The 72,089-nt window shown below is 35.8% G+C and overlaps 4 protein-coding genes across 6 annotated transcripts; all 4 read right to left on the reverse strand.

The window, feature by feature from the left end:
• Positions 1 to 13,287: 13,287 nt before the first annotated feature.
• LOC140893442 (uncharacterized) lies at positions 13,288 to 16,478 on the reverse strand. The gene is made up of 7 exons (XM_073302513.1): positions 16,386 to 16,478; positions 15,390 to 15,580; positions 15,040 to 15,303; positions 14,770 to 14,973; positions 14,587 to 14,679; positions 14,046 to 14,153; positions 13,288 to 13,963 (listed from the first exon to the last, which is right to left on the reverse strand). The coding sequence occupies exons 4-7, from the start codon at positions 14,932 to 14,934 to the stop codon at positions 13,928 to 13,930; spliced, it is 402 nt and encodes a 133-aa protein (XP_073158614.1). The 5' UTR covers positions 14,935 to 14,973; positions 15,040 to 15,303; positions 15,390 to 15,580; positions 16,386 to 16,478; the 3' UTR covers positions 13,288 to 13,927.
• A 6,445-nt stretch (positions 16,479 to 22,923) lies between these two features.
• LOC140889176 (uncharacterized) lies at positions 22,924 to 24,402 on the reverse strand. The gene has a single exon (XM_073296884.1). The coding sequence runs from the start codon at positions 24,400 to 24,402 to the stop codon at positions 22,924 to 22,926; it is 1,479 nt and encodes a 492-aa protein (XP_073152985.1).
• Positions 24,403 to 29,430: 5,028 nt separating this feature from the next.
• On the reverse strand, positions 29,431 to 30,340 carry LOC140891210 (uncharacterized). Its single transcript, XM_073299581.1, has 2 exons — positions 29,810 to 30,340; positions 29,431 to 29,661 (listed from the first exon to the last, which is right to left on the reverse strand). The coding sequence occupies exon 1, from the start codon at positions 30,240 to 30,242 to the stop codon at positions 29,847 to 29,849; it is 396 nt and encodes a 131-aa protein (XP_073155682.1). The 5' UTR covers positions 30,243 to 30,340; the 3' UTR covers positions 29,431 to 29,661; positions 29,810 to 29,846.
• Positions 30,341 to 49,718: 19,378 nt separating this feature from the next.
• LOC140892188 (plant intracellular Ras-group-related LRR protein 6-like) lies at positions 49,719 to 53,659 on the reverse strand. Of its 3 annotated transcripts, none has more exons than XM_073300989.1 (4): positions 53,619 to 53,659; positions 53,240 to 53,529; positions 51,913 to 52,082; positions 49,719 to 50,562 (listed from the first exon to the last, which is right to left on the reverse strand). In XM_073300989.1, the coding sequence occupies exons 2-4, from the start codon at positions 53,492 to 53,494 to the stop codon at positions 49,884 to 49,886; spliced, it is 1,104 nt and encodes a 367-aa protein (XP_073157090.1). In that variant the 5' UTR covers positions 53,495 to 53,529; positions 53,619 to 53,659; the 3' UTR covers positions 49,719 to 49,883. The 3 variants fall into 3 exon arrangements, with proteins under 3 accessions (XP_073157090.1, XP_073157088.1, XP_073157089.1); XM_073300987.1 differs by having other exon boundaries at positions 49,719 to 50,574; XM_073300988.1 differs by lacking the exon at positions 53,619 to 53,659 and having other exon boundaries at positions 49,719 to 50,574; positions 53,240 to 53,596.
• Positions 53,660 to 72,089: the final 18,430 nt, after the last annotated feature.

Here is a 72,089-nt window from a genome sequence, read left to right on the forward strand (position 1 = left end):
TGTCTTATGGCCTAAGGATGCAACCCATAACAAAAGAAGCCCAAAAAGAGACGTAACTTTTTGAAATACAGACGGCGCACTCGAGCGGTAATTTTGCACCGCTCGAGCGAAAAATCTTCTGTCTGGAATTCTTCTAGACTCTCGCTCGAGCGGTAAGTTTGTGCCGCTCGAGCGGCAAGTTTTCTGGCCTGCAGGTAGAGTGCTTCCCTGCCCGCTCGAGCAGTAATATTTTTCCGCTCGAGCGGCAGGTTTCTGCCTTATTGGGGTTGGTGTACACAATAAAATAATTATAAATATTATTTTAACTAAATTTTATCCAAAAATAATAATTGGATCATAAGACCCCACCGCACCGCACCGTGCTGAGCCGGCCAGTCGGCCGGCCGACCAGCGCGTTTGTTTATTGCATAGACTAGCGTAGCGTCTTGCCCCTTTACAAAACATCTGGTGCCCTAAGGGCCCAATCTCATAATCCCAATTTGGACTAATTAAGGAGAGAAATACATTGGTATTCTTCCAATGTGGGACAAGATATTTCTCACTACAATTCATTCACAATTTTCCAACAAATGTAAGTAAATTAGATCTTGTACCGAGGGCATTGCTTGTTGTGGTTCCTTGGAGACCAGAACGATATCGCGGATGAATTTAAAATTTCTAACTTGCAAATCTCGGGGAAAATTGATTTGTTTTTTATTCGTACAAAAACATTAAATTAAATGCATAAAAGGAATATACCTTACTGTCTGGTCATGTATGGTTTGTTGAGCAGCTTGAGCTTGTCTCAATCTGATCGTACATTTTTCACTACCACGAACCATCATTGTATCTTGTGAGAACCCGATTTTTTAGAAAAATTTCATAGAAATTGGGATAATGCAACCCAAGAATTGGGACAAATTCGGCCCATATAGACTTAATTGTTGCAGCCCTATTTTCAAAACTTGCATCTCAAAGAAATCAGAATTTTGAAAAGGAAATCAATCATGATTAATTAGCCACGTTATTTTCATTCTTTAGGATTGTAACCACCACTCTCCCTAAAATTAAGAGACAGCTTTGATGGCACCAATCAAGTAAATTCAATTCGATTTTTAAGGCTGATTTTGAATAGGAATGGAAACCATTTGTAACCCCCATATTCATCATTATGATCAGCCGACCATTATGAGGCTATTTTTTAAGATTTCTATCAATATAATATAATTAATTGTTTTATAATTGTTTTTTAAGAGGGGGATTAGACCAAAACCTACCTGGCAAATACAAATATCTCCAAAGCAAGAAATTATTCAAAAGAATATCCAAAAAAATTTACAATAATTTTGAAGAAAATCTAGTGGAAGAAATTCGAGCAAATAAGGGCTAGGGTGCTTGAAATTCCGTCTAGTCTTAGAACCAAGGTCTGCCCAAGAATCATGCAAGGAAGTGATGCCCGATTTCAAACAAGGTTTTGACCGAAGAACAGTCAATTGAATCCCCTTTTTTTGTCTGAATCATGTAAGTGAGCTTATGTATATTCTTTAAAAGATTATGTAATTTCTTTAAAATCCGTTGTAAACCACGTGATTCATGTTTTTCTATGTATAAGCTTTATTCTACTTCCACGTGATTTCTTCGCATGTCTTAAGATGTTGTTTGAAAGATTTGATTGTAAATCAACTGTTTCACGTCCTCTAAATATATGTGTTACATTCACTCGTTTCGATTCATTCGTTATGCTTCGAGATTCTTAATCGGCACTGTTATGATTTGATTTTGAAGTGGAAGAAATATGATAAATATGGCCCTCACACGGTGGGTATGAAACCGTTATATGACTCCTACACGGTAGGTATAAAACCGTTATATGGCCCTCACACTATGGGTATAAAACCGTTATATGGCCCCTACACGGTGGGTATAAAACCGTTATATTGGTCTCGCCCCTTAGAGGAGTAACATATTGGAGACAAATTTATATGCCCTTATGGATGGGTATAAAACCATTATATGGACCCTACACGGTGGGTATAAAACCGTTATATTGGTCTCGCCACTTAGAGGAGTAACATTAGGGGACAGAAAACTAACCATGAATAATGAAATGAAGTTTTAGTGACATCTATAAGTTTTTGTTATGTTTCTGATGCGATTTAATGCTTCGTTTTGAATTATGTTGCTATCATGTTTTGACTCATTTCATGACACGTCCTGTGACATGTCACATCCAAAATCGTATTTATATGCAATGACTGTTATAAACAGTGAGATAGATATCTTCAAGAATCATGTCTATACGTTCATGTTCCTTCTCCGATATGTTTTTTGTTTCGTTTGAGTTTTTTACCTATCCTGTCTTGACTCGTGTTTTGATATGTTCTACGACATGTTACGTTCAGAACCATTTTCATATATATGTATTATGTATTTGGGTGTACACCCCACTTGCTGAGTATTTTCCAAAACACTCATCCCTTACTTTCTTCCCAAGATAGGAATAAAGATCAAGTCCAAGAGATAGAACAAGACATGTTTTGGGGTTGGTGACCAAGTTTCAAGACAAGAAGATTCTGGATTTATCTTTAGTTGGTTTTCCTTATGTTATCACTTCCGTATTCTTATTTTGAGTTGTAAAAGACATTTCCGTTTTATAAATTAAACTTGGTTTTCGCAAGAATTGTACTACGAGGCTTGTTTTTTCAATGTTAAATTGTTAAACAACGCTGATGTCAACTAGGCCCAGTTTCGGGACGTGAAATTTAAGTGGTATCAGAGCCACCAGTTCATAATCTGGCTGGGCTCAAACTCCCTCGCAAAAATTGCGAGATCCATTCACTTAGGTTTCCAAAAACGGGTTCCTACCATTTTAAGATTTTAGGAGCCATAACTTCCTTAGGAAAACTCGGAAATCAATTCCACAAACTATTATTTAGTCCTCTCGACTTAAGCTTTTCATATATGTATATATATACATATTCTGATTTTTTTTCCATTCTTGGAAATTTTATCGAAAAATCACTATCGGACTATATATTGTATCAAACAATCAAAATAAAAATATTTGAATCAACTCGATCAAATATCATTCTAATCCAATTATTTTTCCGAAATTGGAAAGCCATGATGAAGCCTTAAAATTCAAAAAACTTGACTAATAAAATTATGAATGGTCCTTGACCAACCTCATTCTAGAATTAAGGGATTTTTATGGCATATTAGGAAATGAACTTGGCCTCATTACAAGGGTAATTATGAGCACCATTAATGGGTTATTTAAGGCTATTAAATTCAAAATTTATTCCATACCATATCAGTTTTCGAAATATTAAATTCTTGACTTGCCGGAATTTATTTCATGGGCTTTAAAAGACATATAAAAGGGAGTCTTGAGAGGGAAAAAAGGAGGAATTCACACAGGAATCAAAGAACGGCGGCTAGGGTGGAGGATTGAAGACTTGAAGAACGACTCATCTAGTTTCTTCTTCATTCTTCTTCTTTTTATGATTAAAAAATATTATTGAATTATGTTTTCTTTTATTGAGTAGTCTTTTCTTCAACCAAGACTACGAGATTGGGTCGAAACTAATTTATGTTTGAGACATGGTTACATGTTTGATTATATTTTGGATATTTTAAATTATTGATTGATGTTAGTTTAATATTTATTATGAATAGTCTGATCACCTAGTCACATGTTTGTTGATTAATCACGAATCGAAAGAGAATTGATTGAAGATAACTTCAAATTTATCAATCAACATATGGTTAAACCAACTAGAAATAGTAATCGGTTTCAGTATGCGGTTTTCGGTGACAACTGAATTTTCATAAATATTGAATGCATTTAAGTTTGATTAGAATTAATTAGAAATAATTAATCCGTCCAACTTGAATAGGTTTAGCAATTCTAGAAATAGATTGTTGAATAATATAGAAAAATTCACCGTGATTGGAATAAACATAATTTTAAGTATGTGTCGCGCGGATGCATAAATTAGTTTGATACATTCGTGTGTCTTGGTTGTATCTTTTAATTGAATTTATAATCCAAAGTATAGCTGTAGCGACCCTACCCGGATCCACTACCTAATCAGAGTTAAGAGCATAATTAAGCATGCATTAAATAAATCGTTGCGGAAATCTTAAATAAAAGCAGACCGGCAGAATACAACCGGTTAAAAAAATTCGATTTATACAACCCAATCGAATAAATAAGCCTAAAGGGCAAAACCTACAGCTAACCCTGCTGTCTTCACTGATCATTGACTACTCCAAGCTTCTGGTGCTTAATCCTGCACCTACACTAGCCCCGTCGAATGGGGTGTCCAGATACACAGAAAAGACTGGACGTGAGCTCTAAGATCAATACGAAAGCACGGGTAAAACATACAAATATGATGCATGCAAATGACAGGGTATCCATATCTGGGATAACTGTATACAACTGCTCAGTAATGGCGCCTAGGACATGAGTGGTACAACCCGGGGAGCAAACCTTGTGTACACTGCTCATTCCTTACGGACGTAGACCATGTCTTATAGATGCCAGTGCTGGCTAACCCGTTGGTCGCGGGGCGCTCGACATCAATCGTCCGAACAGGGCTGAGCGGCCCTACATGGCTCATCTCAAAATATGGACATGCACAATATGATATGCACATGCTGCATAATAATATGACACACAAATGCAACATATAAGCATGCAAAACCCGCTGGCTATCTCAGTCAATACTTACGTACCTTTCTACAGGCAGTCCTAGCAGTCCCACTCTAGGTTTCAAGCCTATCATCAGCTCTACAATGCAAATACTCATGCGTCATTAATTAAGCTCTAAAAGCCTTAACTAAGCTATTGCATACTCCTAAATAATTTAAGGAGACCATAGTTATACCTGCGTCCGTCGTCAGCCCACTAATGACAATTGCCTCAAAACTAGGCCACAGCTCCGCTACGATGCCTGGATCGCTATGCCAATTTCGGATTCCCCATAGGATGCCTAGATCTCCCTAGATCTGAGTTAGAAAGCTAAGGAATCGAGAGAGAAGAGAGGAAAGAGGTGCAAGAAATGAATTCTCGGACCCTCTATTTATAGACACGGAACGTCCGTTTCTCAACGTTGCGTCCGTTCTGCCTGACGAACGTTGCTTCCGATCCCCATCGTTGCTTCTGATGTCCCATCAAGTGCGTAAACAATGACGTAATATTTTTGACGTCACGGATGACATCACTGCCATAACGTTGCTTCCGTTCATGAACGTTGCTTCCGTTCTTGGTCACCCTTCGAGCCATTTCCGATCATTCTGAATCAATTTCTGAAGTCCGTTAATCCAACAAAAACTTCCTTAATCATGTATTAATAAATCTAAACATGATCACACGATTAATTACTCATTAATCATTAATTCTGGATACGGGTTACTGCATTCTCCTCCCCTTAAAAGATTTCGTCCTCGAAATCTAGGGTAAAACCTCGAGAACGTACTAGAAACCCTTTCTCGAGTGCCTGGTAGAAATATCCTCCGACACACTCAGACTCTCGTCGAATTCTCTGCAAGCTCCATTAATGCTGAACCGCATTAACATCCTCCCAACTGAAGATTAATGCGTTTTTGGTTGATATTCAAACTTCCTTGGCACTAATGTATCACAATACTGATACGTCTTCCATACTGACCACGATCTCTCTGATCACGAAAGATGCCAACACCCACTTGATCGAGATCATCGTCCCAAGGAAAAGTCTTAGACTGACGAAGAACAAGTCATAACCTGACTGGTTTACTGCATTCGTCGAATCACCAAACTAGATCTAAACATCTAATGGTTCCAAAAGTTCTCGGTGCTCAACACGAGTCAGGAAACACCAATCCCAACATTGTGCCGACACAACAAAGCCCAAATTTCTCCTCAAGAGAATCTAGTTGCCACAAAGTCATACTTCAACATAACTTCTTATAACGATTCCCAGACTGGTCATCCTTCCCATGCCCTACCGAAGCAAATGAGCTTCCCAAGCAATACTGGGAATCCAATACCATGTTCAGTGTGAATCATAGTTCACGTTTCTCAGTATAACTCAACACTATGCCTTGATGAAAACTATCATCGCTCACCGATAATGACACTAAGTCATCTCCTAGCCATTGGCCTGCGAAGCCACACATACATTGCAATAGAAGTTATCACACCTCTGATGATCTAAATCATCTCGACCATAGGTTATTCACCCACGAATTCAATCGATAGACATCCTCCTGCTAGTTATACATACTCGCAATCATTGTGCACACATCAAGACTAAGGAAAGCTCCCACCAGTATTCTCGACTGGGACATTCCACAGTACACAGACATATGTAAACGCTTTCTGTTCCGTCTCGACACTCGACAGTTACATGCGCCTGATATAACTCAACTCGAAGTCTCTGGTGATACCATCATCGCTCGTCCCAACCTACCATGGTTGAACATAAAGATTCTGGAAACTAAATCCCAATGGATTCTCAACAGTCTAATCGCTCCTTTGCTGAAAGCATCAGCCTTAACGCTGAAAGGACTAATTCATTTATTTCCTAGTCACTCCGGGGAAACACTTATGCTCGAAGTAACTTGTCACACAAAACGCCTCTGATTGTCGTTCATTGCTAAAACGCAATATCTTTGACAAACAGTCTGCATGGATGTGACTCACTGACTCGAAAGAACAAATTTGATCTGTCACGATCTTGCGAAATCTTCGACCCCAAAGGCAAACCACGTTGGCTACTAAGTCGATCCTTGACTATCTCAGTCACTTCAGAGATATCGCACATCACTCGCTGAAATATTTGTGACACAACCTGCTGGATCTCGAGAACTAGATCCCAGATAATGTCATACCTCACGATCAGACAACTGATGCCCATACGAGTACACAATTTTTGTTGGATCTCAAACCCAACGGTATACTAAGACATCATCACAAGAACACTATCCAGGGAGTTACCAATTCCTTTGCTTGTCTCCACCATCAAGTTATCACCTAACTTGTCCATACAAGTCCAATTGCAATCTTTCCCGATTTCAGCAATCCCAAATTATTCGTCTCCGGCAATTCTAGACACTCTAAATCATCCAAATTGCCGAATGCTCTGAGACTGTACCAATTACTCATCTCCTAAGCACTAAGCGACAAAATACTATCCCAAGTATTTCTCGATTGCTATATCCAAATCTTCACTGATTGGATTTACCCTATTGATCTCGTCGAACTACTGATGCTTGCACACGTCCGATCAGATAACCACTGATCATTAAAACCTACGTGGCTCAATCAATAACCATGACTCAGCTGCCACGAAGAACTATTTCCAAACACTTGGAATACCCAAATTGCTCTGGTTTCAACACACCCACATTTGATAATTCAGACAATAGCTATTAGTAACCTATCGACACAATCTCGTGCCTTACTACTGACAGCTGTCTCGTACACTGAACTTAATTAACCTAACTCTGACAGAGTTAGCCAATAGCCACTAGTAGTCATTAGCAAATCTCGTGCCACCTTAGCACTACCAATCGTTGTCTTGTTCACTCAAGGCAAACATCAAGACTAAATAAGCCCAAGATTTTCTCGCGATCTATCAACTTAGACCACTCCCATCCTTTGAAAAATCCTACGTTCAACCTCTGAAAATATCAAACAGTGCTTAGCGCAAACACTGGACTCAGTATCCTTGCCTCGTTCATTCAGAATGAACACCACGGCTCGTCAAGTCCTAAAATAATAACTAACGAATCCCAAAGATTTCCACAATCTTCGAACACTCTCCTGATCATATTCCTTGTTAAGACTGTACAACAATTTAAGACTAAGGTAGCTTACCACGATAACCCACCTGGACAATCACCAAGGTTTCACGGTCATAGGCCATGCTTCCCTCACATCTCAAATAGTCCTGTACAATCCTCAACATCTGATATAATCCAATACTGATGAAGCCAATCATCAACGAGTAGTCCTCGTATTCGAGTTGAAGTCTTAAAACAACATCTCATCCAAGTTCTTGGATGACTCCTATCACAGGGAAACTCTAACCACAACTTTGATGACAACCCCTAGCCATCGCTGGTAGAAATCCATCCACCTACTAGATCCACACGTCTAGCAGTAACTTAAAGGTTAAAACTTATCTGCTCAAAATACACACTCGTCAAGGAAATCCCTCCCAGACTGGTTCCCATAGCAGAACACTCAAACTATATCTCTGGCACACCAAACGATATCGAACCATCGATATCAAACCTGATATCTAATCCAAGGTCATACCCTATTGTGACTGCTACCAAATCTCTAGACTGAGTAGCCTTCCCACCGCCAATCCTGAAGCACGGAGGCTCCCAGGTAACCTCTGAAGTACAAGGACTCCCAGAGTAACACTGGCATAGGGTCGCGCCCCATCACATCTAGTCATGGTCATAGTCCACAACTCTCGGCATATATTGGACCTGGCATCTCGATGAAAACCCATCATCGCAAGTCTCAACTTAACGAAGTTCAGACAACCAACTGTTCTAAGGGAACAACCTAGAACAAAGTTCAATGTTCTAAACCGAACAATAATCTTATGTCTCTGGATGAGTCCACTCATCGTTGTCACTATCTTAGTCTTCTGACTAACTAGGTCAATCCTAGGAAAACACCTAGACTAATTACAAGTCAAACAGTCACAGCCACTCAAATCCCATGAGCTACAATAGTTGAACACTAATCAACTAAAACCACGCCAAACTTTCGCACAATCATGCAATCATCCACGAATTGCTGGATAAATAAAACATGTATCATTGCTTCAAGTTATGTACAATTCTATTTATTACACTCCCATGTAATACATACATTATTTGAAATACACTGAAATGTACAAACGAACTTGAAATGATACAACCAAAGTATGATGATTCATTACAACTGAAATACTGTTTACAAATTACATCAATACAGTATTTAAAATCATCGTACAAGTCTTCGTTCCTTGAGCATGAAGCTTCTAATCGACACACGCATCAATGCGAGCATACTCCCGTCCAAGTCTCTCTACATGTCCTCCCGCGAAGAACTCCGGAGAAATGGCACGTGATAGCTAACCAGCTATGCTCTGCGTCAGTGCATGTCAGTCGACCTCTTCTGCTCACGATCTACCGTCAGCTTTATTCTTGTAACCAAATCATGCTTTTGAACATGAAGTTTCCCGTTTTCCTACCGAACGCATCGATGCAAGCATACCGGCAAAACTATGTTCTGCATGAGTTTAATGACCTTACGCTCGAAACCTTTCATGCCTTAGACACTCGAGGCATTCCCTGATAAAGGTCTATCTGAAAATCTCTCCAACTACGATTGGAGAATCTTCAGAGTAGTGTCATCATGGTACGGACTGTACAGATGCAAACATCAAGTGCGTCCCAACCAATCCTCTGGCATCCGGTACTCGATCCAAAGCTAGGACCCATATGAGTAGAAGTCTTGAAAACTAGGGCACGATTCCTCGCTCCTGTCCGCACTTGCTGGAATCCCATAAGTCAAATCTTAAGAATTCCTGCCGATGATTATTGTCTTCGGGCAACCTAATCGGTGCTTCATCACCTCTTCTAAGGTCTCATCAATCCTATAAGGATAACCCAAAGTCTTAATACTATATTTCAAGTCTCTTGCATGCATGCGCTCTGATACCAATAAGTGTAGCGACCCTACCCGGATCCACTACCTAATCAGAGTTAAGAGCATAATTAAGCATGCATTAAATAAATCGGTGCGGAAGGCTTAAATAAAGGCAGACCGGCAGAATACAACCGGTTAAACAAATTCGATTTATACAACCCAATCGAATAAATAAGCCTAAAGGGCAAAACCTACAGCTAACCCTGCTGTCTTCACTGATCTCTGGCTACTCCAAACTCCTGGTGCTCAATCCTGCACCTACACCTGCCCCCGTCGAATGGGGTGTCCAGATACACAAAAAAGACTGGACGAGAGCTCTAAGCTCAATACGAAAGCACGGGTAAAACATACAAATATGATGCATGCAAATGACAGGGTATCCATATCTGGGATAACTGTATACAACTGCTCAGTAATGGCGCCTAGGACATGAGGGGTACAACCCGGGGAGCAAACCCTGTGTACACTGCTCATTCCTAACGGACGTAGACCATGTCTTACAGATGCCAGTGCCGGCTAACTCGTCGGTCGCGGGGCGCTCGACATCAACCGTCCGAACAGGGCTGAGCGGCCCTATATGGCTCATCTCAAAAGATGGACAGGCACAATATGATATGCACATGTTGCATAATAATATGACACACAAATGCAACATATAAGCATGCAAAACCCGATGGCTATCTCAGTCAATACTTACGTACATTTCTACAGGCAGTCCTAGCAGTCCTACTCTAGGTTCCAAGCCTATCATCATCTCTACAATGCAAATACTCATGCATCATTAATTAAGCTCTAAAAGTTTTAACTAAGCTATTGCATACTCCTAAATAATTTACGGATACCATAACTATACATGCGTCCGTCGTCAGCCCACTGATGACAATTGCCTCGAAACTAGCCCACAGCTCCGCTACGACGCCTGGATCGCTATGCCACTTCCGGATTCCCCATAGGATGCCTAGATCTCCCTACATCTGAGTTAGAAGGCTAAGAAATCGAGAGAGAAGAGAGGAAAGAGGTGCAAGAAATGAATTCTCAGACCCTCTATTTATAGACACGGAACGGAACGTCCATTTCTCAACGTTGCGTCCGTTATGCCTGACGAACGTTGCTTCCGATCCCCATCGTTGCTTCCGATGTCCCATCAAGTGCGTAAACAATGACGTAATATTTTTGACGTCACGGATGACATCACTGCCAGAACGTTGCTTCCGTTCATGAACGTTTCTTCCGTTTTTGGTCATCCTTCGGGCCATTTTCGATCATTCTGAATCAATTTCTGAAGTCCGTTAATCCAACATAAACTTCCTTAATCATGTATTAATAAATCTAAACATGATCACACGATTAATTACTCATTAATCATTAATTCTGGATACGGGTTACTACATTAGCTGTGTTTGTTTTCAATTTATTTATTGTCAGTTTAATTGAACAAATCAAAATCTTTTTTATTATTTTGTTTAGATTAAGTAAAATAATTGAATCTTGATAATTAACTACAGTTTCTGTGAGATCGATACTTGTACTCGTCGTCCCTTTACTATTACTTGACCTGGTCCACTTGCTAGATTTATTCATAATCGAAATTAATCGGTCACCCAACAATGGAGGCGCTGAAGCGCTAGAAGCAAGCAGGACCAACGCAGCAGCGCTTAAGAAGACGAGCAATAGTGCTTGAGGTTCAAGAGTGAAATGCTTCAGCGCTAAGGTGGAAGAGCTGTAGCTCTAAGGGTACGTAAAAGAAGAGCTACATCGCTAGATGGAGGATTTGCTGCGCGAGATCAGAAACAACACAAAATTTCGGAAATTTAAAAGACTCCATTGATGAGCTTCGTTCGTCGGGCTTCGAGAAGGACTCTACCATATATAAAATCAAACACACAACCGCACAAATCAGGAGAATCAGGCCGCACATCAGAAAGGGAAAAATCACACACACACACAACCAAGAGAGAATCACGAGAGAGAATCAGGCCGCACATTGAAGAAGAGCTCAGAAGCGAGGATCGACTACGAAGACGAAGGACGCGCACGCTACTTCGGTTTTGTTTTCTTTCCCTTTTCTTCTTAAATTCTGAAATTGATGTCTAGTTTTCAAAACATGCTTAGTTTTTGTATTGCACTAGTCATGAACTAAATTCTTAATTCTAGAGGTTGATGTAGCTTAGTTAAGACAACTTCTACATACAACTTTTTAATTTTATTTGATTGAATTCCTTTTTGAGTTTGATTGTTTTTTTTTGTTTTGATTGTTTTTCAATTTACTGGCCATAAATTGAAGAGTTATATTTATTTGAAATTCGGCACTCGAAAGAGAGGATTTTGAATAGGATCGAATTATTGGAAAATACATTGTTAATATTTATATAGTTCGGGAGGCATATAACGTTAACAAAGCTTGAATACGAACATCATTTTTCACATATCATTAAGCCTAAATTTTTAATAGGAATATTGGAATCAAAACTTAATTGATAAATTCTATTTGTTGCTTGGAAAAGAGGAATAAAAACAATTAAGTGTTCTTGGCTATTAAACAAGTGGAATTTATGAATATAAATTAATTAAAAGTAGTTGTTGTCAAAACTAAGTGAAATCAAAACTTTTAGATATTTTCTCTCAAGTGTGTTAATTGCTTATTAGTTTTCTTGATTAATTATTTAAGTTTGAGAAACAAAAATCTCTTATTTAATTTTCTAAATAAAGTCTAGTTATTTTAATTACAAGCATTAATATAATTTTCAATACATACTCTTTGTGGGAACGATAATCTACTCACTAAATATTAAAACTTGACATCGTGCACTTGCTAGCAAAAAATTACGCAATAGATGGATTGGGATTGAATTAAGGTGTGGTCTGGACTTTTAGTTAGCTAAAAAACATTGACCTTCTGATCGGTGTTTCTCTGCCATCATACGAGCTTTGGGCGTTGGACTTTGGGTCGGTGTTGCTCTGCCACCATACGGGCTTTGGACATTGTCTAATTCGGGTCTGCTCTGCCACACCGTACGGGATTTGGGTGTTGGCCTTCGGGTCGGTGCTGCTCTGCCACCATACAGGCATTGGGCGTTGGCCTTTTGCTACTTTGCCAAACTTGGATCCAAGGAAATGTTTGGACAAACGACTTAATTGATGTTTGGAGGAAGATTCTGAGCCATATTTCATTAAAGTTTTTAAAGAATTGAATGTTGAATTTTGAGTATTTATAGGACTGAATTTTTGTGCACTGGTGTATGCGTTAAGTGCTTGACTGTGTATGTGATGTGTGAAATGTGAATGAAGGAAAATTTTATTCTATGTGATGAAAGTTTTTAAAATATTAGAAGTGCATGTGGTTTTATTATGTATGTATTTATATATACATAACAACTTGTTGGTCCTCTAGGTTCACTAGTTTTCTCCGATGTAGGTGAGAAGGAATGTGTAGTGTTTGTAGACGAGGATAGTGGTTTGGAGATGAGAGGTACTTATCTGAGCCTCACTACAAAAAAATTGATGTTTTAGAATCATTTTTAAAGACCTTTTGAATCAGTCCTTAACCGCTTCTACTTTTTTTGAAGTGTTTAACAAACCAGTTCAAATACAACTGCTCCTAGGATCTTCTGAAACGGACTAAAGATCGGTGGTAAAACACAAACAAACCGCTCCTAAAAACTATTCTTTGAAGCGGTTGCAACCGCTCTAAAAGGATGGTAATGGAAGCGGTTGTCGGCCGCTCCAAAATGTGAAATACATATTGCAACTTGTAAATACCTGTTCTGTCATCATTTCAGGTCCACGAGATCCAGCAGGAGTTCCATGTATCATATTTTGCATAACCCGTGTAAAATTTTGGAACTGTTCTTGCGTTCGTCTCATCTGCTCCATCTCTCTCTGAAGTTGTGCTTTCTGCTCCTCCATTTCTGCACGCCACTGTAATTCTCGCACCTCCATATCTGCTTTCAATTTTTCTTCCATTGCCCTCAAGTTTTATGTCGTATCTGTAGTGGAGTGACATCTCTGGCTATAGAATGAGCTACGTTTACATTGATCAGGGAAGACTTGGCTAGGTGTTGCACCTGCTCCAAGACATCTAACTCGACCAGAGTGTTCGGGTCCGAATACATCACTGTATACAACTTATAATTTATCCAACACATTTTGTAATAGCTTTAACAAAAATAAAATCAACTATGAAAAATATAACCGAAATGCATCTGCATGCACTTCTATAGGTTGTGTTCCCTCGGGCATGTCCTATAGGCGACGTTGCACAGCCTCATCCAGCAAATTCTAGGAAACAAAATTGCTAATTAAATGAAAAAAAAAAGATTATTCAGAAACTGTTTTTAAAAGATTGGAACAAGTTCATTACCTCATAACGTACAACTTCAATATCAACCGGAACGCCACTTTTTTTTTTACTTCTCCAACTCAATTGTAATATTTCAATGCGAGTCGGCTTCCTACCATTTTCTTTAAACTAATATAATAACAAACACAACATATATCATTAATCACACATTCTCAAACTAAAAAACAAATAAATCAAGAAACAAGATAACACATATCATTAATCACACATTCTCAAACTACAAAACAAATAAATCAAGAAAACTCAAACTAACAGCTAACACCAGCTACTGTTAATTGGATATGATAGTAATGGCTGGATCTATTAGTACCTTGTCAATTGAATATAAGAGAGAAAATGATGGTATAACAATGAACATCAAGATGATACTAGGAAATAAAGTCGGTGGTTTTTAAAACTAACTACATTCTATATATGCATTGGTGTAAATATTTAAAACAATGTAGAAACATAATGCGTCAAATATTTACAGCATTTAGAGTTTAAGCAATATATAGGTAACATGACTAATGGTAAAGAAAAGTCATAGTTTGATGCTTACAAATTTATCTTCCAATGATGGAATACTCGTTCGTCCCTGTGCATGAGTTCCCTTTTTCATCTTTGCATTTTCTCGATTTATTTTTGAACTTCTCTGCAACAAATTACGTTCTAATTAATATGTGACAAATTACATTATACTTAAGCTATCAATCACCACATATAAAAAAATATTCATGATTACCTCACTAACCTTCCAGTGCTGGCATAATCTTTTCCAAACTTCTGAAGACAGCCCATGAGGAACAGGGCGAATGGACACGAGTTCTTCTAATGGAGTATTTGAGTCATAAGAAGTAGATTTAACTTGGGTCCTCCATCGCCTCCACGCAACTCCCATCTTTTGCATCACAAAACCTTTGTGCTTCTCAGAGATACAGAATCGTGCCTAAAAATAAAATTAATTTGTTATTATATTAAATTAATGCATGAAAATAAGAACTTCTCAACTTACAATAACAAGTTTTCATGCGTCCTCCAATCGATTCTTTGGCATTTGCCTCCAGTCTAAAAAACTAAGGGGCAGCAAAGCTCCATTTCGAGCTATGGTACCCACATAATTTGCCAAAAGTGGCTGTAAATCTCCATATGGCTGACCCCTATCATTAAATGTTACAAATAGCATATCACCGGGACGTAACGCATGAACATCCTTCATTACAGTCAGTCCTCCCACGTCTATTTTGTTCCCTTGGAGGCGAAGATATCACCTCCTCATCTGCTGAAAATATATTCAAAACATGATTTTTAAATAGTTCTTTAAATTTTAAATCATGCATGCATATACTGAAACAATATTTCAACCTTCCTCGATGTAGTCATCATCTTGTTCTGATTCCAATGCATCATGTTGTGTTTCCGACGTTGGATGTGATGTTGTGTCTTGTGATTCATCTCCATCTTGACGTCTATTACTTGATTCTTGTCCCCTAGAACGTTTTCTGATATTTTGAATCAGCTTTTGTATTCTTTTGTTCACCATTTTTAATATTTACCTGAAAATAACACGAAATTACGATAGTCCAGAAGTTGATGGCAAAAATACATAGCAAAATCTAATATTGAATTAACAATAAATAAATAAATCACCAACTATAAAGATAAATAAGAATCCAATTACACCACATTGATACTTCGGATATTATAGTTACTCAAAAAACCTCCTTCCCCGGAAGAAGTTAAAATCTTATACAATAATTTATACCCGATTGAGATAAACTATATAATTCTCCATATTTTTCTAAATACATGATTAAAATAATTAATGTAGAAAAAGAGAAGTAAGTTAATAACTGTTTATATACTTAATAACAAGATTAAAAGATTTAATGTAGAAAAAGAGAAATAAGCAAAATCCCTAATTCTATTCTATTTCCGTACTCTGAATTCTCTTTTCCCCCAATCTATTATGTTGAGATTTCATGGTGGAATAAATTAGACAAGCTCGAATTGCGGAATACAATAATCATCAAAGTTCGAACATTTAATTCCATACTCACTCTATAAAAGATCCTACTATGGACGTGAGAACACAGAGATGGGTCAGCTCAATTTCCGGTCATCCAGGTTGAAAATTTTATAAATAAACCAGGAACAAACACGAATTCAGGCAAATACAACAAACCAAACTAAATAATTAAAAATTTTACAAAGCAAGCCAAAAAAACAACACATATGATAAATTTTAGATACTAAAAACGATATTAAACATCGGATTCGCAGAATCGTGCTCAAAATCTTTCGACAATGTAAGATCAAATTCACCAAAAATCTAAGAGAAAATGTAGGCAGAGAAATCACCTCCAAAAACCGCCACTTGGTGTAGAGTGAATGTGATAGTTGCAGAAGAAATGGGGGAAGAATCGACATTGATGTACCGTGATTTTAGCGGCGGGAATGTTAAAGCGGGAAGTGAAAAAAAAATAACAAGGACTCGTTCGAAATTAAGTATTAGATATTTTATTTTCCTTTCAGTGGTTTATTTTTAATAATTCAAAGTATCTTTAATATTTTACTTCATTAATTCTTCTAATCGTGAAATTATACAAACAACTTCTTTATTATTCCAAAGTCAAATTATATATATAGATATAATTTTTCGTATATGTATGTTAGTTTTTGAATAAACAATATTTATATTTATTTATAAGAAAATAAATAAATAAAATGAGATTTGGAGAATTAATGAGGTATAATAAAATTAGGTGTTGATGCATCGAATTGCAAGTTAAATATATTAATTTAAAAAATAAAAACTTTGATACGAATTGATTTCAATCTGACCTGTGTATGAAATGTTATTTTTTTTTACTATAAGTTTCATTATTATTTATATTAATAATATATAAAATGAAATTCTATCTTTATTTTCATCTAAAATTAATGAAACTTTGAATCATAATATTTCACATATCACAATAAATTTATGATATGAGATCTTAAAAAAATTTCTATAAAGGAAAAAACCAACAAGATCAACCAAAGTTTTCATCGACAGTTTCATGGTTCACAATAGGCATGCAATCAACTATTGACCATTCCATATCATTTCTAATTAACTCAAGGTCTATTGTATTATCATCATCCAACAGTGTTCCTATGTTAGAAATGTTGATGTGACTGAATTGCATGATCTCAATGTCATCTTCATTCCCCATGTTGTATGTGTCTCTTGGTGTATGACGAATAACACAACACCAATCTTCTTCTTTAGGGTCACGAACATAATAAACCATTTGAGCTTGTGAAGCCAAAATAAAAGGTTCATGCTCCTCATGTTCTCCAGTATGTATCAAAAGTGAAAAATTCACTGTCGTGAATCCTAATAGATCAGTTTTCACTCCAGTAGCAATATTAACCCAATCACACCGAAACAGAACTACTCGTCCATGACCACCATAATCAAGCGAGATAACATCAGTTAATCGAACGTAATAGGTTGACTCAGTATCATCATTCTCATGCATTGGATGTACCATAATCCCACTGTTTTGCATTTTTTTGTTTATTTCAGATTCCACCGTGTGAAATGCAAAATCATTCACATTAAACCCATGATAACTAAATGCTACGGGATTTGGACCACGTGCAAGCGCCCTTATGCTCAAGTCATCAATTCGTTCATCTGTTCGATCAACCTGTATTGTACACATGCATATAGTTATGATAAGATACTAATAAATGGAGGAAAAAAATCACTTTCATTTTCCTAACAATCAATCAACCTACAGTATATTACTTACTCGTTTAGCAAACCATTCTGAAAATTGCATTCGAACCATATCGTCCAATTGAGAAGTAGTTGGACGATGACCATACCTATACTTTCTCTTCAATTCATCTCTGAATTCTCTGTAAAATCATAGCACTAATAGTAAAAAAAACGATTATTATTGGCAAAACAATAAAAAAGAATTTACATTTATAAAGTAAATACTTACGCACGATATGGTTGTAGAGCTATACAATTCCAAATGATATATCTATGAGCTTGATTTAGAGCTTTGTTGTCCAGTGTAACTACTTGACGCCTTTTCGTAGGTCGTCCAATTTTTGGAAACAATGGTAGCAAAGAAAACTCAAAATCTGGTGTCTCTTGGTGTCTCGTACCTTTATCGCAAAATGAGTTTGTGCTCTCTAAATAATGAGAACACAACACAACACATTCATCTACTAAATATGCTTCTGCGATGTTGGCCTCTGGTCTTGCTCTGTTCCTAACAAAATCTGTTATCCCGAGAAAATATTTCAACTCGAGCCCGTTTATAATGGGTCTACCCGATATGGCCCAACATGTCAAGTTTCAGTCCAGTTTGGGCTATGTTGGACTTTGATTAAGGCTGGTCATTATGCTCCAACTTTGTTTGTTTTTAATGGGCCTCAAGTATTCTTTTCTAGTTCAAATAGGACTCTGATATATATGAGATAAGCCTGGATCTTTTCAAATATTCACGAGATAGAGATAAGCTTACAAAGGGACCAGTGGATGAAGAATCCTAGTCCAGGACATGTTATAATTCGACTAGGTAACTTACTATTTTTTCCCTATAAATACATGTATTGTTATGGTCGTGTTCATTCATTACTCACTATTCATCATTAATCACACATTCACTCTCATTTTTACATTCACGCACTCATATCTCTCAGTTTTCGCATTAATCATACTCTCTGCCTTCAAGACACTGACTTAGGCATCGGAGGGGGGCGCCGAAGATCGGAGGGGTCACATCGAAAACACCTTCGGCGCCCTTGACCTAGCTGTTGCTAGCTTGTGCAGAGTTCATTGGTACCCGACCCGACCTGCTTTATAAAGGAGTTGGATGTTCCATTCTACCACACCGAACCCGAGGTAAAATTTTGACATCATTAATTAGCGCGGTCTGTGGGAACGAAATATAATCCCATGGATCTACCTGGTTGAGGAAAAGAAAAAAAATCACGATCTTAGGGTAATGTGATTTCACGTCGCTATGGGTCTTACTCGATTTTCTCAGGGAGTATCTTATTTTATCACCAATTAACATGGATTATCAACGCTCGATCTCAAAGCTCATGTGATTCGATATTTCCACGTCTATTTCTCTCAAGTTTGGCTAGACCCATGTTTTATATCGGAATCTCCGATACTTCTCCTAAGTTGTATGCTTCTCTCTGTTTGGATTGCTCGAGTCTCTTCAGCTGTTTAAATTTTGTTTCAACCTTTCGGTCAAGGCAGTTTCATACAATTGTTCTTCGGTTAAGGACTGACTCTCTCTTGATATCAAAGGTTAAGACGAAACCTTGGGGTTTGACATAGCTAGCTCTCTGATTCATGTTTTTGGTATGTCAGTTCGCATTTGCAGCACCAGATGCGAATCCCTTTGCATGTGAGCTCGCCTCCACAAGTTTACTAACCTGCAGCTCTGGTTCCTTCTTCGAATCGGCTAGTAGGGTTATATTTGATGAAGTCCAGAGAATATTTCATATGCACACCACATGTTTGGTTATTTCCTGAGCAGGGAGCCGACTTATCCGATGGAATCAAACCAAGTGATCAAAGTGGCATACTAGTTGACATCTCGAGAGCTGAAGAGTCATGATAAAAAAAAAATTAAAACATGGAATTTGACTCTCAGTAACTGGTCGATGAAAGCACTCGGAGGAGACAAGTATGGAGATTTTTCAACCCAAAGTCAACGGCATCTTCCTTCTGGGCAAGATAAGTTTTTTCTTTTCTATCTCCAAATTATTTTAAATATTATTAGACTCCATTAGAGTGTGGACTATGGTCGAGAGAGGAAGCAACACTATTTCCATGAATATGGAATTGACCGATTGTCCAAGGTATCTCACTCTGCTATTTTATATTCGTAGAAACTGAATTATTCGCTAATCCTCCCATGAGACTCGGATTTTGCATCCATTATGCATGAAAATATTCCAAACATTGATTAGCTACACATATGACTAGATTTCCATCTGGGTCTCAATAATTTTGATATAATAGTAAGGGATCTTTGAATCTCCATTCTCGTGCCTCTACTGATTTGAATTAAAAATGTCTATGCAATAAATAATTTATTAGGATATAGATGAGTGTCTCGGCCGGTGCATGATGGGCCGCCCAAGCCAACTCAAGCCTTTTAATAATTTAACAAAGGCAGACACTTCATTTCTTGAGAAGGACTAAATATTCACTTTATTAATAAATCATAGTTTTGCGGATCTTTTTATTTTACGTAACGAGTTTGTCAAGATTGAGCTTTTTTATGACACTTATTAGGGAAAATTGTTTTTTTGGTCCTATATGTTTGTCATTTTGCGATTTTAGTCTTTTATATTTTCAGATTTTAGTTTTAGTCCGCTATCTTTATATTTTTGGCAATTTTAGTCCTTTTTCCGATGTGGCGCTGACGTGGCACCAATTCAGTGCTGACGTGGAGTTGACGTGTACAGTGCCACGTAAAAATTTTCGAATAAAAAGGACCGAAATTACCAAAAATCAGAACATGCATTACTAAAACTGAAATGTGAAAACATAGAGGACCAAAATCGCAAAGTGACAAACATACAGGACTAAATTTGCAATTTTTCCCACTTATTATGCCAAGTTCTATGCAATCAAGATTTTATCATACGGAGCCTCTATAATAAATTTCTTATATTTGCATCATTTATTTCAAATATGGAATATTATTATTTCCGGTCTCTTTGGTCTCGTTTTTTTTCCTTTAATACAGTGTCCTTCGATCCACTCGATGCGCCGCGTTTGGACTCAATTCATGGCACTTTTATTATCAAGCACCTTAGCTTGACACAATATGACAACCTAGTCAAGTCTACTCGACCACTCGAGGAATAAAGACATCGGACATGCAATCTCGCTGTAAGGCCCAATTATATCACATTGGGCATGTAATCTCGTTGTAAGGCCCAATTATATCACATCGGGCATGCAATCTCGCTGTAAGGTTCAATTATATCATATCGGGCATGCAATCTCGATGTAAGGGCCAATTATATCACATCGGGCATGCAATCTCGCAGTAAGACCCAATTATATCATATCGGGCATGCAATCTAGAAATAAGGCCCAATTTATGGTTCAACACTTTATAAAGTTCGGGCAGGTCCGGCATCAAAAGCCCACACCAGTGGCATCAAAAGCCCACATCAGTGGTCTCAAAAGCCCACATCAGTGGCATCAAAAGCCCACATCAGTGGCATCAAAAATCCACATCAGTGGTATCAAAAATCCACATCAGTGGTCTCAAAAGCTCATATCAGTGGCATCAAAAGCCCACATCAGTGGTATACAAAACCCAGGCAGGTCTGGCACTCAAAGCCCACATCAGTGGTATACAAGGCCCAGGCAGGTCTGGCACTCAAAGCCCACTTCAGTGGTATATAAAGCCCAGGCAGGTCTGGCACTCAAAGCCCACTTCAGTGGCCCACATCAGTGATATACAAATCTCAGACAGGTCTGACACTCAAAGCCCACTTCAGTGGCCCACATCAGTGGTATACAAAGTCCAGATAGGTCTGGCACTCAAAGCCCACGTCAGTGGCCCACATCAGTGGTATACAAAGCCCAGGCAGGTCTGGCACTCAAAGTACACGTCAGTGGACCACATAAGTGGTATACAAAGCTCAGGCAGGTCTGGCACTCAAAGCCCACTTCAGTGGCCCACTTCAGTGGTATACAAAGCCCATGCAGGTCTTGCACTCAAAGTCCTCTTCAGTGGCCCACATCAATGGTATACAAAGCCCAGGCAGGTCTGACACTCAAAGTCCACTTCAGTGGCCCACATCAGTGGCATCAAAAGTCCACATCAGTGGCATCAAAAAATCCACATAAGTGGCATCATAAATCCACTTCAGTGGTATTCTCCAAAGCCCGACCAAGCTCGGCATCATGTAATCCCACGCAACTCGTGGTTATCTTAAAAGCCCGATCCACTCGGCAACATCAATTGTTATCTACAGATCTTTATTTGAGCTCGGTTTCATCAGGTTGTCGTCTATTGCTCCTTATTCGAGCTCGGTTCTAATCAGACCTTCATCTAGACTGTTCGTTGAAAACACATCACGCGGATTCAAATCTGGGTCGTCCAAAGGAGGCACAGGTAGTTCGGGGTCTGGTCTACATTCTTGGTCTAAACTCATTATTCTTTTAGACCAGTTAGAGAGATACCATTGTTACCCCGAGAAAATATTTCAACCCGAGCCCGTTTATAATGGGTCTACCCGATATGGCCCAACATGTCAAGTTTCAGCCCAGTTTGGGCTATGTTGGACTTTGATCAAGGCTGGTCATTATGGGCCGAATTTGTTTGTTTCTAATGGGCCTCAAGTATTCTTTTTTAGTTCAAGTAGGACTCTGATATATATGAGATAAGCCTAGATCTTTTCAAATATTCACGAGATAGAGATAAGCTTACAAAGGGACCAATGGATGAAGAGTCCTAGTCCAGGACATGTTATAATTCGACTAGGTAACTTACTATTTTTCCCCTATAAATACATGTATTGTTATGGTTCTGTTAATTCATTACTCTCTATTCATCATTCATCACACATTCACTCTCACTTTTACATTCACGCACTCATATCTCTCAGTTTTTGCATTAATCATGCCCTCTGCCTTCAAGACACTTACTTAGGCATCGAAGAGGTCACGTCGAAAACACCTTCGGCGCCCCTTGACCTAGGTGTTGCTTGTGCAGAGTTCATTGGTACCCGACCTTCTTTATAAAGGAGTTGGAGGATCCATTCTACCAGACCAAAACCGAGGTAAAATTTCGACATCATCAAAATCTTTAAGTTTTCCAAGATACCTTTCTATTGGATACATCCATCAATAATTTACAGGTTCAGCTACTCTTGCTTCATATGCTAAATGTATCACCAAATGCAACATTACTGTGAAAAATGATGGCGGAAAAATTCTTTCTAACTGACATAAAGCCAATACAACCCTTTCTTCAGCCTTTTGTAATTCATCTTCTCGCAAAGACTTGGCACAAACTGCTCTAAAATATTCACACAAAATAATTAGTGGGGCAGTTACTTTCTTTGATAATACACGACGAAGAGCTATTGAAAGAAACTGTTCCATTATGACATGACAGTCATGGCTTTTGAGACCCATAATTCTACACCGTCCGACATCCATACATTTTGAAATATCAGATGACATATCATCAGAACACGAATATCTTTCAACACTGAACAAAATATTTTTTTTTTCTGCTTTGCTCATACAATAACATGCATGTGGCAAATAATCATTACCATCTTCTCGTGTATGTGGCCATAATTGTTTCATAATACCCAATATTTTCAAATCTCTACGTGCAGCAACATTATCTTTGCTCTTCGAGGAATCATCTAAAAGTGTGCCAAGGATATTATCACAAACATTTTTTTCAATATGCATAGGATCCAAATTATGCCATATCAAGTTAAATTCCCAGTAAGGAAGAGTGAAAAATATACTTCGCTTCCTCCACATTTGTTCAATTGACCCTGTTTTTGCTCGCACTGATGGTTTTGATGCTTTACTCTTACCAAACACCACATTCCTGTTTTGGGTCATTTGTACAACATCATATCCTGACAATGGTGTCAAATTTAACTCACGGTGCTCTGGCTTGACATAACTTGCAATTGTACGGATCTCCGCGTTTGGAGATAAAAAGCAACGATGTCCTCTAAACGACCATTTTTTCCCATGCTTCAAGTACACAACATCTGTCTGATCAGCACATGTTGGACAAGCATTCTTGGCATACGTATTCCATCCAGATAAACATCCCAAACCCGAAAAATCACTAATTGTCCAAAGTAATGCAGCCCGCAGTTGAAACATTTCCTTGTTGTAAGAATCATAAGTGGCAATCCCATTTTCCCACAAATCCTTCAATTCAGATAATAAAGGACGTAAATAAACATCAATATCATTTCCAGGTGTTTTAGGACCTGGAACTAAGGTGGATAAAATAATCGAATAAGATTTCATAGATTCCCACGGTGGCAAATTGTAAGGCAATAGGACAATAGGCCATGTACTGTGTGACGTACTTTGATTTTTAAATGGATTAAATCCATCGGCGACGAGTCTCAAGCGTACGTTTCTAGCATCTGACCCAAATGCAGGAAATCTTTCATCAAACACCTTCCATGCTTGCGAATCTGCCGGATGCCTTAGAACTCCATCTGAAACCCGTTTTCTAGAATGCCATTGCATATTTTCAGATTTCTTAGGAGACATGAATAATCGTTGTAACCTCGGTTTCAACGGAAAGTACAAAGAAACCTTGGCTGGAATTTTCATTATGAGACATTTTTTTCCACCTTTGCGTGATTTCTTGGGTTGTTTCTGCAAATTTTTCCATCTTGAAAGGTTACATACTCTGCAAGTTTGCTCATTCTCATCTTCCCCCCAATAAATCATGCAATCATTTGGACAAGAGTGTATTTTTTCATAATGAAGTCCCAAATTAGAAATTCCTTTCTTCGCTTCATAAAATGAATTTGGTACTTGTGCATCGGCTGGAAGTACTCGTCAAAGAAAATCCAACAATGTGGTAAAGGACTTATCACTCTATTTTTCACTCACTTTCAACTGAAACAACTCAACAAGAAATGTGAGTTTAGAAAAATTAGTGCATCCGACAGATAATGGTTGTTTCCCTTCTTCTATCAATCGATAAAAATTTTCCACATTAGACTCCATCGGTATATGACTTGTTGATGAACCAACATAATTGTCATTCATCGAAGATAATCCTTCAGGCATCTCAAATAATTCATCAGACGTTTCTTGGACAAGGGGTGCATGGTTAGTTGTCTCTAAAATTCTCGTAAAATAAGGTTGAAGTTCATCATTAATGTTATCATGAGATTGTACGATCAATTTTTCTCCGTGAAAATTCCAAATGCGATAATCTTGTAAAATACCGTTTATCATAAGATGTTCATACACTGTCTCACGATCATGATTGAACGAGTTAATGCATTTCCGACAAGGACACAGTTTCTTGACTTCATGACTCGTGCCAGCAAATGCATAACGTAAAAAATTTCAAATTCCCACCTGATACTCAAGACTGCCACGAGGATAATCCATCCATGCCTTTAGCATTGCTCGATCTTGTTCAATCGTCTGCAAAGATCCCATACCAACATTTTATGAATTTCACAAAGCAAGAACAATGAAATATCTACATATACATAATGAATTTCCCAAATACAATGGCAATCAACGTATGTTCCATATTAATGTCTCAAGCACACAATCATAAAATCATTATTATGTCATTTTTTTACTACCGTACAACATATAAGTCATCACAAAGAAATAAAAATTTCAATATATTTATATTTTATTATTATATTTATTTCAACAAACATCTTATATTGATCGATTAATACACTTGTTTTCAACATATTTTAACATTTATATAAAATATTCTAATATACTCAATAACATATAAGCCGAAACACAAATTCACAAAAAAATAGATAAAGAATGACAATGGGGTTGGTTCGGGGCAGGTTTAACCGGGGACCATCGGCCTCGCCAAGAAAAAATTAAAATTCGAATCGGGACTCGTCCTGCCTCAAAACCCAATGTATCCAACCCGGGTCTGGACCCGCGAACCATTTAATATTTAATTTTTAAAACAAACTTATAAAAATATTATAAATAATATATAAAAAGATATACATGCTTAATATATATATATATATATAATGTATATAGTATATATACTGGGTATATATATATATGGGGCGGGTCCACCCAAACCTTGAACCCGCCCCGTTCCAAAATTCATTTGACCTTGGTTTGAACCGGCTTTTGTCATCCTTAAAAAGTAAATACATCATCATGTGTTTTTCAATCCAATATTAAAAAATAGGGATAATAGTCAAAATAGTCCTGTAAGTTTGTTAGTTTTGGGATTTGGTCTTGTAAGTATTCAATTTTGGGATTTAGTTCTGTAAGTTAAGTTATGCTTGATTTTTAGTCTTTTTTTATTTAAGTAATGTTTTTATAATCGTACCGGTGATCGAACCGGTCTAACTTAAAAAAATTGTTCAACCGATTGAACCGTTTTAACTAGACGGTCAGACCGAAAAATCGTTTATATAATATAATATAATGAATAATATATTTCAAATTATAAAAATATAAAAAATGTATATAAACAAAAAAATATATATTTACCTAAACTAAATAACTATATAAATATATTTAAAATATTAGTTATTAATATATATATATATATATATTTTAAAAAATACATAAATTAATTTAAAAAATCTAATATTAATAAAATAATATTCTTAACGAAATACAAATTCCAAATAATAATGTATATATGTAATAAAATATTAAATTAAGGTTTTAAAATTTAAAAAAAACTATTTTTTTTAAAAAAAAATAAAAAAATCGGTTTTTCGGTTTTTCATGGGTTCTTGACCGGTTCAACCGTTAAAATAGTTTTTTAGAGTGTTTTGGACCAGAACAGTGACGGGTCCCGATCGAACCGGCCGATCCCATCCGGTTTTGAAAACATGGCATTCAAGTGTTGATGTCACAACAGACAGATCATCATTTTCTCAATGTCGCGTAAGTATTTTTAGCTTTCATATCAGCATTTTCTGACGACACGTCAATACTTTATAAGAAAGGACTAAAAATCAAAATATAACTTAACTTATAGGACCAAAATCCAAAATTAAATACTTACAGGACCAAAACACAAAATGAACAAACTTAAAGGACTATTTTAACTATATTCCCTAAAAAATAAACACCCAAATTTTTTTTTTAAATATGCATCAGGAATATGGAATTGATTTACAAACATGTAATCGGATACATCACCTCAAAATATGCAGATATGGTGGCCGCCGATTGAAGCAATAGCCGACTTTGTAAAATTATGATGTGGCCGATTGAAGCAGCATCGGAATTTGTAGATATATAGGAATTGGAATAAAAATTTGAAGAATGAAAGCGGACAGCGTGGACCCTTCAAAGAATCAAAGTGTTCCAACTTTTCTTTTCTTTTTGTTTATTTTTTTTAAAAAGCGTGTGGTTATAATATTTTAAAAAAACGTGGGACTTTCTGACGCGGTTACAGACCGCTTGTGACGTGATCCCTTAGATACGGTTCTTGTAAACCACAACTGAAGGTTATCTTATTCAAGCGGTTACCTTAACCGCAGCTAATAAATATCTATTGATGCAAAATGGAAAAATTTCTTTTGGGTAGGTGGCATGATTTAATTGGTGCATATCATGTAGGTTCCACATGATTGAGTGGGTCCCATATGATATGCGACAATTAAATATTGTCATCTACCCATGAGGTAATACCCATAGTGTAAGGTCGAATCAACTCGGTATTTTCCGATTCTAAACGAATACTATAGAAGCGGTGTATAAAACCGCCCCAGATGATTTTATGTAGAAATTGAAAATCATAAACGGTGCAATTGAAATTTTATAGAAGTGGTGATAGTAAAACCGCTTTAAATAATATGGGTTTCAAAACTGGTTTAACAACAGGTTCTAAAATTCCGATTCTAAAACATCTGTTTTTTTGTAGTGCCTTAAGATTTTGTTCGCTAATCTTTTAAAATTGATTATTTTAAATGTTTATATTTTTTAAAAAATTTTGGAGGAGACATGTTTAATCAAATTATTATATTCTATGGTTAATGAGGATTTTATTTTAAGGGAAATATTTATATTTTTATTGCATTTTTTTTGGGTGTTCCCATAAATCATAATTAATCCAAATATTTTTATGTTTGTATGTCTGAATTTCTAAAGTTTAATTGCTAAGTTTTGTTTATACATTGTAAGATGTCTTCGGCCCTCGAAATTTATTTTTTTTTTAAAAAATAAATCCTGTACTTGTTTTATGAAAATTACGGACGTTACATAGAATGTAAATAACATTTCTTTATTTTAAAAAAGCTTTTACTAAAATAAATAATGAATATATTATCATTTAATAATTATACATATTACATTTTGTAGAATTTTTTTTGATAGAATTGGAAATTATTTTTGGTTATAGTAAATTGGAAAAAAATAAAATGAAAGCAAAAAAATCATATTATGAAAGTATATATGAATAAAATACACGTACATACATTTACTAGATTTTTTTATCGGGTGCAAAATGCAAATATTGCAAAAAATATTATAAAATATATTGTGTTCCCTCTATGAATTGAAAAAGTAGGGTTTTTTTTTTTTTTTTAAAAGGTAGGTTTTAGCGTGGGAGAAAATATTCTTACACTTATATACATATTTATAAAATCAGTTTTAAAAATTCAGTCAACGTTGCATTCTTTAGATTAAAAAAAATAAAAAATGATATATGTACAAAAAGAATTATTAATTAGATTATAAATTGCATTTGAAATTATAAAATTATCCATACACTTAACTTGGAAAAAATATTTCAAAAATAAATTTAGGATATTTTTGTAATTTAAAATGTACTTTGTAACTCAATGTGGTCTCATTGTACATGTAGCATGATCCAAAAAATATATATATATGAAAAATTCGGTCAACATCCAAATATCTTTCTTAAATGACATTAACTAGGCCCATGTCTTCTCTTGGGAGGATGGTTTAGGGCCTTTAGGCCTCCAACTTGAACAAAAAAAATAGAGTTAATTTATCGTTTTTTTTACTTAACAATGGGAAAATTTGAAATTTTAATATCCGTTTCATCATGATTTAGATCTTTAAGTTTTTTAAGTACATAATTAATTTTATTTGATATTTATTTGAACTAGATGTGAAGGTTATGTTGGAATTTAAAAAATAAAAAAAAAGAAAAAAAAACCACTAGTCATATAATTATTGCATTTGATCCAAATTATGTTTCGATTAACCTAATATAAAATAAGAGTTGATCTTTTGTGAGACTGTCTCATATAGGGGTGGGTTTTCGATATATCGTATAAAAAATATTGGTATGAAAAAAATTTATAGTAGAACCAATTTCAAAATTTCAAAATTTTGGTACGAAAAAAATTCATATTGATACCGTAGAGATACCAAAAAAAAATCCGATATACCAAAAAAATGTCTGTATATCGAAAAAATTTCGATACGGTATCTCAAAAAGTCGATATTTTAGTTCGGTATCTCAGCCCTAGTCTCACATATCCATATCGATGAGTGGACTTAATCTATATTTTATGTCAAAAGTATTTTTTTGATAGAAAAAATAATATTATTGAATTATTCATAGGTTGAGTCTAATATGATATATGTCTCACAAAAATGACCTTGTGAAATATATCTCATAAAAAGATAAAATAATAACAGTAATCAACAATTAAGATAAAATCATAAGTGATCCCAAATTTAACACAACAAAATCCAAAGAAAATACATCACAAATATTTTACTCAAAGTTAAAACAATCACATCTACATATAGTAAAGCGATACAATCAAGTTGTTCTGTTTTTTGGATTTCTTTTTTTGTTCTTCACTCTTCATTTATTTGCAACCATATGGTAGAAAAAGCCTCTGGACCACACTCCATAACCTACAAAGAAAGTAAACAAAACAAAAAAAAAACGTAAAATTAGAATGGAGGAACACAAAGATCAAATGAGAAATAAATATTATCTTATTCAAATTTGAAGATTACCAGCAATAAAATTAATTTAAATTTTCTAACAAACAAAATATACCTTATTATATTTTTGTGTAGCAGCATAAGGGTTTCATTTAATCGCTGTCGCTGCTGCTGCTGTCGCCGCCGTGTTCGTATCCGTGCTCGTGCTTCTTCTTCTTCTCCTTCTTCTTCTTCTTCTCTCCCTTATCCTCGTGGCCTCCCTCGCCATGGATCTTATCCTTTATCTTATCCACAAAACCTTCCTTGTGTTCGCCGTATCCGTGCTCGGGCTTGTGCTCTCCGTATCCGTGTTCGGGTTTGTGTTCGCCGTATCCGTGCTCGGGCTTGTGCTCGCCGTAGCCGTGTTCGGGCTTGTGATCGCCGTATCCGTGTTCGGGCTTAATGTGGTCCACTTCGCATACACCAGCCTTGTGATCGTCGTGTTTCTCTCCTTCCTTGTGGCCTCCCATGCCCAGTTTCTCTTCGATCTTGTGAATGATTCCGGCCATTTTTCCTTTTCCTTTATTCTTAAAAAAGGGGATTAGATGCAATATTAAAATAGAATGTGGATTGTCTTTGGAGTAATTGGTGAGGAATGAGTATACAAGGTGACCTATTTTTATAGATGCACAGAAAGAGGATAAGGGTACTCACACAAATATTTTATTTTTTTATTTTGGAACTTTAATATATCCATATAACTTTGAGGTATGATTTGATTCGTTTACGCGCAAGGAGTAAAGGACCCACGAAATGCACGCGGCATTGTTGTATTTATGACACCTACGTTAGGATTAAAGACTTCCCGGCCCACCGTAAGAAAATGAAATCTAATAATGCAATAGGAAATTTCTTATGGTAACTACTATCTCACTGTCTTGTATTATAAATTATTTGTTTGATGAGTGGGTATTTTGTGAGATATTTTAAAGATTTATTTGAATGAAATGATCGATTGGATTTATATTAACGGTAAAAAATAATATTTTTGAAATAAAATTTATATTTTTTTATGAGTTATTAATGATCATTGATCTATTTCAAAAAATTAATGTGAGACGGTCTTATTGGAGTTTTCGTGTTGTTTGATATATAATATTGTATGAATTATTCTTTAGAGACTAATTTTTAGAAATTTCCCAGTGGGTTGTAGCTATGGAAATGAAATCTTCTGTTTCATTTTTGTCATATTTCGACTATACAAATATGATAGTTTCAATTATGTATAGATTTACTCGTCAAACAACGAAACTTAAGGAGACTGGAAAGTATATACAACACAGACGAGAAAAGGATCATTTCAGTTCCACCCCTGCAGGTGGCATCTCAATTGCTTTGAAAATCAAGATTCAAGGGTCAAATTTAAATCAAATCATTTGAAAGTCTAGCTTTCATTAATCTTTTTTGATAAAAATTTGAATCGTACCCATTTCAGTATGGATTTAGAGACGTCCAAATTTGTCTAATATTTGTGTAAATTTTAGAATTTGTTTTTATACGTAAAAAAAATATAAAAATCTTGTTGTCTATATATATATATATCCTTGTTAATTTAAGATTGTAGTAAAGAGACAGTGACCGGGAGTGGTGCACCGATGATGCCGACAATTGAGTGATTTAATTGAGACCACAAAAGATTTATGAAACCAAGATGGAGCTTCCACGTGATTACTACACGTGTCGTAATATGATTCGAGAGAAACATAATTTAATATTCAACATGGTTGAATAGTCTAGAGCAATTAACGGAAATCGGAATCCAACTTTCTGTTACTTTAATAAATAAATAAATCACTAAAAGTAAAATTTAATTTAATTTTGACTAAAAATATAAATCTCTATCTATAATCCACAACCCATAATCTATAATCTACTTATAATGAAATTATGCTATAAAAATTTCATATTTGTACAAAATTTGAAGACCATAAACATTTGGTGCATCAAATCTTACCAAAATTTCTTCATAGTTTATCTTTAAATTTCAATCACATTTAAAGACTAGATCTCAATTACTAAATTATCTTATTTACGTATTTAAATTTTAAACATTAGTTTCAACTAAAATATATGCAAATAGTGATAAGGGAAAAAAAGATGAAAAAACATAGAAATGTAAATAAGGCCCCATTTGGTATCAAAAGCCAGACCAAAAAAGTATATTTTTTTTTAAAAAAAAAAGTCTAAGAAATCCAAACGGGCCTTAAGTGAGAAAAAATGTTTTTTTCCACTAATATATATGAAAAACTACAATAATATAAATTTAAATAGCCAAAATTTACCTGATATACACCCTGTATGGCTATATCGCTTAAAATTAGGGGTGTCAACTGCCAAAAATCAACTCAAATCGTTAATCCGACACGAATCGACCCGAAAAATATCAGATTAGGGTTAGGAGGTTTTGGGTTTGGGTCAAATCGGGTTGACCCAAAAGCAACCCGAAAAAAAATTAATCGGGTTCAGGTTGGCTTCGGGTCAACTCGAGATGACCCGAAATTTTTTATTATTAATTTTTTAATATAAAATTAATAAAAATTTGTATGCTTGAAAAAAAATATTTATTCTATATTGATATAATAGATTTTGGTCATTTAATATTTATTTTTTACCATTTTGAATTTTTAAAATAATTTTTTATTTTTTTTAGTGGGTATACTTTAAATTTTCTACTACTAAAATTTCAAATTTAAATCATATATAGTTTATTTTTTTATTATGTGCTTAAATTAAATATCACTATTATTATTGTGTTTTTTTAATTTTTATTTAATTATTTTGTGAAAAATAAAAAATAAAATCGGGTTGGTTCGAGTTGATCGGGTTAGCCGGGTTCGGGTTGGTAATTTTCGGGTTGATTCGTGTTCGAATCGGGTTTGAGTTGATAAATTTTAAATAATATTTTCGTCAACCCGACCAAAACTCACCCGACCTACGTCAATTGACATCCCTAGTTAAAATAAAAGCTTCTTAAACACTATTTTTCTATAAAAGTAGATAAAATACTCATCCACACTTAAATAACAAATTATAACAAAATTTTTAATAATAAATTTCTTAAATAATTCAATTACCTATAAAATATCACATAAATTATTTCTATACTATCTTTCTACGATTTAAAGTAAATTAAATTATTTCAATTTAATCTCTATTATCCCACCCAGTTATTTCAATTATTAAATTAATGGCCATTTAAATTCATTTTATGATTCAAATGTATTTACAAGAGCAACGCATATAGCGGTTAGCTAAGTGGATGGAAGAGTAAAGATGACATAAATATTGTACAAGAATAAAGATTTAACCATCTTTTGTCAAAGAGATTAAAAAAAAAGGTCCAACGAATTGGCTTTTATGACCAGATATGAGTGTGGTCGGTGTAATAATAATGTTAAATTATAATCTTTAATTTAAAGAGTCGGTAGCTTGCCGACATTTTGTATTGTCTCCAAAAGAAAAAAAAAGGTTTAAATAATATTCAGAAATGTCAAAGTACATTAATGTGAACCAGGTTAACAGTTACATATTATTTTCTCAATCATGCCGAGATTTGCAAATCAGAAGAGGTTAAAAATGCACGGAAAATACTTACTAAAATCATTTGAACTGGTGATGCCAATGAAGATAATTCAACAGCACTCTAAAACAATATTTTAAGAGAAAATACAAACGATACAAACAAACTATTTATTGAAGTTCGAAGGCTTTGGTTAGTATAAACAATTTCAACCCAATTCAGTAAGACTTACCATTTGTCCTATTAAAACTCCTAGCTAATCAACACTTGGACGATCTGTAGAATGGCGCTTTCACACAATTGCAACAATTTATGAAAGAAAACTAGCACTAAGTGGTCAGACGGGCTAAATCATAGCGGGACAGGTCGACCTACCAAAAATCTGTTTCGCAGTTCGAGAGCGGGCCGACCCATCATTTTGGTAGGCTAAAAATCTTCAACTCAATCCAATCCAACCCAATGTGGGTTACGGGTTAGACGGACCGACCTCAGGTTGATTCACTACAAATAAAAATAAATAAATAAAAAGAAAAAATCATAATAATTAATTATAAATTTTATTTTATAAATAAACATTAATAGAAACATATTAATAAAATTTAAGTATTGCTTTCACACGTGTAAATTTTATATGAAATAATTATTAAAAATTTCCACAATTTTTATTTAAAAAATATATATATATCACCATAAAATAAAATAAAATAAAATTTTTTTCTCCAGGCCCGCTGGCCAACCCAAGCCCGCCTTTAGTTAGATTGAAATACCCACTTAAATTGTGTCATGGGATGGGCCAATTCGGCGAGTCCAACCAAAACTGATTGGTGTTCTTGGTAAGGATGATGACGAGGTTGTCATTTTCTCTTCTGCCCTCTGGATTTTTTTGATTAAATTTTTTTCTTTTTGTTGAATAATTTGAATTTCTTCATGTAAGTTAATCAGTTGTTCTTTCAGTTGACTTAATTGTTCTATCTTGATTATATCCTGCACAAGAAAACGTATTTTTATACATATATATAAAATTGTTAGTAATTTAACTCTTCTCGTTAGTAATTCGGATAGTTTTATTATGCGTATCATTGCATTTGTCGATCCTTTTACAAAAATCAAACCAATCTTCATAAATGAGATTGATTATTTTACTCATAGAGTAATTTATGTTTTTGAATGTAAATTTTTTTTCATTAATTTATATTTCGCATGCTTTCTGAGGCATGTTCGGATGACTTAAAGTCATAGAATAATTCATGTTTCCGAATATAAATCTATTTTCATCAATTTATATTATCCATACTTTCTAAGGTATGTTCGGATGATTCAAAGTCATTTTATGGATCTCTTAGGATCTCTTTTGTTATTTCGTTACTACGAATAGTATAATTTAAATGAAGTTCTCTGGTTAATGCATCGGATAATGAATTGTATGTGTCTTTGATATGCTGAATCTCGAACTGATAGTGGTTCAATTTCAATTGTCATCTAATTAACCGTGCTGCATTTTTTCCTGCATTTTTTAATATTTTTCTTGATTTGAAATATGTTAAATTCATATTATATGTCCGTACCAGAAATGGTTTAGATATAAGATAAATTTCATAAGTCCTAATTGTAAAAATTAAAGTTAGTAATTATTTTTCATTTGAGTGATAATTTAGGCGTGCACCTTGAAAAGTTCCTAATGTATAATTACATAATTCTTCATTATTTATAGTAGTTGTTTTGGTAAGCTCTTCTAAATTTCTTTCTCCTGTGTATGCTTTTAAACGTGCTTTCCAGTATTCATCTGACGCATCTGTTTTAATTATTATTTTATCTTTATTTGATGGAAAATATAATTCAAGGAGATTACTAATTATTATTTTTTTAATCGTATTTATATAATTAGTATCATCTTTTGACCATTTTCATTTATAATCATGTTTAACTTTTGTCTGTAGAGGTTTTTTTATCTCTGCTAGTTTGTTAATGTAATTTTTTGAGTATGTTAGTAATTTTAGAAATCTTCTCAATTGATCTTTATCCTTAATGTCACTTGAAAAATCATGAATTTTCTTAAGTATATGTTGTTGTAAACAATATTTACCATCTTTAATTTGTAATCCTAGACAATTTATTTTGGTTTTAAATAGTTGTGCTTTCTTTTCAGAAAGTATGATACCATCTTTATAACAAATATCCAGTACTGCCATGAGGTCTTTATAATGTTGTTTTAATGTTTTTGAGTAAATAAATATATCATCCATATAGACACAACAAAAATCTATATAAGGTTTGAATGATTCATCCATATATCTCGGAAAGATATCTGGTGCTTGTTTAAGCCCGAAAGGTAGTACTGTTCATTGAGATTGTCCTTTTGCACAACTGAATGTTGTAAGTAATTGTGCTTGTGGATCTAGTTGGATCTGCCAGAATCTTGATTTACAATCTAAACTAGAGAAATATTTCATTCCTCCTATGTAAGATAGTAAATCATTTTTTTTCGGGATGTAATATCCATATATAATTGTTGTGTTATTCATTTTTCGATAATCAATTACCATTCTTTTCTTGTCAGTGTCTTTCTCACTAACATAAAATGCTGGTGCAGAGTGTGGACTCTGACTTGGAATAATTATCCCGAGTTTAAGAAATTCTTGGATTTCTTTCTCGATTTTTTTTTTACGTCGTCCATGTTGCATCTTCTTGGTGCTTCACGGATTGTGACGTTAGGATTTTTAAGTTTTATTGAAGCAGTAATTGTTTTTTTTTTAATTTTATCTTGAGGATTTTCAGAACAAATATCATGAAATTTTTTCATAATTTTTTTTTCAGGATTGATTGCTTATATATTTTCTATTTTTAATTCTATTGGATTTTTATTTTGTTTATGAAAGTTCTTTGTAAATATTTCATTTTCTACATGAAATGTCGTTTGAATTTTGAGAATTTGAATAATTGATGATCCTTTATTTAAAGTTATGTGATTTTCAAATTGCGTAAATGAAAGGCGCTGTCTTAAAAAGTTATTTTCTATTATTATATTCATCTCTGATTCTATTTGGTATAAGATTGATATAATAAATTTTGTTTCAACTATTTCTATTGTTAACTTTTATGTTACAGTATCATTGATTCATCTTCTATTCGAACTTTTAATCTTTTACCATATGTCTTCTAATAATGGTTTGGAAGTATGGGTTTGCTTGCTAGACATATACTTGCTACTGTGTCAACATAAACATGCATATGATATGGTCTATGTTCCTTTATTTTTATTTAAATTTTTTTATAAATACTATTTAGAGTAGTCTTGTTTTTTAAATAATTTGAGTTTTTGTTTTAGAGAGTGATGGGCAATTTACGGGATATTTGGGGAATTGACCTTAGTCAACATTTTTTTTTTAAAAAATCAACCTTTCCAAGTGATATGAATTGCACTAGGGGAGGTCATTTTTTTTTTTTAAAAGTTGACCAATGTTAAAAAAACTGAAAAATTTAAAGGAGAGCTAAAAAGACACATGCTGAACTGAGGAGTTCACGAGACAGTCACAATTTTTTTCGAAAAGTCACATCACTCATTTTTTTAATTAATTTAATTTAACCGCAAAAATCCAGGTTCAAGGGGAGGGGAGCATATCGTACTTCGTATTACAAACTATACGAAGCGTATTTGCATATTCATGTTATGTGATGAAAAATTTGATTTTTTTTATTAAAATTAATGAATATATGGAATTAACAAAAAATTGAATGTTTTTGAGTAAAATATTAACCATAAAAAGTAGTTAAAATATATTATATTAGTTATTTCTCAATATTTTTTCAAATAATTTGAAATTTTAATATTAAGGTGTCATACCAACAAACTATGTTAGTTTCTCTAGGACTTTATTACTTAATAAATAGTAGGTATAAATATATATCCATTCTTATTCCATTTAAGTATCCAAAACTCTTTTCATTTTTTGTTCCTTTTTAACGGGCTTCTTTTTGTGTACGACTCGGGGTATTCGTACTCTAAACTACAATATAAGAAAATATATTTTGATATTGTATCAAAACTTTTCGTACATTGAAATTTTTATTAAATAAAATTAGAATATTGATTATATAAAATTTATAATATATCGATTAATATTGTTTTATATGAAAAACAAAGTTTATATATTTTCCTTGTAAGTATAACATTATGATTTTAAAATATTATATAATTTTAAATTTATATATATTGTTTTGGTATTTCTTATACGAAAATTTTCAAATTTCTTATCATTACCATACGAAATAGATATGTATCATTAGTGTATCATACCGAAATCTTTATTATAACCTGAATTTCAAAAATCGTTCAGAAATCTTTATTATAACTTAAATTTCAAAAATTTAAATATTTTTCGGTACAATACAGTGATATACTGAAAATTTTGATATTTTTCACCACCCCTATGTAAGACATTTTTTGTAAGATAATTATTTATTATAATTTAATTTAATTTTTACGTTTTTTATCAATAAAATATATTTTAAAAATAAGAAATTTTGTTGAATTTATTAAAAATAACTGGATCTAAAACCAATTTTATTGAAAGGTAAAAATGATTTTTTAAACTATATACAATAATTTTTATCAAAATGAATTTTACACTATTAATATTATGAGAATAATTTAATTTGTGTTACAATTTTAAACTCTTTTAGAAATGATGAAAAGAAATGAACGTTGTTGAAAAATGAAAATGCCTTACATGGAAAGAAAAAGGAATCAAAAGCCTAAAAAATTGAAAATGATTACGTACCCAAGTGATGCGTGTGCGTCTAATGGACTAATACTGAGGATTGATGGGCCGGCCTGTCCCTGATGGCCTTCCATAAATGGGCCTCCGACCTAATCCTGGAGGTCTGATTGATAAAGGATGGGGAGGGTTGCCTTAAACTAGTAGTTTCTATATTGACAATTCGCAAAACAGCACCGTTTTGGGTGGTAGAACAATACCAAGTGCTGTTTTTACAACATAGCACAATACCGGTCTTCATTATTACTACACACTGATATTCATTTAATATCAACCCTCATAATATGTGGTTTACACTTTTTTTTTTTTTTTTGATCGTAAAAACTTGTAACTTTATTAGGAATGAGATAAATCGTCTGTTACAAGATCTACTAACCAAAGCGGAAAATTCCCAATCTCCCAAATAAAAGAAGAAGAAGAAAAAACAGAAAAAAAAGCAAGACTGTGGGCTGCCGAGTTAGCCGTACGACGAACATGATTGAGCATAATAAAACTGCAGCCTTCAAGAGAACTCTTTACATCCTTTGCAAGGGCTCCGATCAAACTAAAATTGTCTTCTGGGTTGGCGACTGCTTGCACCGTCAGAAGAGAATCTGAGTTCACTACATGTACTTCAATACCTCTGTTCATGACCAAACGTAAGCCATTTTTAATAGCAATAATTTCTCCAAATGTAACTGAGCAAGGTTTCGGAATCGGCATTCCAAACGCTATCACTATTCTTCCTTCATGATCTCTAACAATTCCACCAGTTGCATATTTCTCCTCTCAGTCATTGAAAGCCACATCTACATCCAAGTGCATCTGATTAAACAACGGAAGGGACTATCTACCTCTAGATGTACAAGTTCGAACCGAGCTGAAAATGTCCAACGAATCCCGGGCAGCTTGATACTCACGCAACAAAGAGCCACTCCAAGTAACATTTAGGTGATTTGTTCCCATATTATCTCCATGAGTGCTGCACATTCGAGCCTTCCAAGTTACCCAGGTGTGCATTGCAAATAATTCCATGTCCGCGGTGGAGAGAACCTTCTTCAACCAAATAAACAAATCGGTGATTCCTAGATTTTTGACAGCCTTCAAATGAAAATAAAATATTGTTCCTTTCCAGCATGGTTTTGTCTTATGGCACCAAAATAATGCATGACAAGTGGAGTCGGAATGCATATTTACACAGAGAGTAAATCCCAGAAGTAGGCACATGATGAGCCAATAAGTTAGAGCCCGTTGGAATGATCTCTTGAAGAGCCCTCCACCAGAAAATTCGGACTTTCGGCGGAATAGATAAAGCCCATAAATGTTTTCACCAGCTTTTCGAACTTGATTCAGAGCTATGACAATGAGGATCGAAACATCCCATATCCAATTTGTATCCATCTCGAACAAGATACTTGCCTTTGTAATGGTAGCGCCAATATCTAGAGTCCTTGGCTAATGAGCAAAAGATGGGAATAGACAAGATTTCTTGGGCTAGGTACGGTGGGAACCAACTTTGCACCAGTTCAGTGTTCCAGCGGCCATGTTGGATGAGAGAGCTGACTTTTGCAAGATCCTGTTGGTTACCAAGTGAGCATATCCTAGAGAGTCTGCCAGGGATCCAATTATCTCGATGTATTACAATGTTAGCGCCGTCTCAAATCCTCCAACAAAGGCCTTTCCGTAACAGTTCGCGACTCCAGAAGATCGACCTCCATATAAAGGAAGGATTACTTCCCAAAGATGCATCCATGATATCACAATGTTTGAAGTATCGCGCTTTCAAAACCCGAGCAATCAAGGAACTTGGGTTTACAATGATCCTCCAAACTTGTTTAGCCAAGAGAGCTTTATTGAATGACTCCATTTTCCTAAAACCCATGCCTCCCGTGCATTTCGGTTTGCATAGAGAATCCCAACTTTTCTAGTGCAAGCGTTTATGGCCCTCGTTCGAACCCCACCAGAATTTAGCACATTCTCTCTCAATCGCTTCTATGACAGACTTTGGCAACCGAAAACAAGACATGGCGTAAGTGGGAATTGATTGAATCACTGATTTGATCATTGTTTCTTTGCCACCTGCAGAAAATTTTTTGTTTCCCCAACCCATATTTCTTTGTGCCACACGATCAGTAAGATATCTAAATTGAACTTTCTTGCTTCTCATAGAGAAAGTTGGGAGGCCTAAATAGAGTTCATGCCCCTGTGATACTGATATAGATAACATTATTTTGATATTGTTCACATCATGGACAGAAGTATTTGGGCTAAAAGAAAGAGAAGATTTTTCAAAATTTATTAACTGTCCCGAAACCCTCTCATACAACGAAAGGCAATGGCCACCCCAAAGCAGTCCTTAGTCGTTGCTTTGAAGAATACGAGACTATCATCGGCAAAGAACAAATGTGTAATCGGAGGACAAGAGTTTGCAATGCGGACGCTTGTAATTTGATTTTGAGCTTCATGAGAGATCAGTAATGATGATAATCCCTGAGCACACAAAACAAAAAGATAGGGAGAGAGAGGATTTCCCTGCCTGATTCCACGCCCTGGAGTGACAGATCCAACTAAATCACCATTCAAAGAAAAAGAATACTTCACTGATCGTACACACTTCATAATCTTATCAATCCACAAATTGGAGAAACCCAATCTACCCATCATACCTTCGAGAAAACTCCATTCTATACGGTCATAAGCTTTGCTCATGTCTAACTTTAATGCAGCATAACCTTTTTTTCCCACTTTTCTGCTCCGAATCCAATGTAGTGCCTCAAATCCCAATATGATATTATCTGTAATTAATCTGCCAGGAATGAAAGCACTCTGAAACTCATTAATTAACCTCTCTAACACAGGCCTCAGTCTATTAGTTAAAGCGCGGGCAACGATCTTATAACTGACATTGCATAGACTAATGGGTCTAAAATCCTTCATTGTCATTGGATTTTTTATTTTTGGGATAAGAGTGACAATGGTTTCATTCCATTCTGCAATTGAATCCCCATCATTCAGAATTCTTAATGCTGCAGAAGTAACTTCCTGACCTATTTCATTCCAGAATTTTTGGAAAAAGAAAGGAGACATACCATCAGGGCCAGGAGCTTTATCTGGGTGCATATCAAAGGCTGCTTTCCGAACATCTTCAGCTGAGAACGGAGAACAAAGGATTTGATTCATGTTCTCATCAATCTTCGGTTCAACACACTCCAATACGTTCCATTGCTCACTTGCTAAAGGGTTATTAGATCTGAAAATAGAGGAAAAATACTCAATAATAATTTCAGCCATGCTATTCGGTTTCGAGCACCAGTCCCCATGCGATGAGACTAACCCACTGATCAAATTGTTTGATCTTCTCTTTGAAGCACATTGATGAAAATATTTGGAGTTTCTATCACCATGAGCAAGCCAGTTAGCCCTACTTCTCTGTTTCCAATATACCTCTTCTTTTGACGATAGGGTTTCTATTTTTTTTTCCAGAATGCATATTTGATTCTCCGCTGCCCTCCAACGATCATGTGTCTTAAGTGTATTTAGCTGACCCCTTAAATCCTTAATCTTGTGAGGTAGGGAGTGAAATCTTGCCCATGCCCATTCCAAAATCACAGATTGGCATCTATGAATGCGTTTAGGTAGTGTCAATTCCTCATCAGTGCAACACCACCCTTTTGATACTATTTCGGCACAATCATGCTCCATGGCCCAATGTTGTTCAAAGTGGAGCCTTGTAATTTTTCGGATAGGACACCCGGCCACTTGTCCCAATTCAATGAATATCAGGCGATGGTCGAAGTGATAAAACTCCAACGTATGCACTCGAGCAGCCGGGTATAATAGTATCTAGGGAAACGTCGCCACATATCTGTCAAGACATTCAAAAATAATATTCGAATCAGATCGACGGTTAACCCATGTAAAGAACTCACCAGATGCATGCAGATCCTGTAGCGAACATCCATCCAACACATCACGAAAAGCCTGTGTCTGAGCTATCGATCTCAAATTCCCTCCTACTTTCTCTGTATCAAAACAAATCTAATTGAAATCCCCTCCCACAAGCCAGGGGATATCTTTAACTTCATTTAAACTATGCAACCTTCGCAGTAAATCCCACGATAGATGTCTGGAACGAGCAATCAATATGTCCAGATGTATAAGAATAAATAGTAACATTAAGAGGGTCTTTCCACATCAGAATAAGCCCTCCACTTCTCCCACTACAATTGACCACAAACATCCCCGAGAAATTCAAAATAGCCTTCCACCAGTGACATTGATAATCCCTCAATTTTGATTCTGAAATAAAAAGGAGGGATGGGTCCTTTTCAGCGATAAGACGCCGAAGCTCCCGAAATGCCCGGTGGTTTACACTTTCATTCATTCATCTTCAATCTTATTTTATATTAAATAAATATTTTTAAATTTTATTTTCAATTTTAAAGTTATTATTATTTAAAATAAATAATAGTATTTTTTAAATTAATTTAATTTCAGTTTTTATTAAAATGCTATTTAATAAATTTAAAAATTCTGAAAGAGTCGTTGGGAGCTTGGCTATTTGCAATATTGCTTGAAAATATAAATTATTTTTTTAAAATACATGTATTATTATATTATAAATTAATTAATGATTAGTTTCTAACGACTCGTTTGCAACGGCCTTTTGCAACAACTAGTTTGCAATTAAATTAAATTAAAAGAGAATTACAATCGAAAATCATATGTTACAATAATTGAAAAGAGAATTTATTCATTGAAAACAAATTACAGTAAATGAAAAGAGTATCAATTGAAAATTACATTTTAGTTTCTCTCTAATTAGTCACACAATCATAAACTGCTCCGACTTTAGTTGTGAGTTTTGACTACAAGCATTTTTTTTTGACATGTCTGCAGAATTCACAAAATTTTAATATTTTTTTTAAAAAAATTATATAAAAGTTAATTGACGAAAAAGTGAGGTGGTTGTGTCCACCCTCACGCTCCCTCAAGGTATATGTCCCTCAAGGTATATGTGGGTTTAGTCTATCCATGTGCTGTATCCAAAAGCCCAATTTTTTTTTTTTTTTTTTTTTTTTGTATTTGAGATGTTCATTTATATGTAATGCACGCGTCAGGCGTTTTTCTCACGCAGTTTTTTCTATTTTTTTTTAATACATTAACAAAAGTAATTGTGTTGAATTTTTGGGATGTTGCCAGCCTAGATTATAATTATGTGCACCCACATTGATACACACATATTTAATTGATGTTATTAATCACCAAATAGTACATCTAGGTGAGTGCTCTTATGTAAGTAATTTTCATGGCATACATGATTTTTTTAGGATAAATGAACCTACTCTTTCGAAAATAATATAATCATATATATATTATATATATATATATAACAAAATAGAAATAAATATAATAAATATTTTTGGGTTTGGATCATGTGTAAAACTGAAATTTTTTGGATTAATGTGTCTTTACCGATGTTTCAACACGTCCTAAAATACGACACGAACAGAAATTTAATAAACCTTACAACAAAAAGACCAAACAGGTGATGGTTCTATGTGTTTTGTTTGTGGTAAGGAAGGCAATTTTGTTGCATATAGCAACCCCACCAAAGAAAAATGACAATAAACCGGTCGAAAAGAAGCGATCGAAGGATATGATAGAAGATCCTTTAAGAAAAAAAGAGATAAAAAATTAATTGTTGCTGAGGATAGAAAGAACAAGTGGACAGACTCAGACTCCAAGTCAACAATATCTGAAAGCTCCTCCAGTGACAACGAAGAGGAGAAAGTGAAATGTTTTATCAACTCAGAACCAGAGAATGAAGAAGATGATGAGGAATTTAACTTTGGTTCTTCTGAATTTACACGAGATTTACTAGTCACTGCACTTCACGAAATGACTAAAAAATACTATAAGCTCTCAAAATAATTCGAGGAAGTGAAAGCTGAGAAAGTAAACCTGATAGATAAGTCAAGTGAATCAAGCTGCATGCAGTAAAAGGAACTTGCTACTCTTAATGTGAAACTAAGTCTGTTAGCCACTAAGAATGACATTATGAGAAGAATGTTCCAAGCCACTTTAAATGAGAATCAAATGTTGCTTAAAACAATCAACACTTGGAACTAGTCTTCTGTCTCCTTGAGTAAGATGCATGAGAATCAAAAGCAAGCAGGTGAAAAGTCAGGCTTAGGCTTTATTTCACATAATTGGATCTCTATTTAGACAAGTACTCAATCGGATCTGGATAAGGAGAATATTATACAATAAAATTTATCAGGTCCAGTACGATATATGAACAAGATAGACCAGAGATCAATGCAGATCAGAAAGTTGTTTATGAGAATAAGGCTAAGCATAGAGGACTGGGATACGTGGATCCTCAAGAATACAAGCATGGAAAGACCTAACATAGGCCAAGACCACATGAGAATAGAAAGGGCAACCAATCTAGTCTCAACAATCTAGGAAGAACCTTGCCAATCTGGGCGAGGGGTTCAAAATGTGATACTTTAACTGCATGTCTGTTAAAAAATGATACATACTGAATATCAAATATCAAAGGTATAAACAAACCACAGTCGAATCTCAAGCACAAGATAGCACACACAGGGTACCTCGACCGCTTGAGTTTCTGGACACACATGCGGGTAGGCCCGTAAGGATAATTCAGGCGTGGATCTCAAAAGGTCTAATCCTAGATAGGGGTACCAAAAATTCATATGAAACCAAATATCTAAACAAAACATTAACGAATGTCGAACTAGTAGTGTAGTAATTCTTACAGAGTATCAGCAAAGATTTAATAGATAAAGAACTTCAGCTAATACCAATTATCGGTTGATCGAATGATCCTGAATGTTAGTCACACAAGCATACACTCGAAGCAAAGAAAATTATCAAGACAGGATCCTGTGAAAATTATTTTTCCTTAAATTAGATTTGCCCTCGCACACTAATGCTTTGAGAATCGGTGAACTTCTGTATATCAAGATACATCGGTTCAAATCCAATGACAATTAAGCAAACAATTTTACTTCAAACGAACTAAAACTGTACCTGAATGTTATCACCATGAATGCCCAAAACTGTACTTGAATGTTATCACATTTAAGGGCACTTAAAGTTTAGTGACCCGTAACCAAAATGAGTAATTAACTTGTTAATCATGGTTAAAAATGGGTAAACTTGATTAAGAAATGGATCCAAAATGTTATATAATAGTCCAGAGGGTCCGAACTACTTTGCGTTTGGAAGCTATGTTGCGTTCGAAAGCAGCTGAGATCAGAAGCTCCGATCTTGCCCAGCCAGGTGTCCAAGGGTGAGGTCAGCTTTATGACATCATTGGTGGAGATCGGAAGCTCCGAAGAGGGGATCGGAAGCTCCGATCGACTGTCGGCAGCCATCTTCGAGAAGGAGGACGCGTGATTTGCTGAGAGAGATCGAAAGCAGGGATCGTACGTTTTGATTAGATCGGAAGCTCTGATCATGCGATCGGAGGTTCCGATCGCTGTCTATTTATAGGGGTGCTGAGGCTCACTTTCCATTCGCCAATTCACATATTCTCTCTCTATTCTAGTCCCTTTTAGTCAATTTTAGGGCTTTCTTGGCGTCCTACTGGAAGTTTGGGAGTGGCAGAGTGCTACGGAGATAGTCGCGAAGCTTTGCCTAAGTTTTGGACGTAGTCGCCATCAGCGGACTGACGACGGAAGCAGATATAACTTTGGGTTTCTAATAGATTTAGGGAGTATCTAATAGTCTAGTTAAAAATTTTAGAGCACTTTAAGTGATATATCGACTATATGATTATAGGCTTGGACTAGAGAGCAGGACTTGCTAGGTTGCTCTTATTACTAAGTTTGAGGTACGTAAGTATTGACCGAGATAGCCGACATGATATATATTTCTATGTTGCATTGTATGTGCCATGTTTTACTATTTTAGCACATGCATGGTTATTCTAAACTAAATCTCGTTAGAGGTGAGTCATGTGAGGGGAGGCTCAGCCCCGTATTGTTTTGTCTATCATTGGAAGACGCCGTGATGGCAAAAAATTACGCTACGGTGATAGGACGAGTATGTGGTGTACCCCGCGGATTTGCCCTCCAGCCGGTACTACATATTCGATTGGCGCCTCTGAGCAGACTGAGTTTTACTGGGTTTTAAATCATTCTTGCATTATACTTGTTTATATATTATTGCTTCCTTATTGAGTGTAGTCACTCATGCCCAGTATTTATGTATTTTATGGACACCCTATTCGACGGGACAGGTCTCAGATTGGGCAACGCCAAAGGATTGTGGCAGGGCGGAGACCAGGATCCAGGGTTCCAGTGAGTTTCCCTTAGTTTTTATGGATTTGATACACTGTTCGATTTGGTTGTATTATACAGTGTTTTAATTATGGGTTTTTCCATCGGTTGTATTCTGCCGATTGTATTTGGATTTAGATTCTTTACCTTTCTGCTGTTAAATTCTGGTTATTTATTGCTTAAGTTAAATGCATGCTTAATTAGCTTCTGATTAGTAGCGGATCAGGGTTGGGTCGCTACATAAAGCCCACTCTCTCAATACCACGTATTGATGGCCATCATTTAATCAACCATTTACATGGTGATCATCATGGGGCCGGAGATGAAAGGTGAAATTTTTCTGTTAAAGATTATGGACTTGGATAGAGGTCCAGGGAGTTCTATATACAGGCTTTGGCAATCTTCTCCCCTTGAGGTAGAGCCGTCAATTTGGATTAGGTCCGCCGGATCGGCCCGTCCCGCCACACAATTTAAGTGGGTTGAGTTAAAATTTTTTCAACCCTACTAAAGGTGGGCCTAGGTAGGCCAACCGACTTAGGCCTGTGACCCGCGCGCGTTGGCCTGCCGCAGGCTTGGAGAATTATTATTTATTTTTATTTTTATTGTGATATATGTATTTTTTAATGAAAGTTGTAAATTGTTTTTGTATTAATTACTTTATATAAAATTTACACGTATGAAATCAATAATTAAATTTTTTATTAATATATTTCTATTAATATTTATGAAATGAAATGAAATTTATAATTAATTATAATGATTTTATTTATTTTTATTTGTAGTGAGACAACCCGCTGGTCGGCCTGCCTAACCCACAACCCACCTTGGGTTGGGTTGGGTTGGGTTGGGTTGAAGATTTCTAGCCCGCCGGGATGGTGGGCCTGCCTGCCCTCGACCTGCCAAAAGTTGGGTTTTTGGTGGGCCGGCCCGCTCCGCCATGGGTTGACCCGTCTGACATCTCTACCTTGAGGTAGATTTTTGGATTGAGTTAGACTCAAGTCCATAATCTTAACATGCTATCAGAGTCAGATTCTACCATTATGTGTTGGACTTACCATAGTTGGGCCACTAGTTAATAACTCCACGTTTTAGATATTCATTCCTGGGCGTAAGAGGATTGTTGATTTGTTAATTGTCCCACATTGGTTGGTTATTGATCATGGAAGTTATATATATGGAAGAACTATCATCTCCCATTGAGCTATCTTTTGAATTTGGAGTAATTAATTAGGTCCAAATCCATCAATCTTAACAGTCTCCTTTAATTACAAACAGGACCCTTGATTTGTACATTAGATAATTTTCAACCTTTTATAATTCAAGCCTCAATTTTTATTCAAAAGTCTGTTATTTTGCAAGAATAAGTTCTCTTCTTCAATAAGTACCCTTGAAATTTCGTCGCCCATCCATGAGGGCAGACTCACCCAATAAGTCAAATTTTTCACTTCAATTTCTTGGAGAGATTGGTTAGTTTAACGCAATATTAACTTCCAAAGTTTTAAAATTGAAAAAACATACAATAACAGTCATAAAAAGAGTGACGTGATAAGGGCTGGTTTTTGATTGGAGCTATTATACGTACCTCGGGATAGATTGTGACAGCTAAAGCAAGCCCCATTCACAACCCTGGATCAGTTTTTAGAGGTGAATCTGGGCCATTTTTCACGGGTTGTGGCTTTGCAAACAATGTAACACTACCAACGTTAGGACTTATTCTGATTTTCTATAGGTAATCCAAGCGGTGATGGATTTTCAGTGTTTGGGACCTGATGGGAGATTAATCGCTGCCATAAACGAGGTGATATCAGAGGATGCTTTCTTGGGCATTAATCACATGCAAGCGTAGGTAGGCCAATACAATATTGACCCACACACTTGCAAAGTTTGCTCCAAATCGTTCAAGTCCTTTCACTTGGTTTTTATTTGGCTTTTCACTTTGGCTACAAGATGTTGTGCTTAAAGACGTTTAATCTATATATATGAAGTGTTTATTCCTTAAAAAAAAGAAGAAGAAGAGTGACGTGAGAAAGCAATTAAGATCTCATTTTTATCATGAGCAAAACATATATATCATTATTAATTTATTACTGATACATTTGGATTGTGAAACAGTTCTTTTTCCATTTTGCATGTGATGTATGCATGTTATGAGTACTCTTGCGATAAAAAATTTAATATATATATATATATATATATATATATATATATATGATTTTGTTCCTGGTGCAGGGAAAAATTGGGCGCCAGCTAATGTCATTTTTTTTTTTTTTTTTTTTTAAAACATAATTGGGCCTTCCCCCAATGCCTAGACCCTTCACGCCATTTTGACCCTTTTCCATCACGCCTTCACCCTTCACGCCATCACTAATCACCATCACCATTCACGTCATCACCGTCGCTGTCGCCGTCCCCATCACCTACATATCCACCCATCCCATGAGAAGGCGTAAACGGCGCCACCACTCCAGGGGCGGCTCCGGCCTCGAACCAGGGGATGCCGCTCCATGCCTGGCCCACGAAGATGACGACTACAACCGCCATCGCCCACCTCCCATGGATAAGGTCAGATTTGGCATTGATTGGAGTTGTCGATAGTGAATGGTTGCCTATCTGGATGACGGAGCACCGAATCTGGGTGGGGGAAGAAAGGGTCTCCGATGTTGGAGATCCGACGGCGACGGGAGTGGTCGGGCTTGGGGTGGCAGGAGACGGCGATAGCAGCTGTGGGATGGGGCGGTCGGGTGGTCGGCGAGCTAGGAAATATCTCTGCCTGCGTGAATGCGTGAAGAAGACGATTGCGTCTTCATAAATTGGACCCAATTTGGGCCCATTTTGTTTAAAAAGAAATAAAAAAAAAAGACATGGGGAGCCAGCTAGTTTAGCGCCGCATTTTCCCATGCACCCTTGGGTGCAGGGAAACATCACGATATATATATATATATATATATATATATAATATTTACTGTTGGACATATAGAAGTATTTGTGATTTCCCTTAAAAAAGGAAATATGTGTGGTACTTCCTACATAAAATAGGTATATATAAGATTAATTTATACATATATCCGACTATGTTTTTATATATGAGATGGTTTTTGTGATATTTTTGGACTAAAAAGTAGTAGTATTCATGAGTCGGGTCGGGTCAAGTAAGATATTTGTGTCATAAAATTGATCCGTTGAGATGGTCTTGTGATGTTATATATATAATAAACAATAATTTGATATGGGTGTTACACAGATTATATAATCATAATATTGGTGTCTGTATATGAAAAGGTCTGCTTCAATACAAGTAATTGTAAAGTCTAGCAGATTGTTCACCTTAGATAAAATTTACGAATACTCCAAGATTAATTGGTTATTTATGATACAAACAATCAATATCTCCAACAAATCTCCCTACGCACAAATATTTGTTCATGTGGTCTCACACTGTACATGAGCAACTGTTTTACATAAATATATATAAATAACATGGAAAACATTAATGATTTTTGAAACCTTCGAATTAAGGTTGCAAAACCATAACATATACACATGCAATTAAACTCAAGAAATTCATCTCGAAAAATACGACTTAGGCGAGAAGAGTCGTCTGGGAGAGAACATCCCCATGTATCTAGGCGAAGTGAGTCCATCAATGGACCTATAATTAGGCATGATGTACCCTTGTCGTCTATCCACAACCCCTACATTCCCACCACTGAAAGTAGTGCACTTGCTCAACTTCCCGAACCAATTACCTTTCTTCTTCGGAGAAGTTTTGCCCGACCCGTTGATCTTGTCGCATAAGTACTGCTTCACAACGTGTAACCCTTGCTCAAAAACCTCCATGGGAGGTGACACCAACGGATTACCTTCGACGCTTAGTTTTTGGAGCTTCTTCAGACAACCGATGGACTCGGGTAAGGACGTTATCTTGTTGTAGCTAACGTCTAATTCGACTAAAGACAGTAGAAGGCCTATGGAGTATGGGATTTCTGACAAGTATTGAAAGTTTTGGCTAACGTTGAGGACTTGTAGATTGATTAGGTTTTCGAGGTCTTGCGGGAGCGAACGGAGACAGTTGAGACGAGCGTCGAGGACTCGAAGATTGGTTAAATGGGATGTGGAGTGAGGGAGGAATATAAGCTTGTTGGAGTTGACTGAAAGTTTTTTAAGGTTGAGTAGCTCGAATCCTATGGCGTCTGGCAATTGGCTCAACTTGTTGAAGTTTGCATTCAACTCTTCAAGAGATCTGCAGATTGATCTATTATGCGAATATAATGATCTATACAATGACATACATATATATATATATAGTGACAAGTTGACTTTTTGGGGGGTTACGTTAGACTATACCTGGTAATTTGGATAACATCCGAAGGATATATATCATAATTAGAAAAATATTTTCTACGATTGTATGTCGTAAAAACCGGCTTTCCTATATCTACTTAATAATAATTATAAACGTATTTTCAAGATAAGTTTGGCATTTTTTATTTTGTTATTATATTATATTTATGTATATATAGAGATGTTTAGCCAAAGATTCTCAATCATTTTCAAACATGGATACCGACAAATACACATATACTATACATATATATAATATATATATACAGATATATATAGTGTACGTATATATGTAATAGTAACACGCATATCCTAGAATGTATGCACATAATCTAATTTTGATATTATGAGAGTTTGTCGTTATTAGCATCTCATGAGGATCACAAGATATCCATACGAACATATCATTAAAATATGAGAAAACTGTAAATTTGGTTTTGTATGTTTGTCACTTTGCGATTTTGGTCTTTTATGTTTTCATATTTCAGTTTTAGTCCTGTATGTTTCGATTTTTGGCAATTTAGGTCCTTTTTATTCGAAAATGCTTACGTGTCGTTGTACACGTCAGCTCCACATCAGCACTGAATTGTTGCCACGTCAGCGCCACGTCGGAAAAAGGACTAAAATTACCAAAAAAAATAAAGATAACGGACTAAAACTGAAATCTAAAAATATAAAAGATTGAAATTGCAAAATGACAAACATATAGGACCAAAAAAGCAATTTTCCCTTAAAATATTTAATGCATTTCATAAGATGTTTATGTGCGTGAGTATTTTTGAAAACACCTTATTTATATATATATATATATATATATATATATATATATGTATATCCTCCATTCTAATTATAATGTTCATGTTTTTTTTGTTTGTTTCAAATATATATGTATTGTTTGGGAGAGCTTTTAGGAAGCACTTCTCAACTTTTTCTTAACAAAATTTTGAAAATTTGTTAAATTTTGTTAGGAATAAGCTGAAAAATGCTTCCTAAAAGCTATTTCAAACACTATCATAGTCATATACCATATTTAGTAATATTTTTTACAATTTTTTACTAATATACTCGTGTTAACTATACCTTGAAAATTGTGCAATTATTTTTTAATACAATAAATAGAGATAAAATAGAAAGTTTATATAATTTGCTTTCTTAATAAATTTTTCTGAATCCGTGGGAAAAAAATAAAACAAGACAATGTAATAAAACGGAGGGATTATATAAAACGAGCAGGAGACGACGGACAAACCTGCAATTCTCTATAGTTTTGGGAAGTGATTGAAGGAGATTGCCCGATACATTCAAATTCTTGAGCTTTGACAAACATCCGATGGAGTTAGGAAGGAATTTGATCTGATTCGAGTGCACGTCTAACACAACGACATTCAGCAGTCTTGCTATCAAAGATTCTGGAATACTCTGTCCAAATGGAACTTTTATGAAATTAAATTGAAATCCCAAGATAAATCTAGAATTCCCCCGTAGTATACATTTTTTCTCAAATATAATTAATATTTGTTGAAAGCTGAATCATTTCAAAGATTTTCACCAAGGCTCCGTTTGGTAGCATTATTATTAATCTATGTATAGTTTATCTTATTTAATCCTACGTTCTTTTCGCCATATTATTTATCCTTCTATTAATTATTTATTTTACATCAATCAAATCATTAATTATTTATTTTACATCAATCAAATCATCGAATTTAAATTACTATATTACCCCTTATAAATAATATTAATCATATTTTATTTATTATTAAAAGGACAAAATGATAATTTTGTATTTTTATATAAATTTCAACCAATCAAATAAAATAAACTATAATCTATCAATCAAATCAATTACTATATTCACCATCATTTTTTATTACATTACATTACTTATCTATGTATTATTTATCCTATCATCCATACCAAACTGAGCCTTATGGTACAACTAAATAAATGATATATTATAGATCGGCATATGTCATTTGATACATCAAAATATATATCCATTTTATATTTAATTAGTTACACCTTCACTACATACACATAGTGTAAACTAAACCAACATAGCATTAAATTTTCAATGGTCTTGAAATTGGTAAGAGTTATTTGCTCCAGAAATAAAGGTTGGAAGGATAGACCTTATATATATATATTCCAACCCAAGCAAAAATTTTATCACTCTTCAAATTAGAAGCTGAAAGACCAAAAAATATATCTACAAATCAAGAACCATCACCCTTAAAATAAACAAAAAATAAAACATCAAATGAACAAAATAAACTTGAATAAATATTTTTTTTTAAAAAAAACTATTCAAACGAACAAAAGAACAAAATATTAGTTGTTCAAATATTATGTATAATATATATATATATATATTTTACATATATTAACTCCAAACAAAAGAATATTGCAAATACATGCAATCTTCATATATCTGGACATGCAGCAACATAAGAAGTTGCATAATTAATTTTCATAAATTTAAAATAAAAATATTCATCAAAGTTTTCATACTCAGGAGAAAGAAAACACAGAAAAAACGTTAAAAAAAAAGAAGAAGAGAGAGAGAGGAAAAGAACCTGTATATTGTTATTGGAGATGTCTAATTTGCATATGGCAGCCAAATGAAGGGTGGGATTAATGGGGAAAGAATCCAAATTCATCCCTCTCAAATCCACTATTTCAAGCTTATTATTATCCATTGCCGCTTCATCTTCAATTAAATCCTCCTTCACCAGCGTTCTCTGATTCCTTCTGTTCATCTTATTTCTGATTCCATTATTCCTCGTGATATCAAACCTTACCTGCTGCTGCTGATGTTCTTCACAAATCATCTTCGCTTAATTTTCACACACACTCCAGTCTGTATCTGTATTTTATAATTAAGAAAGAAAGAAATTAAGAAGGAATCTTACAGAACAATATAGAGAGAGAGAGAAATTGGGATAAGATACGTGCATGAAGAAGAAAGTGGGTACGGAAGAAAAGGTGGGGATGACGAATGGGAAAGTACAAGTTTCCATGTACTGCGTAACGTTAATTTAACGTTACCAGCTCCGAAAAAGTCAACCCCTTCGGTTTTCTCTGCTGGCCGCCAGCTTGCACGAGAAAACCGCTCGTCTTCCCATTTATTATACAACAATTACAATAATCATTATTGCTTTTCTTTATTGTTTTCTTTTCTTTTTCTTTTACTTTTTTCTTTTTTCTTTTTTCTTTTTTCTTGTTCGATCCAGCTAATAGACTAAATTGATTATTCAATTTTGACACAGAGAGTAAACGGGGGAAAAATTTAAAATAGTCCCTCAGTTTTGATTCCAATTTCAAATTAGTCCCCGAAGTTTTAATAGACTCCATTTTAGTCCTTTGTTTTATAATTCTTATGATTAGTAATTTTTCAAGCAAATTAGACTTTATCACAACTCAAGTGGTTGAGCTTAACAACGCCAAACCTCTTAATCAAAAACAAATTTCTGAACAAATCCGCAAGATTGAATTTCAACTTGACGAGATTATTAATAAGATCAATCAACCAAGTCAAATTGAAAAACGGGTAGAACTTTTAATTCAAAAATCTCAAGAAATTTTTTTAAAAGTAGAAGTTGTTCTTGAGCAAATCAATAAAAAACTTTAAAATGTCAATAATTGAGAAAGTTCGAAGAAACTCCATGGAAAAAAACCCATCTGCTGATGGAGGCACCATGAGTTTTGCTGATAAAAACAGCACTGATAATGCCTCAGTTATTCATGCAAATAATTGGAAAATCACTGCTCTAAAGGAATTACTTACGAGACAAGATGATATTCTAAAAAGACTATCTTCACATGATGATAAACTCGGAAACATCGACAAAAGTGTTACTAAATTAAAAAAATTCCAAAGGAATTCCAGTGCTCAAAGTCGCCTTGAAACTGAACATCCTTTAAACTCTAAAGATAATGAAATTAGTGGCCTTTCAAACAAAATGTTCGAAATAGGCAAACTAACACAATGGAATTATAAAATTCCTAAACAAAAAATGTATATGATAAACTTATCATCTGCATCTCGCAAATATAATGTTCTAAATGTTTCTAAATCAAAAATTTAACAAGTCAATTATGAATCTGAGAACTTTGATATGCCTAGATATAAAATCTCATCAGTTTACAAAAAAGGCAGCTGGTTTTCAAAAACAAAGTACTTATATCATCAAATAGAAGGCACCCTGAGCCTTCATGATCAAGACCAAGAAATAAATCTGATTAAATCAAATGAATTTCAGAAATTCACAAAAAGAAACTATGCATATGTACATTTTGGTATTGTACAGGTTGCCGTGAAAATATTAACCCGTGTAGGTCTAAATGTTACAACGCTCATCTTATTACGTGATGGTAGATTACTAGACTTTGAACAATCAAAGTTTGGTGTATTGGAAAGCAGCCTTAATAATAAAGCTGTTTATGCCGACTTTATTCCAGATACTACGGTTGATATAAATGATGCACATAAAGTACTAAGATTAAATGTTTTAACCTCTGGTTTAAATATTGATTCTAGTAGTGTAGTCTCGTTAGAATACCGAGTTTACATGTCTGTCATGAAGACAAATCATCCCCAAAGCAAGCTTCATAGTCAAGAGGGAAGAAATAATATGTTCGTAAGATCATAAGGTAATTCTATCCTTATCCAACCTGTTGAGGTAAAATGGGATGAAATTGAATTTCCAAAAACCTGGAAATTAAAAATTAAGAAAGAACAAGTCACATCGACTGAAGCCTCGACATCATATACCACCGATAACGGTCATACTTTTATATCCTTAAAAAATCATCGCTTTCATGAAAAGTGTTTCATAGAACACAATAATAATTTTGAAGGAGAAAATATCAAGATGTTATCTTCAAACCGAAGAGAAACACTTGAAAAAGAGTTCATGAGTTTAAATACTGATCCTGATAGATTAAATGATATTATATTGGAACTCTCATCAATGGATGATGAAGTGATAATGGCTAATGAGAAAGAAGAAACATCAGGAAAAAAGGAAATTCCTGACCAACATATGGAAGAAACATATAATTATCCTCCTTATGAAACTTTTTTTATTCCTGAATCTAGGACAGATCCTCTGGTTGATGCTTTAAGACATGAAGAAAAACGTCAAGAATTTATTCCTAAACAAGTTGATAGTCTAACTATTAAACCAGGAGGAAGCTTTTTAAACATCGATTGTTCTGACGATATTGCCAGAGATATCGACAAATGGGAAAGAGATATGAAAGTTGCAAATGCGACTTCAATGGGAAAACTCAGTAATGAAGATTATTTGGGCTTTCTAGAAAATTTCTTTGTAGGAATAGCTTGTAAATTCTGGGCTAAATATAAATTAAGTCCAAATTATAATTTAATTCTACCACAACTGATTCTTGATCGAAATCCAGGTAATATTGCTACCATTTTAATGAGACAGTTTATGGGAGATACTTCTTCATCCAGCTTAGAGTCAAAAGCAAAAGCTTTAGACAAATTAATCAACCTAAAAATTTGCGACATGAGATATTTTAATCAATTTATTGGTGAATTTAATTAGTATATTTATGATGCAGGTGAATATGATAATCTCATATATGTTCGCATGGTCATCCAAAAGTTACCACCCCCGTGGAATACGTATTTTGACTTTGAAGAGTTAAATTTGGAAAATCCAAATCAAACTTTGGTAGGATTAATAGGGGTGATAAGAAAAAAGATGACAAAAATCTGCAATAAGAGGCGGATGCAGAAACAAAATAAAAGAAGTTCTTTAGTCTGCGGAAACCTTGAATTACCTTCTCATTACGGATGTAATGAAAAGCGTAAGGAAAAGTCTCAATTTCGTAAAAACATTTTCAAACGGAAATTCAAAAAATTTAGGAAGTCAAATACATGGATTCCTAAAAGAAACAGAACTAAACCTGAGCACGACAAGAAGGTAAGAACCAAAACATTTTTCAGAAGAAAACCTGTTGGTAAAACATGTGAATGTTGGTTATGTCACAAAGAGGGACATTATGCCAATAATTTTCCCGAGAAAAACAATCCTCGAAACAAAATCAAATTTATAAATATAAATTTCGATGAAATTTCTTATGATATGTTTAATACTCTAATGCCCATTGATCATAGGAATGATGTGTAGGTGATCGGTTAACTCGTGCCCGAAAATGCAGCAGAAATATTAAAGTTTTTAACAAAAGAGATCCGAGCACTTGTGTAGCATTCAAAATCAAACAACCATAGGGTTTTTAGAAGTTTTACCTATCAATCTCAAAGATTGATTTATGGCTCCAACCAAGTTGATAAACAACTAGGCTCTTGAAGTGGTAGACACTATCTACAAGCTTTCAAGAGCACACCTTGCTCAAAATGGATTCAACACTTCAAGCCTTCGAATTAGGTCCACGACTAGACGATCTAGATCCGCTCTAAATATGCACTAGAATATTTAGAGAATTTTGCATTGAGATTTTCCTTTTTATTCTTCCTCAAAAATTGAAAGAAAACTTGGAGAATTTTATTCAAAGTGTTCGGCCACTTCTCACCATTTGGAATGGAATATATGTATATATTATTCATAATAATATATTAATGGTCAAGGATTAATGGATACAATTAAAACCATGCATGTAAAAGTGCAAGACTTGCATGAAAAATTGCATCCAATCTTACAACCCTTCAAATTCCATCACACATATATATAACATCAAATATATATATATATTTTGAATATATATATATATATATAATATATATATATACATGTTTTTGAACTTATTTAATTAAACATTAAACTTAATCCCAATTAAATTTAAATTATTAATTAAATATAACTTGAACTCATTCAAGCCCACTAGTATATAATTATTCAACACTATATTAATTTGAGTTCTACAAGACTCAATAGTGTTTAATAATTCAACACTTGAATTAATTTAATTATTTGTACATTACAAAGTTTACTAGTGTAAAATTAATTCAACACTTGAATTAATTAATTAAGTTCAAAATAATAGTTTAGAAAATCAACATTTTCACAAACTAATTATTTTAAGTCAACTTTTAATCTTGGAACACATTCACAAATTAAAAGTTACTTTTCCATTCATTCTCAAATTTAGAAGTCAAACTTCTAATTTATTTTACTTATAAATTCTTTTATAAGTTGTTCAACACATTGAACTAATTTTAATATCAACGGGATCTAGAAAGCTATGGTTCACTGATACAACTAGCAGTGGGTTCACATCTCCATGTGATTCGGGATCAACAAGTCTCTTATGTGAGCATACCCCATATAGCTCCATTCTTATTGATCAACTCCTTGATAATAAGAACGTCAGAAAACTCAAGTCTGATAGTACCCAACAAGTCATGTTAAACGTCTAGCAGCATCGCTTACATGACTCCCTAGGTATCAAATGATAGTGCCTGCAAGAACCAATCAATTATGGTTAGCGTATAGTACGGTCCCTTCAACTCATATATCCCGACCGATTCAACAACCATTGGTTTATCGAGATTTGTCATTGAATCGATAACTATATGTCATGCCGTAGTTGCATCGAAGGTGTAATTCAAGAAACCCCTTTCTTAATTACCACCTACTCTGATCAGAGATTTCAAGCTACGTATGCATGAGATTACATATGATATCCATACCCGTAGGTAAGCGGTGAATCCCCGACTACAATGCATTGACTCCATTATGTTTCGTCACAACACCCAAAATTTCCACCTGATGACCCCAGATAAGTCGGTAAACAAGTCAAAGTAAAGCACTAGCATATAGAGTCTCCATGTTGTCCCTGGTCATAAGGACTAATGGTGTACAACCATATACTAGGACTTCTCCACTTGATAAGTGAGAACCACTTGGAAAATCCTTTAGGGAGGGTTGTTCAGTGCTGGTAGCGCTTATCGCGTACGCCCAAATTACCCGACTCAATCAGATAAACAAATAATGCAGTAGCGTGAGTAAGGATCGTTTTCACGAGGAAAGGTAAATTTAAAAGTGTTCTTTAAAATAAAAGAGGGTTTTGGAGTTTGGATTAACTACTAAAAACTTTAAGCAATCAAAATTCACTAGCATGCAAAATTTAAATAAAAGACTGGAGAAATTCAATAAGAGACGAGACTTGGTATCGGTCGACTACACCCTTGATATTCATTCATTCAATCATCGATTCTCTAAAATAATTAATCTTATTAAATATTCGTCATTGAAAATTCAATTCCTGTCTCACCGTAATATTAGTTAATTAGAAAACATCATTCTTAATTAACCCTTACCAATGGACCAACACTATAATAGCAATCTAGATTTAAATCCACGGTAGCATTCAAACTAGTAAAACTGACAAAACTAGACAACACAACACCAACAGTTATATTTAGCCTATCCAATAATTGACCCTACGAGATAATAAATTCAACAGCAGAAATTATCACACGTAGTTGCTTCACAAATTAGAGGTTTCAAACAATTACGGATTTGAATTCTAATTTAGCTATCGCTTGCAATACAAAATCCTAAGATGGTCAATCCTAAAATCTCGCATACAAACATAAAATAAAACAGATCAAATATTGATACTTAATAAAAATTAAAATACTACAAATCAAATCTCATAAATGAAATATACCAAGGGTTCGTCTCCCTCAACCAAGTAAAAGAGTTTAGCTACAACGATTTATAGCAAAATTCACAAAATTCAAAAGAAAAATAAGAAAACTAGAATTAAAAATTCAAGAAGAAAACCTAGCCTCCAATGTGTCTCCACAAGTCTGATAAAATCCTATTAAAATGGAATAATAATCTAATAAAGGCTAGGAACTAAATTAACAAAGTTTCCAAAAATACATTTTTTTTCCGGAATCACGACGCCCGCTCGATCTGCAACATTCTACGGATCAAGCGGCGTGAAAATGCGTAGCTCTCTGCCTCGCGTAAAAAGGGTCTCGCTCGATCTGCAAACTCCTGCGGATCGAGCGAGAGAGAATTTCCAGAAATTGTCCAGCATTTCCCTTGCTTCAAATCTCCGTTCCTCCGAGGTTCCATCTTAGTCCGCAAAATAAGTGACCTAACCACAAAAACAAGAATCCCATCATGCAAACACGGAAAATGCAATACGAACAAAATGCTAAAATAAAACATGCAACTAATGCAAAACAACAACAAAAATGATACTAACAAATGCAACAAAAACAAAACTATCAAATACCCCCACACTTAATCCTTGCTCGCCCTCAAGCAAGTTATGCAAAAACAAAATGAAACAGAACAAAAACATAAGCAAGGATGAATCACGCAAATCATAGCCTCAGAGAAAACCACTTTTATCTAAAAAAAATAATTTCATAGTGACTCTCAATCATCAATGATACACCTTCAGTCGAATGCGAACGTGTGTGTGTGCCATGTTACCCCAGTTACATGCAACTTCAAAAGAACAAAGTTTCAAGACTGTTCACCGACCTATAACAATTCAGTGCCAGCTACACCATCAAGAACTCTCCTCCCAACAATCCTTCAATACAACACAACTTTCTTGAGAGTAATTACGCACCTCCGAATTTTACACCCGGTATTGCTTTAGCCCCAATAATTACCCGCAAACTTAGCTATAACTAAGACAGGATTAGAATTTCAATCCCCTCGTCTATAGCCCGGATGGAGCATCAACCCCATTTTATCCGCATACTTAGCCTTGAATTTGATCTTTTAGGATTAGGATTTCAATCCTTTTCAGGCCCGGATGAAGTTGTAAAATTTATTCTTTTTTTTTTCTAGGTGCGCCCAAGATCGTTTATGTCATATCAAAGAAATCATCAAGATTCAAACACTATCAAGTTTCACAAACACCTATTGTCGTGCAATGGTCCAAGAGACATCCACGATATCTAATACATCGCTACACTTCACTAGTTAAACATGCGTGCTTAAGAATATTCAACAAACAACCTCCGGTTTCTCATTTCCAATCAAGAGTTAAATTTTTTTCAAAAATCAATTTTTCAACTATCTCGTCATAGGCTAATGATTTCATTCTCAACTCATGTATTTGGATAACACAACGAAAATAACAACAATACGATGCATAACAACACAAGACAATGCAACAACGAAACAAAAGAAACAAAATGCATGTAATGCAACCCCCCACACTTAAACAACACATTGTCCTCAATGCAAAAACAAAAGAAGAGCACAACCAAACAACGAAACAGAATGAAATGCAAGAACGCAAAACGGGACTCCCCTGGTTCACAGGTCTGCGGCATCTTCCTCTTCAGCCTCCGGAGGAAGGAAAGGGGCGGTGTATTGGAATGGGAAAGGTGGTGGATACGGCAGAGCGGCTGGCACAGCATTTGGATCAAGACCATGGTGGATTGTCAGATTGCGCAACAAAGAATCCAAAGCTTGCGAATTATGCGCTGCCACTGTATTGTATGCATTCTGATGTTGGGCGAAGGCCGTGAGCTCGCGGATGGCATCAGCTTGAGATCGCCGAGGAGGAGGAGGTGGCCTTGGCTGGGCTTGCGGTGGTGGTTGAAAGTGACCATCTTGCATAAAATGCTTGACACGGTGCTCCCTCTTAGCTTTGATGAAAGCGGAGTCGAGTGGTCGCTGAGGTGACAACCACTCTTCATCATTCCGAACTGAAATGCCGGTGCGTAAGCATAAACAGGAGATGATCATGGGGAAATAGAGACCCACGGTGACATTATGGATGGACTTTTGGATCTCGCTATGAAGAACCCGCCCCACATTAATGGGTGCTCCTACTTCCAGCGCATAAAGAATGATGGCGCGCTCTAAATTGACGTCGCTTGAATGCAAGATCGGCATCAGACGCCGATTCACAAAAGCATACCATGTTGCAGGAATCACACGCAAGAACCGCTCCTTGAAGTTCAAAATTGAAGCTGGATTGACCCATGTAGCACCGGGGTATGCTAGTTGTTCAAGTAATTCATCCAAATGCGGGCCGTTTTGCAGGCTTTGGTAGAGCGAGTCGTCCACCTCCGGTATTTCCAATAAAGCATTCAGCTCATGGGGCAGAAAAGAGATCAGTTTCCCCCGAACAAATGCCTTGCTATCTGTTCGTTTAGCTGCATTTGCATAGAATTCGCGGACGAGCGGCACTACAGCTGGCGGAGGATCCTCGCAGAATTTCGTCCACCCACGCTCATAAATAGTCTGGACAATATCTGGATAGGCCAAGTTTTCTTCAAAACCACGTTCAGGGATGGGTGAACGACTTACCTTGGCTTTGAAGTACCGATGACGAGCGGCGTCATTGACAAAGTGGCCGACGAACTCGGCATAAGAACGATCAGCAGCCCGAGAAGAGGATTCGCCTTAGTGTCGGGTGCGTTTAGGACCCATGAATAGTAGGGAGATGAGAGTAAAAGTGATAGGTGAAATTCGTCGAACACCTTGCGTGCGAATAAAAATCCTTTAACTCCTTAAAAAACACAAGATCAACAATGAAGAACTACGTCCGGAAGATGCCTAAGGAGAAAAGCTCGACGAAAATAACCCACGACTACAAAAATTGAGGATGGTGACCGGCGGTGGACGTGATGTCCGACGTGAGAGAGGCCGGAGAAGATGGCGTCCGAAGAGTTGTGGCGGAACGTCCGAGAGATTTGCCTGCGAATTAAAAGATGGAAATATGAAATTAGGGAGGAAAATTAGCTAAAAACGAAAGGTGGGGCTGTAGGGAGGCACAAGAGAGAAAAGAGAGAATAAGAAGGAAAGAAAGAAAGAAGGGGGAAGGGAGTCGGCGTTTTAATTAAGGTAAAAGTACTCTCGCTCGATCCGCAAGATGTTGCGGATCGAGCGAGACAAAAGTATAAACTTACTGTCCCGAGCAAAATAGCACTCGCTCGATCTGCAGGAAATAGCGGATCGAGCGAGATAAATTGAAAATTTGTTTTGTTTTGTTTTGTTTTGTTTTGTTTTGTTTTTAAAAAAACGAGCAGAAGTAAAAATGAAAGAAACACTGGGTTGCCTCCCAGTCAGCGCTAAATTTGCAGTCAGTCTATAGCTCGACTGCATGCCGTGATTTATTCGACATTTGGCTGGGCATCGAGAGTGATATCATGCTCTTCCACTCCTACGTTCACTTGGACTCCTTCATAATAGTGCTTAAGCCGATGGCCATTTACCTTGAATGTTTTGGATGTGTCCAAACTTTGGATTTCCACTGCACCATGAGGAAAGACATTAGTTACAACAAAAGGTCCATTCCAACGCGAACGTAACTTACCTGGAAACAACCGAAGTCGTGAATGATAAAGCAAAACTTTCTGACCGACTTCGAAGTACCGTCGGGAGATCATCTTGTCATGGAAAGCCTTTGTTTTGTCCTTATAAATTTTAGAGCTAGCATAGGCATCATTCCGGATCTCTTCTAATTCTTGCAACTGTAGCTTCCGATGCTCGCCGCTCTCATTTATCTGCATGTTAAAAGTTTTTATAGCCCAATAAGCTCGATGCTCCAACTCCACTGGTAAATTACATGCTTTCCCAAAAATCAACCGATATGGAGACATTCCAATCGGTGTCTTGAATGCGGTTCTGTATGCCCACAAGGCATCATCCAATCGCAAGCTCCAATCCTTTCTCGTAGGATTCACGGTCTTCTCTAGGATAGATTTGATTTCTCTGTTGGATAACTCAGCTTGACCGTTGGATTGTGGATGATATGCCGTGGAAATCCTGTGCGTCACATGATATTTCTTCAGTAGACTCGCCACGGTTCGGTTGCAGAAGTGTGTGCCTCTATCACTGATGAGGGCTCTAGGAATTCCAAACCTAGAGAAAATGTGATGCTTGATAAACTCTGCAACAACTTGAGAATCGTCAGTACGGGTGGCCTTTGCTTCCACCCATTTCGAGATATAATCCACAACAAGTAATTTATAAATATAACCATGTGAATTTGGAAAGGGTCCCATGAAGTCGATGCCCCAAACATCAAAGATCTCACAAACTAGAATAGGTTGTTGGGGCATCTCCTTTCGTTGGGAGATGTTACCTGTCTTTTGGCATTGGGCGCACGACTTACAAAACATGTAGGCGTCTCGAAATAAGGAGGGCTAGAAGAATCCGCTGTCCAATACCTTCCTTGATGTCCTTCTCGGTCCAAAGTGGCCACCACATGCATAGAAATGACAAAACGTGAGAATAGGGATTACCTCGCTCGCGGGAACGCATCGTTGTATAACTTGATCAGCGCAGTGCTTCCACAAATATGGATCATCCCACACATAATACTTCGCATCACTTCTCACTTTGTCTTTTTGCGCCTTAGAAAATTCTGAGGGGAAACCATTAGTAACTAAATAATTCACAATATTTGCGTACCATGGTAATTCGGTGGTCGTCGAGAATAGCTGTTCATCAGGAAATTCGTCACGCAAATTCAGCTCCTCATCAATATGAACTAGACGACTCAAGTGATCAGCAACTAGATTCTCGGCCCCTCTTTTGTCTTTGATTTCTATATCGAATTCATTCAGCAGTAGTATCCATCGGATCAGCCTTGGTTTTGCCTCTTTCTTCGCCATCAGAAAACGAAGAGCTGCATGGTCAGAATAAAAAATAACCTTAGCACCAAGTAAATATGAACGAAATTTTTCTAAAGCAAAAACTACTGCTAAAAGCTCATTTTTAGTAGTGGAGTAGTTTCGTTGGGCATCGTTCAGAATGCACGAAGCGTAGTAGATAGCATGCGATGCTTTCCCAACTTTCTGGCCTAAGACAGCGCCGACGGCATAGTCACTGGCGTCACACATAATCATAAAGGGCTTGCTCCAATCCGGTGGTTGGATTATTGGTGCAGATGTCAAGGAGTTCTTCAATTTGTCAAAGGATGATTTGCATGACTCATCCAACTCAAATGACACATCTTTTTGTAATAGCCTGCACATGGGGGATGCGATCTTGGCGAAATCTTGAATGTACCTCCTGTAAAAACCTGCATGGCCAAGAAAAGAACGCACTTCTCGCACACATGTGGGGTAAGGTAGAGATTGAATGATATCAAATTTAGCTCTATCTACCTCTATTCCCTTTGATGACACAACATGACCCAAAACCACACCTTGCCCAACCATAAAATGACATTTTTCAGAATTCAAAACGAGGTTGGTTTCGACACACCTCTTAAGGACAAGTGCAAGGTTAGATAGACAGTTCTCAAAGGAATCACCATAGACAGTGAAGTCATCCATAAAAACTTCTAAGATATGCTCAATAAAGTCTAAAAAAATACTAACCATACACCGTTGGAAAGTGGCCGGTGCGTTGCAAAGTCCAAAGGGCATCCGTCGATAAGCAAAAGTGCCAAACGGGCATGTGAATGTCGTTTTTTCCTGATCCTCTGACGCGATAGCAATCTGAAAATAACCAGAATATCCATCAAGAAAACAATAGTAAGGATGACACGCTAACCTTTCAATCATTTGATCAATAAAGGGTAAAGGAAAGTTGTCCTTTCGGGTTCCGGCATTCAGCTTCCTATAGTCAATACAAACCCTCCATCCATTTTGAATACGGGTGAGAACCATCTCGTCATCCTTATTCTTCACAATGGTGATTCCGATTTTCTTGGGTACCACTTGGACCGGACTGACCCACTGACTGTCAGAAATTGGGTAGATAACCCCAACTTCAAGTAGCTACAGAATCTCAGCCTTTACCACCTCCATCATCGATGGATTCAGTTTGCGTTGCGGCTGAAGTGAGGGGTTTGCTCCTTCCTCCATCAGAATTCGTTGCATGCATGTAGATGGGCTAATTCCTTTAATGTCTGCTATGGTCCACCCAATAGCAGTCTTGTGCTCTTGTAACACCTTGACTAATTGCTCCTCTTGATCAACTTCCAAGCTGTTGGAGATGATAACCGGTAATGTTTCTCCTTTACCAAGGAAAACATACTTTAGATGGTTTGGAAGTGTCTTCAATTCGAACTCTGGTGCCTGCAAAACAGATGGAAGATGCCTAGTATTAGAAACTGGCAAAGCTAAGTAAGAGACATTACCTGACTGAGGTAGCTCAGGCGAACTATTCAGAAGTTTCTCAATCTCTTCTATTTCTTGATTGCATCGAATTCCATCTTCCGTCTGCATAATGGGTGCTGTAATAGCCACCTCTAGATCATCTTTCCCTGCATGCTCACAATACTCTTGTGCCAAGAAATCCACAATATCACAGAAAACACGCAATCATCACTATCAGGGAATTTCATGGCATCATAAATATTAAATTTTACAACCTCGCCATCGAATTCCATAGTAAGTGTGCCACTGTGAACATCAATTTTCGTCATGGAAGTTTTCAAAAACGGCCTGCCTAACAAAATAGGACTATTATGATCACCGTTTTCCATATTTAGCACATAAAAATCTGCAGGGAACACTAATTCATTTACTTGCACCAACACATCTTCTACTACTCCCCTAGGGTATGCATTAGACCTATCCGCTAACTGTATGACAATTCCAGTTTTGTTCAATGGGCCAAGTTTTAAGGATGCATATATAGAATAAGGCATAACATTAATTGATGCTCCTAGATCTAGCATGGCCTTCTCAAGTCTAACATTCCCTATAGTGCATGGGATAGAAAACATACCTGGATCCTTACATTTTGCGGGTAGTTTCCTTTGGGTCACTGCAGATACATTCTCACCAAGTTCCACTTTTTGACAGCCCTTCAATGTCTGCTTCCTCTTTGCTGTGCACAACTCCTTCAAAAACTTTGCGTATCGAGGTACCTGCTTAATCGCATCTAGCAATGGAATATTTACCTAACATCTACGATAAGTTTCATAGAGCTCCTTAATCCCCTCACCTTTTCTAGAGTCCTTAAGTGCTAAGGGAAAAAGGGCAACAAACTTATATTCAGATAAAGGAGGAAACTTACCTCTTGGCGAATCATCCTTGGATGATTTTTCTTCACTTACCTTTTGCTCTTCTTCTTCTTTCAGCTTCTCTTTGGGCTCAACCTCAACTTCTTTCTCCTTCATTTTCAACTCCTTCCCATTCCTTAAAGTTATTGCACTTGCATTCTCTCTTGGGTTCACCACAGTTTGAGATGGCAGACTGCTGGAATTTTGTGATTCCAGCTTGTTGATTGCTGTAGCTAGCTGTCCCATTTGAGTGGTTAAGTTTTGTATACTTGCCCGGGTGTCCTGTTGAAAAGATGCAGTGTTAGTGGCAAGTTCCTTAACTATATTTTCGAGAAACTCACCTGGAGTTGGTATCTGAGGTCTCTGCTGTTGCTGTTGAGGATACGGCGGCCTATAAGTTTGATTATGTGGTGGTGCTTGAGGCCCCGATTGACTTGCTTGAGGATTCCCATATCTTAGATTTGGATGATCCTTCCAACCAGGATTGAATGTGTTGGAATAAGGATCATACTTCCGTTGTGGTGGTCCAGGAAATCCGCCAGTAGCGTTTACCTGTTCAACTGAGTCCTCTTGAAGTGTAGGACACATATCAGTGGCGTGTCCTATTGCAGCGCAGATGCCACATGCCTTCGCAGTCTGTCCATTCCCGACAGCCATCTGACGCACAAGAGTTGTCAATTCAATTAATTGCTATTCAAGGGAAGAAACATTTACCTCGTTGTTCTTCCTTGGTACATGCTCATTCCTGTTGGTGCCGAATTGTTGGGAATTGGCAGCCATATTTTCAATCAAATTTCGTGCTTGTACCGGAGTTTTGTCCATGAAAACACCTCCACTCACCGCATCCAACATGCTCCTGTCATGAGGCAACAAACCTTCATAGCATAATTGAATCAACTGGTTTTCACTTATCTGGTGTTGCGGACAACTAGCGCAAAGCTTCTTGAACCGCTCCCAATATTCGTGCAGTGATTCCCCTGAATATTGCTTGATGCCATAAATTTCTTTCCTGATGTTCGCAGCTCGAGAGGCTGGAAAAAATTTATCCAGAAAGATCATTTTCATCTCCGTCCACGTGGTGATAGAGCCAGAGGGCAAGTAGTATAGCCAATCCTTAGCAGCACTCTTCAAAGAGAAAGGAAAGGCCCTCAGTTGAATCTGCTCCTCCGTCACTCCATGGGGTTTTATACTAGTGCAAACCACGTGGAATTTCATCAAGTGTTTGTTCGGGCCTTCACCTGCAAGACCATGAAAAGCAGGTAGTAAGTGAATTAAACCAGATTTAAGTTCAAAAGTAGCATTATTTTCTAATGTAGGAAAAGTAATGCATAGAGGTTGTTGATTGGGATCAGAAGTGCCCAATTGTCTCAGACTCAGGTCAGCATTAGCAGCCATCTCTTCTTCTGGAAAAGCAGCTCGAGCAGCGGCTTCTTGTTGTTGCCTACGGAGTTCTCGCCTTCGCCTATGCAAAGTTCTTTCGATCTCTGGATCGTAGAAAAAATCCTCTTCAACAAGATCACCTGAAAGCATGAACTAAAAAGAACTAGAAACAAAGAAAAGAAAATACAGTAAGATTAATCAAAATAAAATAAAAAGAAAATGAACACAAAAAAAAATTTACACCGTTCCCCGGCAACGGCGCCAAAATTTGGTAGCGCTTATCGCATACGCCCAAATTACCCGACTCAATCAGATAAACAAATAATGCAGTAGCGTGAGTAGGGATCGTTTCCATGAGGAAAGGTAAATTTAAAAGTGTTCTTTAAAATAAAAAAGGGTTTTGGAGTTTGGATTAACTACTAAAAACTTTAAGAAATCAAAATTCACTAGCATGCAAAATTTAAATAAAAGACTGGAGAAATTCAATAAGAGACGAGACTTGGTATCGGTCGACTACACCCTTGATATTCATTCATTCAATCATCGATTCTCTAAAATAATTAATCTTATTAAATATTCGTCATTGAAAATTCAATTCCTGTCTCACCGTAATATTAGTTAATTAGAAAACAACATTCTTAATTAACCCTTACCAATAGACCAACCCGATAACAGCAATCTAGATTTAAATCCACGGTAGCATTCAAACTAGTAAAACTGACAAAACTAGACAACACAACACCAGCGGTTATATTTAGCCTATCCAATAATTGACCCTACGAGATAATAAATTCAACAGCAGAAATTATCACACGTAGTTGCTTCGCAAATTAGAGGTTTCAAACAATTACGGATTTGAATTCTAATTTAGCTATCGCTTGCAATACAAAATCCTAAGATGGCCAATCCTAAAATCTCGCATACAAACATAAAATAAAATATATCAAATATTGATACTTAATAAAAATTAAAACACTACAAATCAAATCTCATAAATAAAATATACCAAGGGTTCGTCTCCCTCAACCAAGTAAAAGAGTTTAGCTACAACGATTCATAGAAAAATTCACAAAATTCAAAAGAAAAATAAGAAAACTAGAATTAAGAATTCAAGAAGAAAACCTAGCCTCCAATGTGTCTCCACAAGTCTGATAAAATCCTATTAAAACGGAATAATAATCTAATAAAGGCTAGGAACTAAATTAACAAAGTTTCCAAAAATACATTTTTTTTCCGAAATCACGACGCCCGCTCGATCTGCAACATTCTGCGGATCGAGCGGCGTGAAAATGCGTAGCTCTCTGCCTCGCGTAAAAAGGGTCTCGCTCGATCTGCAAACTCCTGCGGATCGAGCGAGAGAGAATTTCCAGAAATTGTCCAGCATTTCCCTTGCTTCAAATCTCCGTTCTTCCGAGGTTCTATCTTTGTATCACCCGGTATTTTAATACGTAAATCCGCATGCATAATTAGGAAACTTAATTATTTAAAATTTTAGATTATGGGTTAAATTATTATGTGAATTATTTGTGCATGATTTAAATTATTTTCAAGCATTTAACCCATAATTAGTGATTTTTATGAATTATTGGTATTTGAATTATTTTATCGCGTAGACGGGACCGTGGACGGACGAGATGACAAATTTCTATCCAATTTATTTCATGAGCCTTTTAAGAGCCCAAAAATATTATTTTAAGTTTTATTTCCTCAACATTATCAGTAGTTAATTTTATATAATTTTAGGAGTCCATTTTTATTCAAAATAAGCCAAAATATTGACTTTTTAGTATTTTTAAAATTCCCTTAATTTTTAATTTCGGGATTTATGTTTGATAGTAGATTATTTTGTATTTTTTTAAGAGTTTAAAATTTTACATTTTATGTAAATTACTAATCTAATTAAATTATATTATCTATCTAACTAATTTTAATTATTTTAAAAACCAAAACTTAACCTAATCTACCCAACCCCTCACCCGATTACCCTCACTCAGCCGACACACCCATCCTCCATCACCTTCTTCATCGATCAGCAGGCTCTCGGACCTCCATAGCCACGGTTCTTGGGGTTTTCAAGTTGAATCATAGTCGTTCCGTCGTCCCGGACTCGTCGCCTACGTATTTTTCTCTTCAATTTCGGTGCAAGACATGTTTCTTTTCAATTTTAATGTGCCATATTAATGTTTATGCGTGTGTGTGCGTGAACAGTAGGGTTCTTTCAAAGAATTTTCAAAAAAACGATTTGGTTGGATGTTTGAGTCATGTTCATGCGTTAGTTTTGATCTTGTTCACACGTTTTCGTTTGGCATGGCTCGTGCAAACTGCTGGCCAGGGTCCCGAGGATGTGGGAGGGTGGTCTAGACTCGAATGACTCAAGTGGTTCGAGTCAAACGAGCCTAGGAACAGGTCAAGGTGCGATCGGCCCTTAGGATGCGCAGGCTAGGGTTCTCGAGTAAGGGGCTTCGGCTTTTAAAGTCCAGGGTGCATGGGGTCAGACCAGGTGCTGGGTTCGAACCGCCCAGATGTGGGCTACGTCTGGGCGGCGGAGCTCCGGCCAGGGGCGGCCGGAGCAGGGCGGCAGCAGCCCTAAGGGCTGCTGCTCGCGGCCGAGAGGAATGGAGAAGGGGGGGGATCGGGTTTTAGGGTTAGAAAGGGTCCGGGTCGGGTCTGGAAAGTCATGGGTTAAGTTAGTTGGATCCGGGTCCGGGTTAAGTTAGTTGGGCTCGGGTATTTTTATTTTTAAGTTTTTAGTTTAATTAAAGGTTTAATGGGCCTAATTAAATCTCAAAATTTATTTGGGCTCCATTTAAATATTTTGGGATTGAATTTAATTATTTGGGCTTAATTAAATTAATTTAAGTTAGTTCACTAATTTTTATGGGCTTTAGGGCCCATGGAAATTATTGGACCAGTCTTTGGGCTTTTGGGCCCATTGGGTCAGAACAGGTTGTTATTGGGCCAAGAATGTTTTAATGGCTTTAATTAATTAATTGGGCTTAGAAATGTAATGTTGGGCTTAAGTATGTTAATGGGCCAGTCTCAGTGTTAATGGGCCAGATTTAAGTAATTGGGCTTGAGTGTTAGGGCCAACAGTCAGTACAATCCATGAGAAATTTGCATGTGTCCTGAATATATATTTAATTATTTTTATGCATGGAAGTTATTTTAATAATTATATGTTAGTATGAAATTTAAATTAAATATATATGAAGGACACACATTTTATTTAAGTACATGCATTGATGAAATAATTTTTATGCATGATTTAATGTTTAAGGTTGAGCAAAAGAAAATAATTTTTATGTTGGAAGTTGAAGTAGTGTGACAATTTGAGAGGAATTCGTCCCCATATGTGAACTATTGAAGGGCAGTTTACTGCCAATTTAAGAGGTGATTCGTCACCGCCACGTACGTTGATTTCCACGCTGATCAGTATTTAATGTATGATTTAAGGTTACATTATAGATACAACCATGCGATGTTAGAAAATAATTTGCTCAACAATGTTTATGTATTATGTTATGATATTTAAGTTTAATTTAAGTTATGTTATGTCATGATATTTTTAAACATGCTCATTCATGTATATGTTGTGTATTAGTATTAAAGTGAATTAAATTATTTTAAACCCTTGTTATGTTAGCATGTTGGGCCTCTAGGCTCACTACACTGGTATGGTGCAGGTGAGTACGTAGAGGAGGATGTGGTACCCACCGGCGGCGAGGACATATGAGCGGACATGCAGTGATCCCGTGACCGTGATAGACGTCTGAGTCTGTTTTGCATGTTTCGAACATTTTAGCATATTATACATTTTATTTATTTTCAGTGGTTGATAGTATGGGATATTTTATTTAAATATTTTCAGTGCATGCAAAACTTTAATTTATTTTGTTTTGTCAGTATTTTATTAAAACGCATGACTCAGATATTGAATTTATGAAATATTAAGTTTTCGATTTGTTGCATTATTTTTATTCAAGTTATTTATTTTTAAATCTATTTATTCTGTGCATATATGTATGGGCATGTATGTACATATTTTTACTTAGTAAGTATAAAAAAAAATTTCCGCATATTTATTTATTTATTTATTATTTA

The sequence above is a fragment of the Henckelia pumila genome, chromosome 3 (assembly GCF_033568475.1).
Source record: "Henckelia pumila isolate YLH828 chromosome 3, ASM3356847v2, whole genome shotgun sequence".
Classification (NCBI taxonomy): Eukaryota; Viridiplantae; Streptophyta; class Magnoliopsida; order Lamiales; family Gesneriaceae; genus Henckelia; species Henckelia pumila.

Bases quoted from the DNA above. Each gene is read 5' to 3' on its own strand.
- LOC140893442 (XM_073302513.1), bottom strand. From the start codon at position 14,934: ATGCAAAAGATGGGAGTTGCGTGGAGGCGATGGAGGACCCAAGTTAAA. The intron at 14,154-14,586 runs GTAAGCATCAAA...TTATTATATTAG, and splicing joins CATCATTGGAAGATAAATTT to TTTAAAGAAAATGGTAGGAA. The intron at 13,964-14,045 runs GTAATGAACTTG...TTTGTTTCCTAG, and splicing joins TTGAAGTTGTACGTTATGAG to AATTTGCTGGATGAGGCTGT.
- LOC140889176 (XM_073296884.1), bottom strand. From the start codon at position 24,402: ATGAAAATTCCAGCCAAGGTTTCTTTGTACTTTCCGTTGAAACCGAGG.
- LOC140891210 (XM_073299581.1), bottom strand. From the start codon at position 30,242: ATGGCCGGAATCATTCACAAGATCGAAGAGAAACTGGGCATGGGAGGC.
- LOC140892188 (XM_073300987.1), bottom strand. From the start codon at position 53,494: ATGATTTGTGAAGAACATCAGCAGCAGCAGGTAAGGTTTGATATCACG. The intron at 52,083-53,239 runs GTTCTTTTCCTC...CCATTTGGACAG, and splicing joins TCTCCAATAACAATATACAG to AGTATTCCAGAATCTTTGAT. The intron at 50,575-51,912 runs GTTTGTCCGTCG...TTCGCATAATAG, and splicing joins AAAACTATAGAGAATTGCAG to ATCAATCTGCAGATCTCTTG.